This window comes from Meriones unguiculatus, chromosome X, assembly GCF_030254825.1.
Source record: "Meriones unguiculatus strain TT.TT164.6M chromosome X, Bangor_MerUng_6.1, whole genome shotgun sequence".
Classification (NCBI taxonomy): domain Eukaryota; kingdom Metazoa; phylum Chordata; class Mammalia; order Rodentia; family Muridae; genus Meriones; species Meriones unguiculatus.
This window is the reverse complement of record NC_083369.1, coordinates 61,934,552-62,006,640: the sequence shown is the minus strand read 5'-3', so window position 1 is coordinate 62,006,640 and position 72,089 is coordinate 61,934,552. Positions and strand designations below refer to the sequence as shown.

General features: G+C 37.2%; 1 protein-coding gene across 2 annotated transcripts; it reads right to left on the bottom strand.

The window, feature by feature from the left end:
- Positions 1-25,171: 25,171 nt before the first annotated feature.
- Positions 25,172-56,351, bottom strand: Pwwp3b (PWWP domain containing 3B). Of its 2 annotated transcripts, XM_021628655.2 has the most exons (7): positions 56,219-56,351; positions 55,785-55,906; positions 54,691-54,783; positions 53,422-53,577; positions 32,542-32,670; positions 29,604-29,753; positions 25,172-28,974 (listed from the first exon to the last, which is right to left on the bottom strand). In XM_021628655.2, the coding sequence occupies exon 7, from the start codon at positions 28,753-28,755 to the stop codon at positions 26,722-26,724; it is 2,034 nt and encodes a 677-aa protein (XP_021484330.1). In that variant the 5' UTR covers positions 28,756-28,974; positions 29,604-29,753; positions 32,542-32,670; positions 53,422-53,577; positions 54,691-54,783; positions 55,785-55,906; positions 56,219-56,351; the 3' UTR covers positions 25,172-26,721. The 2 variants fall into 2 exon arrangements, with proteins under 2 accessions (XP_021484330.1, XP_060230414.1); XM_060374431.1 differs by lacking the exons at positions 53,422-53,577; positions 54,691-54,783; positions 55,785-55,906 and having other exon boundaries at positions 56,219-56,286.
- Between the last annotated feature and the right edge of the window lie 15,738 nt (positions 56,352-72,089).

Sequence of the window (72,089 nt, the reverse complement as noted above, 5' to 3'; positions counted from 1 at the left end):
TCTTCTTCAGGGTTCCCTCAGATGTGAGAGGATGCATTTGATGGAGACATCCCATTTAAGGCCAAGTGTTTCAAGGTCTCTCAGTCTCTTAACATTGTTAAGGTGTGGCTCTCTGTGTTTATTATTCCCATCTGTTGCTGAAGGATCCTCTGTCAGATGACCACTGAGCAAGACACTGATCTATGAGTATAGCATAATGTCATTAGGAAACATTAAATTTTTGTTTTTCTCTGGGTCCATGGCCTATCTAGTATCAGGTTCTTGGCCACTTGAGCAGTTTTCAGTGATGGGTTCCATCTTGTGGAATGGGTATTAAATCCACTCAGAAACTGGTTGGTTAACCCCATAAGCTTTGTACCACTATTGCAATAGCACGTCTTGTATGCTGGTTACCATTGCAGATTGGAGATTTTGTAGCTGGGTTGGTGCAAACCTTTCCCCTTTTAGTAGCATGCAGAGTACCTTCCAGTACCATGAATAGTAGTCCACTAAGGTGAAAGCTCTTGGGATGCACCATCTTGACTTCTCAATGTTCAGTGAGTTGTGTAGGTGTTGTGTTTAGCAATCAGGGCTTACCATCAATTTGTGGAGAAGAATCAACCTTGGTGAAAGCTAATGGGGTTCCCATGAGCCTTCTTTGACCAAAAACTCCATTAGATGTAAACCATTCTCAGAACTGGAATCTTCATTTGATGACGGGGTATTGGGACAATAACACAAAGGGATGGGGTGTGCAGGCTGAGGAGAAGATCTTTTTAGTCCCTTTGGAGTGGGGACAGAGAAGAAGGAGAGGCTACAGTAGGTGGTCAGATACCAAGCTGGGAATAAAATAGGGAATTAAAATTGAAGGATGGTAAAGAAAGTGAAAATCACCTGGCTGATTTCCTGGTCAATTGTCCCAGTGGGTTTCAAAGGAGAGACTCCCAAACACTAATTAAGAATAATTCACTCTTGAAAATTCTTGAAGGGCTATTTTAGACTGATCCAATCAATCACTCATGAAAATTTACTTAGGAAACAACATAGCTTAAATTTAGTGAGTGAAATTAATAAGATTAAATGGAGACAGAAACAATGATGAATAGAAAAAATTTGAAACCCTAGAGAAAATTTTATTCTGAGTCAGAGTTTTCCCATTTGCCCAGCCTAGCCTGGAATGTGCACTTATCTTGCCTCACTGTACTCAGTTCTCAGATAACAGTGATATGTTTTCATACCTTAAACATCACAATTTTAGCCAAGGATGCCCTTGAACTTCTGATCCCCCTCCCTCTACCTCTTTAGTGTTAAGATTGTAGATGTGTGTCTTTATATATGTTTTACCAAGGAAATTGTATATTCTAAGAAAGTACTTTACCAACTGAGCTACATCTAGCCTCAAAAGAAAAATAAACAAAACACATGAATAGATTTTCTGAATGGAAGATATAACAATTATATACAATAGCAGCTTAGACACAATGGGTGGTTATAGAAATAATTTTCACGTGATGTCTGTTATAATACAACAACTTGAAGTGACAACAATAAAACTATACAATGTGGAGTTTTCAAGAGACACATATATAAAAAGTTAAGGGATTGCATACTTAAAGTTTGAAAGAGAAAGCCCTCAAGTTTTGGCTCAAGGAGAAGGGAATAACCAATATTCTGAGAAGGGAATAACCAATATTCTGAGAAGGGAATAACCAATATTCTGAGACAGCACATACATTTCTCTTTTTCTTATTACTGCATGTCACATACAAAATTTTATTAAAAACATAATGAAATGTTCCCCTACATGACCAGCTTTAAGTAACTTTTAATTTTAAAAATTTGAAATATCCTCCAAAGTTTCAGAAATGGAATAAGCCACAAAAATATTTCTTACATCCCTCATACAATTTGTGTATATTTATATTTAGTTTTAGTTTTAACTTTTTTCTTCATTGTGAGATTAATATAAAGGATATGCTAATTATTTGTTTGAATTTATTTGATCAGAACTAATTGAAAAGTAAGATGTGACAGTAAGATCAATATTTATCCTTGGTAATCTATAGCCAAAATACTTTAGAATATTTTGCTCTTTATCTAGACAGATTTACTTAAACAACCTCTGAGTCTGCTGGGAAATCGATGCCGTCACCAACCTCCAGCACAAGACTGGCCTACGTTAATTTATGGCCTAGAGAAAGCCAGAATGACTCTTCACTATGCACAACCACATCCAAAGGAAAAAGAAAGGGCTGGTAAAGTCATACTCAATTTTTCCCTTAAGTTTACAAAGTTCACCAATCATTTTCCACAGAAAAGTGAAGGCTATGGAGACAGAGAATATCAATAGTATTACTTGTAAATCAGGCTTTTCTTCCACCAACCAAGGAGTTAAAAAAATACTTGATTTCGAATACTTTCCATCCCAGTGCTCCTCCGGGCCTTCCCTCTTTTAACACATCACTTAATGATGAGTTAACCTGATGCAAAAGCAAGAGTGTAGTTACATTCTGTCACTGGATCTTATTGGAGATAGTTTCAGCCTATTTCAACTTTATTATTATTTATTGCAATTTATTCACTTTGTATCCATGCTGTAGGCCCCTCCCTCATCTCCTTCTGGTACCCCTCCCTCCCTCTTCCCCCACGCTGTTCCCCCCCACACCTAGTCCACTGATAAGGGAGGTCCTCAACCCCTACTATTTGACCCTAGCCTATCAGGTCTCATCAGGACTGTCTGGACCACTTTCTCTGTGGCCTAGTAAGAGTAAGGCCACCTAGCCAGGGAGAGGTGACCAAAGAGCAGGCAACTGAGTTTATGTCGGAGATTGCCCCTTTTCCCCTTAGTAGGGAAGCCCAATGGAGACTGAACTGCCCATGCACTGCATCTGAGCAGGGGGTCTAGGTCCTCTCCATGCATGGTTCTTGGCTGATGCATCAGTTTCTGCAGGCCCCCTGGGCCCACTCTTTTTGGTTCTGTTGGTCTCTTTGTGTAGCTCTTGCCTCATCCAGGTCTTTCTGTCTCCCCCTTCTTCCATAAGATTACCTGCACTGTACCCAAAGTTTGGCTTTTGGTCTCAGAATCTGCTTTAGTACCCTGCTGGGTAGAGTCTTTCAGAGGCCCTCTGTAGTAGGATCCTGTCCTGTTCCCTGTCTTCTCCCACATCCAATGTCTATTCTGTTTGCCATTTTGAATGAGGATTAAGTATCCTCCCTATGGTCCTTGTTGTTTAGTTTTTTTAGAACTATAGATTTTAGTATGTATTTTCTGTATTATATGCTAATATCCACTTATAAGTGAGTATATACCATGTGTGTCTTTCTGCTTCTGGGTTACCTCACTCGGGTTGATCTTTTCTAGTTCCCACCATTTGCCTGTAAAGTTCATGATTTCTTTGTTTTTAATTCTTGAGTTGTGCAAAACAACCACAATTTCTGTATCCATTCCTAAGTTGATACGTTGTTTCCAGATTCTGGCTATTAGGAATAGAACTGCTATGAACATAGTTGAGCAAATGTCCTTATTGTATAGTTGAGCATACTTTGAATATATGCCTAGGAGTGGTATAGCTGGATCTTGAGATAGCACTATTTCTAATTTTATGAGAAAGTGCCAGATTGGTTTCCAAAGGTGTTGAAAAGGTGAATATTCCCACCAGCAATGGAAGAGGGTTCCCTATTCTCCACAACCTCTCCAGCATATATTGTCACAGGAGACAACTTCCTGAACAGAACACCAACAGCACAGGCTCTATGAGCAACAATCAATAAATGGGACCTCCTGAGGCTGAAAAACTTCTGTAAAGCAAAGGACACTGTTAGAACAAAACGACAGCTTACAGACTGGGAAAGTATCTTCACCAACCCTATATCTGACAGAGAGCTAATATCCAGAATATATAAAGAACTCAAGAGGTTAAACATCAACAAACCAAATAATCCATTTAAAAAATGGAGTACAGAACTAAACAGAATTCTCAACAGAGGAATAATGAATGGCAGAGAAACACGTAAAGAAATGCTCAACATCCTTAGTCATCAGGGAAATGCAATCAAAATGACCCTGAGAGTTCACCTTACACATACATCAGAATGATTAAGATCAAAAATTCAAGTGATAACACATGCTGGAGAGGCTGTATTTCAGCTTTATAGCTTACTTTTTGAGTCCCTTTTCTGGCAGTAAAGTAATAAAATTGTCAATGAACTCTTTGGCCTCCATGCTCTTTCTTATGCTAGGTTCCCCTCATACATGTCATCCAGATGTCCATTAAAAAAAAAAACAGCCTTGCTGTCTCTAGATCTAGTATTGTAACATGTTTTATTTGTTATCATTTAATCTTTATGTCTGTTGTTCAATATAATGTGCCAGAGATTCACATGAAATGGCATCAATATAGAGATGCTCCAAATATGGATGAAATCTCCTTTCTCTTTATAATTTCCAAATAAAAGAATCAATGCCAAGGAAATTAATAAAAAAACAATTTTGCTCTTGTGCATAAAACTCTAAAAACATAACTGCATACATCATGTTTACTTGTAATGTTGGCAAAGTGCTCCAAATTTTTGGATTCCATCAACCTAATTCAGTCACTATATTCTGGAAAACATTCACTAGATTTGGTATAGTGGTTTCAAAGTCTCAGGAATCACAGATGTCAAATGGCAACTTTCTAATGAACCTGACTTTCTCACAGGCAAATAAAGAGTAGGACTTAAGAAATTTGGTTTGGATAGTACTCCTTCATTCAATTTATTTAACAAATGTCCACTGGGTGTGTTTTAGAAAAAGGAAATTTACATATTTTTAAGACAATTTTCCTGTGCCAAACTATTTTCTCAGAACACAGTAGAAGGTGTTTTCAAAGCCTATAGTAGCAATTATATGGTATTTGATGAAAAGGGATGTGATACTTAATATTGTTGGTCAACTATGGTAGACAGAGAATGACATAGGAGACAAACCTCAAGGAATGCCTGTGAACAAGTTTCTATATAAGGTGAACTTGTATTTTTAGATCCTGACTATAGGCAGCACCATTCCCAGTGTGTGTGGGGGTCCAGATTGAACAAAAGGACAATGAGAGCTGAGCATCCAAATTCATCTGTTTTCTTCCTAACTGTAGACCCAATGTGACTAGATATTTCTTTTTTTCTTTTTTCTTTTTCTTTCTTTGTTTCTTTGTTTCTTTCTTTTTTGAGATATGGTTGGTGCTGCCCAGGCGGTTCAAATTCCTACATTGTAATATTCTGCCTACTTCAGCCTCCTAAATGATGCAATTAATAAACATGTCAGCATAGTGGCTATTCTTTTATTTTTTAAGATTTATTTATTTATTATTTATGCAATGTTCTGTCTGCATGTACACCTGCAAGCCAGAAGAGGGCACAAAATTTCACTATAGATGGTTGTGACACTCTATGTGGTTGCTGGGAATTGAACCCAGGACCTCTGGTCCTGGAAGAGCAACCAGTGTTCTTAACCTCTAAGCCATCTCTCTTGTGTGACTAGATATTTCAATTGCCTATGACTATTACTTCTCTTCTGAGATGGACTGTGCCCTTAAATTGAGAGCAAAAGTAAACTTTCCTTCCATTGCTTTACGTGGGGATTTTGTCAAAGCAACATGGAGTATCTAATACAGAAGGGTGTATAAACATATTTTTTAGCTTCATTGTTACCAATGATGATATACTTAATTGTGAACGTTAGAGGGAGAAATTTTATTTCAAGGGGTCCATTATGGAGCCATATTCTGCAGACAACTGTAGATTAATTAGGAAGACCTACTTACAAATAAATTACCTTATTTATCCTTGCCTAATTTCTCTGGGTAAATGTTCCAATAAAATATTTTTGTAGAATCAGTGAAGCAAGCAAATTATTTAATATTTTATTTGTTTATTTGTTATTGGGGGGGCATATATGTGTCATGGTATGCCTGTAGATGTCAGAAGATAACTTTCACAAACCCTTTATTGCTTTCCACCATGGGAGATGTGGATAGAACTCAATTCATAAGGTTTCCACAGCAATTGTTTTATCCTAGTGAGCCATCTTGCTTATTCCTGGCTCATTTCTTCTCTTAGAAAGATTTCACTCTTTCACACTATGTGTGTGTGTAATGTTGTGATGTTAGATTCTTTATCCTAATGAGAAAATTATTTTCAACTCTCAAATTGCTTTTTAAAGCAAAATGAGTTAACATTTCTATATCTCAGAAGTATGACATGTATCTTACTGTACTTAAGTAAAGGTATTATGGTATTTTATCCTCTTCATAGACTGTAGTTGGGCAGCCAGTTTCCTGTCATTTTCCAAATTCTTATATTATTTAGCTTCTTCCTTCATTTTCAAGCCAGAAATAACAGTTGGAGTCTTCCATACACTGCATCACTCTTGACTTCTTCTTTGGTTACTTTTTAATATCATATTTATTAAGGTCCAGTGGAGAAGCAGAAATTGTACATATTTCAATATGTATGTATGAATATTCACTTATTCATGACATATAATATTAATTAATCTTTGTGATAAGCACATTATGATTTGGACATTTATCAGTTTTACAACGCATAATATAACTACAGATACCATGTTATACAGTGAATTTCCAGAATGCATTAAGCCTCCATATCTGAAAATTTGTGACCTTTGATGAAGAACTTACACTTGCCTACCTTGCCTCTAGCCTTGACAACCAACATTCATTTTCATTTCTTTCTTTTCATATTTTATTTCAGTTTATTGATTTTACACCCCAAGGATGCCCCCTCCCTCCTTGCCTCCCAATCTCCCCTTCTCCTTCTTTCCTCTTCCCTCTCTTTATTCCCCCAGAAAAGGAGATACCACCAGAGATATACTCAAGACTGAGCATATCCGCGTCCCCTGAGGCCAGACTGGGCAGCGCTGCCCAGGGGAAGTGATCTAAAAGCAAGCATTAGAGTCCATGTTAGAAACAGCACCCCTTCCACTCACCCAGTGCCCCATATGAAGACCAAGCTGCCCATCAGCTACATATGTGCAGAGGGCCTATGTCCAGACCATGCATGCTCATTAGTTCATGTTTCAGTCTTAAGTAACCATGAAAATGGGTTAGTTGTTTCTGTTGGTCTTCTTGTGAGGTATCTGTTCCATCCAGGTCCTTCCATTTCTCCCCTAACACTTCCACAGGAATCTTCGAGCTCAGTCCCATGCTTGGCTACAAGTCCAGGATCTGTCTCAATCTACTGCTGGCTGGAGCCTCCCAGACTACACTCAAGTTAGGCTCCTGTTGGTAAGCAGGCAATCATAGCAGTGTCAGAGAATGGGTCTCTACTGTGAGGTGAGTCTCAGGTTGGGCCAGTTATTGGTTGGACATTCCCTTAATCTTTGTTCCCTCTTTATCCCTGAACTTCTTGTAGGCAGGGTAAGTTTTGGATCCAAGTTTTGTCGGTGGATTGTTCCCCTCCTTCAATTAGTCCTGCCTGGCTAAGAGGTGGTCACTTCAGTCTTCATGTTCCCCTGTTATGAATCTCAGCTAGAGTCACACATATATCCTCCCAAGATCCTACCCTATCGCAGGCTTCCATCTTGACAAAGAAATATGTACCCTTTCCCTTCTATCTTTTTTCCCCCTACCTAGGTAGGGGGGTTGGAAAGGAGGTAGAAACATAATACACCCCACAAAATAAAGTAGTAGATAAGTACTAGCACCTACAAATAAAATACATCCACAAAAGAGAAAATAGACTAAACTGGGTCATGTGAGGAAAGAACATAGGAACAAAATCAACCCACTCAAGGTTCTTGTACTCATTCCTTACTTCATCCCAGATTGAGAATGAAGCAAGCAGGAGAAAGTGTCTGATTCTTGGTATATTGTAATTTTGCCATGATTAGCTTATTTTACATAGTATAATGGCCAAGCTAACAGGGTAACAAGTTCATCCCATGTTGTTTTGAAAGATTTTCTTCCTTTTTAAAAGGATGAATAGTATTTTTTTTTTAGTTTTTCCATTGTATATTTCTAGCTTCTTTGTAAAAAATCAAGTATCTGTAAATGTGTAGGATTATTTCTGATCATCTATTCAATTCCATTGTTCCACTAGTCTGTTTCTCTAACAGTACCATGCAGTTTTTATTACTGTTGCTCTATGCTACAGCTTGAGATCAGGAATGGCGATACCTTCAGAATATCTTCTATTATACAGTATTGTTTTAGCTAATCTATTTTTTTTAATTTGTCTACATGAAGTTAAGAATTTTTCTTTCAAGTTCTGTAAAGAATTATGTTGATATTTTGATGGGAACTGCATTGAATTTGTAGATTGCTTTTGGCCATTTTCACTATGTTAATCTTACCAATCCATGAGCATGGTAAATCTTTCCATCTGATATCTTCTTCAATTCCTTTCTTTAGAGACTTGAAGTTTTTTGTTTGTTTGTTTGTTTGTTTGTTTGTTTAAACAAGTCTTTCGCTTGCTTGGTGAGAGTCACACCAAGGTACTTTATGTTATTAGGGATAGTGCTACCTCAAAATCCAGCTGTATCACTCCTAGGCATATATCCAAAATATGCTCAGGTGTACAACAAGACATTTGCTCAACCATGTTTGTAGCAGCTTTATTCATAATAGCCAGAATATGCAAACAACCCAGATTTCCCTCAACAGAGGAATGGATACAGAGATTGTGGTACATTTACACAATAGAATACAACTCAGAAATTAAAAACAAGGAAATTATTAAAATTGTAGGAAAATGGATGGAATTAGAAAAGATCATCCTGAGTGAGGTAACCCAGAAGCAGAAAGACATACATGGTATATACTCACTTATAAGTGGATATTATGATACAATATAGGATAACCATACAAAAATCTGTGCACTTAAAGAAGTTAACAAGGAGGACCCTAGGGAAGTTGCTCAATCCTCATTTAGAAGGGCAAATGGGATAGACATTGAAAGGAGAAAACAGGGAACAGGACAGGAGCCTATTCTGAAAGACTGTACCCAGCAGGGTATTGAAGCAGATGCTGAGACTCATAGCAAACCTTGGGCAGAGGACAGGGAATCTTATAAAAAACAAAAAACAAAAACAAACAAACAAACAAACAAACAAACAAAAAAACGGGCAAATAGGAAGACCTGAAAGGGACAGGAGCTCCATAAGAACACCTACAGAACCATAATATCTACTACCAGGGATCTTTGCAGAGATAGATACTCCACTCAAGGACCATTCATGGAGATAACCTAGAACCCCTGCACAGATGTAGTCCATGGCAGCTCAGCCTCCAAGTTGGTTCCCTAGTAAGGGGAACAGGGGCTGTCTCTGACATGAACACAGTGGCTGGCTCTTTGATCACCTACTACCAGGGCAGGACAGCTTTACCAAGCCACAATGGAAGACAATGCAGCCTGCCCTATTGAGCCCTGATAGGCTAGGGTCAGATAGTAGGGGAGGAGGGCCTCCCCTATAAAGAGGGGCATAGGAGGAAAAGAGGAAGCTAGGGTTGCACTGGAAGGAGACAAGGGAGGGGACTCCAGCTGGGAGACAAAGTGAATAAATTGTAATCAATAAAAAAATTAAAAAAAATTCTTTTGTTGAACCACATTGAACTTCTATGATAAATCCAGTTGGTCATGGTATGAGGATGAACTCAGAATAATACCAAAGCTGTTTTGACTTGCAGTTTACATTTCTTTAAATTTAGTTTTTATTTTTTATATTAATTACAGTTTATTCACTTTGTATCCCAGCTGTAGCTCCCTTCCTTGTTCCCTCCCAATCCCACCCTCCCTTACTCATCTCCTCTGATTCTCCTCTCCAAGTCCACTAATAGGGGAGCTCCTCCTTCCCTTCTGTCTGACCCTAGCTTATCAGGTCTCATCAGGACTGGCTGCATTGTCCTCCTCTGTGGCCTGGCAAGTTTACATTTTTTATGCATCAGTACCTCATAATAGGAAGTGTATGGTGGAACAAGTCTGTTCCTTTTATTTCTAGGACATAAAAAGAAGAAAGTTTGAGTCCTATTATAGCCTTCAAGGACATGTGTCCAATGACTTGAGTATCTCCCACAAGAAACACTGTTCATTGTTTTTCACTACCTCCAAACCATCCTAAGATAAGTACTTTAATATATGGACTTTTGGAAAACATTACATATCCAAACATAAGCAGTAGTGATATATAATGTTTTCTAAATTTATTTTATTAATTACAGTTTATTCACTTTGTATCCCAGCTGTACCCTATCTCTCATCCCCTCTCAACCCCACCCTCCCTCTTTCATCTCCTCCCATGCCTCTCCCCAAGTCCACTGATAAGGGAGGTCCTCCTCCCCTTCGTTCTGACCCTAGCCTATTAGATCTCATCAAGACTGGCTATGTTGTCCTCCTCTGTGGACTGGTAAGGCTGCCCCCCTTCAGGGGGAGGTGATCAAAGAGCCAGCCACTGAGTTCATGTCAGAGACAGTCCCTCTTCTCATTAATAGGAAACTCACTTGGAGACTGAGTTGCCATGGCTACATCTGTGCAGGGCTTCTAGGTTATATCCATGAATGGTCCTTGGTTGGATTATCAGCCTCAGAAAAAACTCCTGTGCCCAGATTTCTTGGTTCTGTGTTCTCCTTATGGAGCTCTTGTCCCATCCATTGCTGGTGAGAATGTAAACTTTGAAATCAATCTAGCACTTTCTCAGAAAATTAGGAATAATGAATAATGCTACCTCAAGATCTAGCTATACCACTCTTAAGCATATATCCAAAATATGCTCAAGTATACAACAAGGACATTGCTCAACCATGTTTGTAGTAGTTCTATTCGTAATAGCCAGAATGTGTAAACAGCACAGATGTCCCTCAACTGAGGAATGAATGCAGAAATTGTGGTACATTTGCACAATGGAATACTACTCAGGAATTAAAAACAAGGAAATCATGAACTTTGCAGACAAATGGTGGAAACTATAAAAGATCATCCCGAGTGAAGTATCCCAGAAGCAGAATGACACAAATACATGGTATAACTAGATATTAAACATATAATATAGGATAAACATACTAAAATCTGTACAGCTGAAGAAGCTTAGCAAGAAGGAGGACCCTGGGTAAGATGATCAATCCTCACTTAGAAAGGCAAACAGGATGGACATTGGAAGAGAGAGGAAACAAGGAACAGGACAGGAGCCTATCACAGAAAGCCTCTGAAAGACTCTACCCAGCAAGGTACCAGAGCAGTTGCTGAGACTCAGTCTAACTTAGGGCAGAATGCAGGGAATCTTATCAAAGAACGGGGAGATAGAAAGATACATAATGTTTTAAATTTGCTCTTTTATTCAGTTTCTATTTATCTTGAGATTTTTCACATTTATATTCATAAAGGACTTGTATATAGTTATCTTTTCATTTATTTTTTTTTCTGGTTTAGGATTACAGTCACAGCAGCCTCACTATATATGCAAAGAAGAATTATCTCCTGGATAAATAATATCTATATAAACGTTAAATTTTAAAATATCAATCTTCTTATTAAAATTTTATTCCATATATATATATATATATATATAAAGAGTATAAGGTGAAAGGATGTAGATGGCTCCTGCCTTACAACTGTTCAGGTCATTTTTGACAGTACATGAGCTATCTATAGTCATAGAAATTATACTTTATATTTTTAATTTTTATCTTCTCCTGGGATAGTGATATATAGTACAATGGTCTTGGTGCTGGAAAATAGCAGTGAACCATTGCTCTTATCCACATAATATGATAGGAAACAACTGTTTCAGGTCATTTTTGACAGTACATGAGCTATCTATAGTCATAGAAATTATACTTTATATTTTTAATTTTTATCTTCTCCTGGGATAGTGATATATAGTACAATGGTCTTGGTGCTGGAAAATAGCAGTGAACCATTGCTCTTATCCACATAATATGATAGGAAACAGCTTATATGTTACAGCAAACTGTAAAACTACATTGCTAAACTACAATGGTAAATTAGGGGCACAAAATGTTCTTCTGAATTACAATATTCTTAGTTTACAACAGTTCTCTTAGGAGCATAACCTCATTACTCTCAGAGGAGCATATCTACATATGTATAGTAAATGGTTACTCTAATAAGACAGATTACTATACCTGTCATGTCACCTAATTACCTATTTTTCCTCACTGTAATAACAACAATTAGTATTATTAACTATAAATGTCATGATGGACATTATATTTTCAACATTTTTTATCATACATATCTGATTTTGTATTCCATGTTATCTAAGCTCCCATTTCCTTCTTCTATCCTAACGCTGTAACCAGTTTTACAATGCGTTTCCTTTGTGGTAACATACTGTGTGTTCTTGGTTGCATATCATTTTTTGTCTATAATAACCATTTTAAAAAATGTATGCTAGTGTAGATAGCCCAGCTCTCCTTTCCTTTCCCTTCCTAGGGTTGCTGTCATGAATTGTACTTGCTTATTTAGTGACTTTTTATTGTTTATTTTTATAAAGGGCAATGCATTATATTCTTTGTTATAATGTCATTGAAGTCTTTTCTACAATTCTTTTAATGAAGTCTTGTGATTTGAAAATTTCTTTCAACTGTCTAAAGACAAGATATAAGATATAAACACAAAAGGGAATAAGATTTAAACACAAATGGGAAAAAGAAAAAGTGGCTAAGAATCTTTTTCTTAGGCAAATTGGATGGACATTGGAAGAAGGAGAAAACAGAGAAAAGGACAGGAGCCTATCACGGGGGGCCTCTGAAAGACTCTACCCAGCAGGGTATCAAAACATATGCTGAGACTCATAGCCAAACTTTGGGCATAGTGCAAGGAAACTTATGAAATAATAGAGACATAGGAAGATCTGGAAGGGACAGGAGCTCCACAAGGAGAGCAACAGAACCATAAAATCTGGGCACAGGGTTCTTTTCTGAGACTGATACTCCAACCAAGGACCATGCATGGAGATAACCTAGAACCCCTGCATAGGTAGCCCATGGCAACTCAGTGTCCAAGTGAGTTCCCTATTAATGGGAACAGGGACTGTCTCTGACATGAACTCAGTGGCTGGCTCTTTGATCACCTCCCCCTGAGGGGTGAGCAGTCTTACCAGGTCACAGAGGAAGACAATGCAGCCACTCCAGATGAGACCTGATAGACTAGAATCAGATGAAAGGGGAGGAGGACCACCCTTATCAGTGGAGTGGGTGAAGGGCATGGGAGGAGAAGAGGGAGGCAGTGTGAGATTGGGAGGGGACTAAGGAGGGGAGTACAGTTGGGATACAAAGTGAATAAGCTGTAATTAGTAAAACATTAATTAATTAAGAAAAGAATCCTTTTCTTGGTCTTTGTATACTAGCTCTAAATTGCACTCTTCCATTTATTGAACTCATCAATAACTCAGCCTTAGTTTTTGCTACTTGAATACATGTAGCGTTATAATTAGGCATTTTGAAGAGTTGAGTCTGCTTTTTTTGGGGGGTGGGTGGTATGCATCTTTACCCTCATGCAAGAGACTATCCTTTTAGGCTCTCAGGTATAAAAAGTGAAAGTGCTTTACTTTTCTCGTTCCCCCAATGCTCCTTCTATCTCCATCCTTACTTTTATTTGTTTGTCTGGTCCTTACTCAGTCTGTTGCTTTGTTAATGTGTATTGGTGTTTTTCCTTCACGTATGTCTATATACCACAGGTGTGAAGTATCCACAAAATCCAGAGGAGTGCATTGGATCTCTGGAACAGAAGTTACACATGGTTGTAAGCCATGTCTGCTAGGAACAAAATCCTGGATCCTCTGAAAGTGCAGCAGGTGCTCTTAACCCTTAGCTATTTCTATCCTCAATCAGTTATTTCTTTCATCAATTGGTAGGTTATTTATGTGTTTAATGATTCTGGCAAATGATTCTGGCCTATTGAATCCTAAAGTTCTAGGGGAGGTAATCAAAAGTAACTCCCTTAGTAAATCTTTCATGGATTTGCCACAGAGAAGAGAATGAAATGTATAAACTCAACTTTCTTTCTTTCCTTCCTTCTTTCTTTCTTTCCTTCCTTCTTTCTTTCTCTCTCTCTTTCTTTCTTTCTTTTCCTTCCTTCCTTCTTTCCTACCCTCTTTCCTTTCTTTTTTTTAATTTTTCATCAATTACACTTTATTCATTCTGCATCCCCCCATAAGCCCCTCCCTCCATCCCTCACGATCCCACCCTCCCTCCTCCCTCTGCATGCATGCCACTCCCCAAGTCCACTAATAGGGGAGGTTCTCCTCTCCTTTCTGAACTTAGTCTATCAGTTCACATCAAAAGTGGCTGCATTGTCCTCTACTATGGCCTGGTAAGGCTGCTCCCCCCCAGGGGGAGGTGATCAAAGAGCAGGCCAATCAGATTATGTCAGAGGCAGTTCCTCTTCACATTACTATATAACCCAATTGGACTCTGAACTGCCCTGGGCTACATCTGTGCAGGGGTTCTGGGTTATCTCTATGAATAGTCCTTGGTTGGAGTATGAGTCTCTGGGAAGTTCCCTGTGTTCAAATTTTCTTGTTCCGTTGCTCTCCTTGTGGAGACCCTGTCCTCTCCAGCTCTTACTGTTTCCCAGTTCTTACCTAAAATTCCATTCACTCTGCCCAACAGTTGCCCATCAGGCTCAGCATCTGCTTTGATAGTCTGTAGGGCAGAGGCTTTCAGAGGCCCTCTGTGGCAGGTTCCTAGCTTGTTTCCTGTTTTCTTCTTCTTCTGATGTCCATCCTCTTTGCCTTTCCGGATGGGGATTGGACATTTTAGTTAGGGTCCTCTCTCTTGCTTAGTTTCTTTAGATGCACAGGTTTTAGTGGGTTTGTCCTATGTTGTATGTCTATATGAGTGAGTATATACCATGTGTGTCTTTTTGCTTCTGGGACAAATAAACCCACACACTTATGGACACCTGATCTTTAACAAAGATGCCAAAACCATTCAATGGAAAAAAGATAGCATCTTCAACAAATGGTGCTGGTCCAACTGGATGTCTACATGTAGAAAAATGAAAATAGATCCATACTTATCACCCTGCACAAAACTGAAGTCCAAGTGGATCAAAGACCTCAACATAAAACCAGACACATTAAATCTGCTTGAAAAAAAGTGGGAAATACCCTAGAACTCATTGGTACAGGAGAAAACTTCCTGAACAGAACACCAACAGCACAGGCTCTAAGAGCAACAATCAATAAATGGGACCTCATGAAACTGAAAAGCTTCTGCAAAGCAAAGGACACCGTCATCAAAACAAAGTGACCGCCTACAGATTGGGAAAGAATCTTCACCAACCCTTTATCTGACAGAGGACTCATATCCAGTATATATAAAGAACTAAAGAAGCTGAAAAGCAGCAAACCAAGTAATCCAATTAAAAAATGGGGAACAGAGCTAAACAGAGAATTCTCTGTAGAGGAATACCGAATGGCAGAGAAGCACTTAAAGAAATGCTCAACCTCACTAGCCATTAGGGAAATGCAAATCAAAACAACCCTGAGATTTCACCTTACACCCATGAGAATGGCCAAGATCAAAAACTCAAGTGACAACACATGCTGGAGAGGTTGTGGAGAAAGGGGAACCCTTCTCCATTGCTGGTGGGAATGTAAACTTGTACAACCACTCTGGAAATCAATCTGGTGCTTTCTCAGACAACTAGGAATAGCAGTTCCCCAAGATCCAGCCATACCACTCCTGGGCATATATCCAAAAGAGGCTCAAGTACACAAAAAGGACATTTGCTCAACCATGTTTGTAGCAGCTTTATTTGTAATAGCCAGAAGCTGGAAACAGCCCAGATGCCCCTCAACTGAAGAATGGATGCAGAAATTGTGGTACATCTACACAATGGAATATTACTCAGCAATGAAAAATAAGGAAATCATGAAATTTGCAGGTAAATGGTGGGATCTGGAAAGGATCATCCTGAGTGAGTTGTTTCCTTTCTTTCTTAAAGAAATTCAATGTTAATGTCATCTTCCTAGTATTATCAGGCATTTGAACTGACATCTCAATGTCAGCTCTGACCTGGGACTTAAGGTACAGTAAGCAAGTGAATCATAATGCATCAATAATCTGCTACAATGCAGCAACTTCATTTTTTTCCTTATAGACTTCCTCTGTGGTAATATATGGGTGCGACATATCTATTAATTGTGGTTAAAAAATTACAAAATGACTCCCTTAACCATTGTAAAGTTATGAAGCACTTATTTTTATGAAGTACATTAGGCTGTGAAATAGATCTTCAGAAATTTTTAATCTGTAAGTCTGTACCTATTAATTAATATTGCTTGGCTCAGACAATAAAGGTACTTGCTGCAAGCCTGGTGATCTCAGTTTCATTGTCAGGTCTCACAGAGTGGAAGGAGTGAACTGAAAAAAGCACATTGTTTTCTGACCTCCACACACGTGCTGTGACAATGGGCACTGACTCTCCCTAACACAAAATAAATAAATAAAATGCAAGAAAACTATTAAAGAAACAAAACAACCATCTTATTTCCCATCTCATCCTCTGTCACTATCACCCCATTCTTTATTTGCATGGATGAATATTTTAGATTACATATATGAGTAGAATCATGCATCTGGTTTATATTATCTTGAGATCCATCATTCATTTTTTTGCATGTGACAGTTGTTTTGCTTTTTAAAGGTTGGATAATGTTCTATTGTACATATGTAATATGCTTTTTCATCATTATTTTAGAGTATATCCCTTCTACTTATCAAAAAGTTCACTGTTCAACAGTTTCAGACAAGTACTTCAGAAGGTATTTCAGAAGTCATTGCCATCATAAGCAAGTTCTTGCATCTTACTCTGTCTTAGGATCTTCCTAGGGACAAGTGGAAGTAGAAGACAAATTGTTAATCCTAACTCCGTGTAGGCCAAGGCTAATGTGTGTGTTTTAAAAAAGAAACATTTAAACTGGAAAAAAATCTAATTGAGTAGGGATAAAAAGAGGGAAGATGGATAGTGTGTGTGTGTGTGTGTGTGTGTTTTGACCAAAGCACAGTTTGTATTTTGGCCATTGTGTACTCAGGCATATTGAAATTACATTAATTTACATTTACTTTACAGGTAGTTTTTTATACTTTAGTCAGACTTTCTAAAACAAACTTTTTGCTAGCTTTTATTAATTTGGGTTAATCACAAATGCTGTTTTGTGAGTGTGGACTGCAAATCTCTATTGTCCATTAAATATGGATAGTTTAGCACCTTGTGGTTTATACCGAATATTAATTTGAAGTTCAGCTATAAGGTGATAGACTATGGCAAAGGCTTGATGGCTATGCTGGACCTTATAATCCTTCCAATTGAAAAAAAAAAAGAACAAAAAACAAATGTATGACACCAGTGTGTGATCATGGGATGACTGATTGTTTACATTTAGGAGGCATGTTTTATGAGTTTTAACTAAATGGTCCTAAAAAGTTCCATTTATAATTTCAGCATAGAAACCCTTAAAGAGGTTTCTGTTTTTACACTGGTCGGTAGATGATGAAAGTCTTCATTTGAGATGATAAGCTTGCTAACACTAGTTGTTTTGACTTAATGTATAATGTACAATCAATAATAATTATGCCTTATTGATTAAAAATAACTGATTTATGTTCATGTAGAAAACGATCCTATATGATTAAAAAATCAATGAATTTTGTACTTTACATAGGTTTATTTACATGCTTACAGGGATGATAAGTAAATTTTCTTATTATTTTTAGTCATATGTGTGTGTATATGTCATTTATGTTTGGATACTTGTGGAGGCCAGAAGAGTGCATTAAATAACTTGCAGCTGGAGTTACAGATGGTTGTGAGCTGCCAAAAAGGGGTGTTGTGAACTGAACTTGGGTCCTCTGAAAAAGCAGCAAGCACTCTTAATCACTGAACCATGTCTCTAGCTCCAGAAATATTTTTTTCATTTATAAGACCAAAGTATTAGTTACAAGTGCTTTTCATTTGATAAGATTATTTTAAAATAGGCTTGTGAGTGGTTTAAGAATGATACCAATAGGGATATAAAAGATAAAAGCCCATTACTAATGAAAGTGTCTTGGTCAGCCTCTGATTCAGTGTCAGAACACTTACAAGAATTTAGACTAAGTATTGGCTTACTATAGAGAAATATTATACTTTATTGTATTTACATTTGATAGGGATATGGATTGAGAATATGTGTTACTAATATACCACTTATTTCATAATTATAAGATATTCTATATAGATTATTATAATTTTATTTTATACTGTAATCTATTATATTCTATATAGATTATAAGATATTACAATAGGAAATATCATTTTGACTTAACATTGTGAGGCAGACTGTGAGAATCTGTGGTTACATTGTTATTTGGATCTCCTAGATCAGACCAAATTAAGAGGTGTAGAATTAGATATAGGAAGCCAAGACTATCAGTGATTTTTATAGTAGAGACAATCACTTTTCTAATCCAGAGTGCCAGTCTTTCACATTCTTCCAAATAACATGGTCAGGACTGACACAGCAATAGCAATAACCTCCTTCTCATACCAACTTCTGTCTTAGTAAATTGCTGTGATAAAACACATACTTTTGTTCTTTTTTATTTTAAAATTGATATTATTTTAAAATTTTTACTTTATTATTATTATTATCAATTACAATTTATTCACTTTGTATCCTGGTTGTAGCTCCCTCCCTCATCTCCTCCCAGTTCTACCCTCCCTCCCTCTTCCCCCAATCTGTCCACCCCCACCTAGTCCACTTATAGGGGAGGAGGATATTATCTGACCCTAGCTTATCAGGTCTCATCAGGACTGTCTGGGTCCTCTTTCTCTGTGGCCTAGTAAGAACACCTTGCCAGGGAGAGGTGATCAAAGAGCAGGCAACTGAGTACATGCCAGTGATTGCCTCTGCTCCACTTACTAGGGAACCTGCATGGAGACTGAGCTGCCTATGAGCTACATCTGAGCTGGGGGTCTAGGTCCTCTCCATGCATGATCCTTGGTTGATCAGTCTCTGCAGGACCCCCTGGGGCCACACTTTTGGTTCTGTTGGTCTAATTGTGGTGCTCCTATCACCTCCAGGTCTTTCTATCTCCCCCTTCTTCCATAAGATTCCCTGCACTCTGCCCAAAGTGTGGATATGAGTCTCAGCATCTGCTTTGATACCCTGCTGAGTAGAGTCTTTCAGAGGCCCTCTGTGATAGGCTCCTGTCATGTTTCCTACTTCAGACATCTACACTGTTAGCCCTTCTGAATGAAGATAAAGCTTCTTCCCTAGGGTCCTCCTTGTTGTTTAGCTTCTTTAGGACTACAGATTTTGGTGTGTTTATCATATATTATTGGGTAATGTTCACAATAAGGACATTTGCTCCACTATGTTCACAGCAGCTTCATTCATTATAATCAGAATCTGGAAACAACCTAGATGTCCTTCAACCAAAGAATGAATACAGAAATTGTGGCACATTTACACAATGGAATACTATTCAGCTATTAAAGACAAGGAAATAATGAAATTGGCAGGCAAATGGATGGAACTAGAAAGATCATCCTGAGTGAGGTAACCCAGAAGCAGAAAGACACACATGGTATACACTCACTCATACTTTTTATTCTGGAAAGACATTGTTTTTATTTCCTTATTCATGGTTTAATTCCATGTAGAAATTATAACATGTTCTGTATTAGAAAGTCTTTATCATTATTATTCTTGCTTTCTAGAATTTGGAAGAACTGATTTATTAGTATTATTACAATTAATCAGTATTTAATTAGGGTTATTAGTGGTAAAACTGGTTGTAATATATTAAATTTTGGTGGGTCTTCTATAGTTTTGATGTTTTTAAGTTTTTATGGAGAGATATTAGAATTCTTTCAGTATTCTATACTAATAGCTATTCGGTATCCTGAAACTTGCAGTTCTTTTGTATTAATTTGTGATTCATTACTACTGAGTATATTAATTGAATTTTTATCATTATATGAATAATTATGAGATTTAAAGTATTATTATTAAAGTATTTAAAATACTTTAAAGATTTAAAGTATTATTAATGTTGTGAATTTTATTTCTGGTTTTAAATAGTATTATTTCTTTTAGAATTTCTTACAGTGTATTTTGGTCATAATCACATCCCTCTCCCAACTCTTCTCAGATATTCCCACTACCTCTCTCCTCACCCAACCTACTATTTTGGGGGGTTATTTGGTTGGTTTTTGCTTGTTAATTCCTGGAATACAATTTGTGCATCTCAAATATTCTTGTGTATGGGGCTGGTCCTGGAGTGTGATTTTCCTACAAGAAGTCACACCCTTCAAGAAAACCGGTTTTCCCTTTCCTGGTAACTATTAGTTGCCAATAGTTCTTTAACACAGGTGAGAATTCATACCTACCCACTTGCATTCAGTGATGGGATTTTCTGGTTTGAGCTTGTGAAGGCATTTTGCATACTATTATACTTATGTGTTCATATATGTGTACCATCTCTTATGTGACTGGAAAACAGTTTCCTCATAGTTATTTATCACGTCTGTCTCTTACATTCTTCCTGTTCCAAGATTATCTCAGAGCCTTGGGGAGAATGATGTGATAATGACACTTACGGGATTCTTTAAAATTTATTTTATTATTTTCAATTACATGTAGGTTTGAGTATCTTATTCTGGGTATGTGAACATGAGGGCAAATGCTTGAGGAGGCCAGAGGCATCACACACCTTGGTCATGGCATTGCAGACAGTTGAGAACATCCTGATATGGATACTAGGAACCAAACTAAGGACCTCTGGAAGAGCATCAACTGCTGTTACTCACTGAGATGTCTCTCCAACACTGTACATTTTTGCTCCAGAATTTTATACAAGTACATAGTGTATATTGATTAAATCCACTCCCCTTTCCCTCCCAATTTCATCTGCTTTTATTTTCAATAAACTGAGTGCACTTAGTACTGCCTGTATGTCCATGTGTCTAGGATCACCTACAAGAACCTGGATATACTCTCAGGAGCAGAAACTCTGAAGAAAACTGACTGTCTCTCCCCAAGTAGCTAGCAATCTCAGCCAGAGTCAAACTTCAGGAACAGGTAGGGTAGCTGGATTGATCTCATGAAGATCTTGTGAATATAGTCATAGCCACTGAGAATTCATGTGTGCAATGGCAAATGTTTTTCACAACATATGTTCAGTACCTCGTCTCTTACAATCTTTCTACTCCATATTTTGATTTACTGACAGTATTATAAATGTTGGTCAGCGTTGAATAATTATTGGGAAGGTCAGTAAGAATACTTAGAGAAGTATTATTACAGGAGTCACAAAATTTAAAGAATTAAGGTTTAAAAAGAAATGTATAATATTTTAGCATTAGACAAGATATTATTATCCAGCCCTGGTTTATCTGGATCTCACTAAGACCAAGCTGGCCTTATACCCACCATGCATAGCCACATATATTTATATATAATTTTTTTGCATGGCCATACTCTTAACAGATTTATTTCTAATTTTTTTAATTTTTCATTATTATTATTATTTATTCACTTTTTATCCCACCTGTAGCCCCATCCGTCATCTCCTCCTGGTCCTATCCTCCCTCCTTCTTTCCCCCTATGTCCCTCTCTCATTCCACTAATATGGAAGGTCCTCCTCCCCTACTTTCTGACTCTAGCCTATCAGGTCTCACCAGGACTATCTGTATCCTCTTTTTCTGTGGCCTAGTAAGAATACCTCACCAGGGAGAGGTGATCAAAGAGCAGGCAACTGAGTTCATGCCAGTTACTGCCTCTGCTCCACTTACTAAGGAACTCGCATGGAGACTGAGCTGCCCATGGGCTACATCTGAGCAGGGTATCTAGGTCCTCCATACATCGTCCTTGGTTGATGCATCATCTCTGCAGGACCCCCTGGGCCCACATTTTTGGCTCTGTTGGTCTCCTTGTAGAGCTTGTTACCTCCAGGTCTTTATCTCCCAATTTTTCCACAAGACACTCTGAACTCTGCCCAAAGTTTGGCTATGAGTCTCCGCATCTCCTTCAATACCCTGATGGGTAGACTTTTTCAGAGCCCCCTGTGGAAGGCTCCTGTCCTGTTCCCTTTATTCTCCTACTTCCGATGTCTATCCTGTTAGCACTTCTAAATGAAGATTAAGCATCTTCCCTAGGGTCCTTCTTGTTGTTTAGTTTCTTTAGGACTATAGATTTTAGTATGTTTATCCAATATTATATGGTTAACATCCACTTATGAGTATGTATCATGTGTGTCTTTCTGCTGAGTTACCTCATTTAGGATGATCTCTTCTAGCTCCATCCATTATTTTATTAAGAAAAGAAAAACATATATAGTGTAGCTTACGTGTATACTGTGTATAAATATTACAGAAGTGCACTGTAATCTTTGAGGCCTTCACATTCCCTCACCACTGTCTCATTCCCTTATCCAGGGCAATTTCTAGTCCTGAAAGCTTCAATTTTGGTATTATTTACAGACACACCATTTATTTAACCATCCATGTTGTGGTTTTGCTTTAATTTTTTCTATGTTTAGGTACATGAATACTTACTGCTGCATTACAGTTTCCTACTGTATTTAGTAAAGTAGCATGCTGTAGAAATTTATGACCTGTGAGCAAGATGATACATCATGCAGCCTTGGTGTGAAGCAGAGCTAGAACATTTAAGTTTCTGTAAGCCCATGCTGTAATTTTTGCAGTGATTAAAGTGCCTAATATTTCCAAAAACATATTCCCGTTGTTAAATGATTCATATATCACATTTTAAATCAACTCATCCAACTATAAACATCTTTGTTGTTATTGCATTTTTTATTAGACCTGGTATTCTAAAGAATTAACTTTGAAAAAAAAATTTCCACCCTGTTTGTTGCTTCAGTGAAATGACTTGTTGCCAGTGAATTGAGATTTCTTAGTCAAGCTTCTGAGAGCCTATCAAATAAGCAATTTTATCTATATTATTTCTGAAAATCAACATCATAAATCTGTATAATGTTTGTATTATTTAATGTCCATTTATACTGGATGTCTCTGCTACCATTTCCAAACAAAAGTGTTAAATAAAAGGAAAATGGGGATCACTTATTCAATAAGAAATGCAACTTAATTTTCATTAAAGGGAGCCTCTGTAAGGTGAAGGAGGGAAAGTATTTCTATTTCCTTTTCTGAATAAAAGACATAAATTGAGTTGATAGTCATTACACTGAATATGTATAGGATCACAAATGAGGTTGAGATGAACCACACAATGAGGTAAAAACGTGGTAAGATCTAAGCATTTATTTTTATATGGTCATTACCTTTGCTAACGTTTATTCTTACAAAAGCTTGTAATCAGTTTAGGATTATCAATTCACTGCCTTTGGATTTTAACTTTTCACTGTATATATTTAACCATACATATTCTTATTTAGACTAAAGGAGAATATTTCTCTGCCTCATTCCTTAATTTCCAGATGTTTGAATATCTGTTTTCAGAAATTTCAGATTACTGCTATTGACAAGCTGAAGGTTCATACGATTATAGGAATTCAAGATTCTCATGTTTTCTGGGCAAGACAGTACATACGTGTAATCACAGCACTCCTTACGGCAGGCGGGGCATTGGGATCAGATGTTCACAATGAGCCTTAAATACATTTTAAGTTTCAGGGCATTTTGGGGTATATAAAAATCATCTCAAAAGTTTATCATTCTATCTTTATTCTATGTCTCAGACTTCCATTCTGTATCCATTGGATACAGATACATAGATGTATAGCCCTTTGAATGTTATGCATGGTCTCCATACAACTTGGCAGACCCCTTAATAAAATATGGTTTTGAAATTGAGCAGTTTTAACTGGAGATGGCAGTGGCTTTTACCTAATGGCTAGGATAGATGGTAAAATTGGCTTTTCCCTTGGACTAAAAAACCTAAGCTAAGGATCCAGCTTGGGACAAATTTATAAGCCACCTTAACAGCCCATAGTCTGGAATCAGTGTGAGGAAGCCAACTAAGCTAATTGTTTTCCACAAACAAAATACCATTTGATGGCCTAATCAAAGGACATGCCAAAAGATAAATGACATCTCTAAAGAAATCAGGTTCCCCAGTCTTTACCTCAAACAGAATATGCACGCATTCCCCTATGTGAGGAAACCTGAGGCTCTCATTTTTAAATACAGGCAATCAATAAGCTTAGTATCTCAGTATGATGTAGCACAACATAGTCATATTAAAAATTGTTACCTGTGTCTACTTTCCATTCTCAGAAAAAGATTTAAGGCACATATACTTGATCTGTTAATTTGCAATGATGAATATAGTAATAAGAGTGTATGAGAGCCTTCAGGTAGTGGTGGTGGTGCACATCGGTAATACCAGCAATTAGGAGGCAGGGGTAGGCAGATCTCTGAGTTTAAGGTCAGCATAGTCGACAGAACAAGGTCCAGGGTAGTCAGCCAGGGCTATACAGAGAAACCCTGTCTCAAAACAAAACAAAACAAAACAAAAAACAAAAATGGCTGCTCAGTAACCAATTGGTTTCCCAAAGTGAGGGGAACAAGGACTATTTCTAAAAGGAACTCAATGACTGGCTCTTTGGCCTCCCCACCCCCAAAGGGAGGAGCAGTCCTGTTAGGCCACAGAGGAGGGCTTTGCAGCCAGTCCTGAAGATACCTGATAAAACAGGATCAGATGAATGGGGAGGAGGTCCCCCCCATCAGTGGACTTGGAAAGGGGCACGGTGGAGATGAGGGAGGGAGGGAGGGAGGGACTGGGAGGGAATGAGGGATCGGGACACGGCTGGGATACAGAGTTAATAAAATGTAACTGATAAAAAAATAAAAATAAAATAAAAAATAAAATAAAAAAAAAAAACAAAAAACAAAAAACAAAAACAAGAAAGTGTATTAGAACACAGAAACAGCTTCCTGGGAATACCAAAGGGGACAATATGTTGGAATCAGAGACATTATCATATTGTAAATATAATCATTTTCCCAGAACATAGAGTTGACATATTGTTTGGTGTGTCATACTTTTCAAAGCTATATGGAAATCATAGGTTGACAGATTATGCATATTAAAGGAATGTTGGTAAATTTTAGGCAGGAACCAAAAATGGTTTTGTTAGATATGAAGGATAAATAATTGGGAAGGTTCTCTTCTAAAATAATATAAAGTCAATCATAAAAGTGGGCATTTATTTAGAATGACATTTTTAATCAAGAATTAAATGATGACAACAAGCACAAGGTTTAAACAAATTGTGTGTGTGCATATATATATATATGCTTGTACATATACTAATTTATACAAACACCACAACGTTTCTATACAACTAAAGTGAAATGAACATTTACTATAATGGTTTTATTATAAATCAAATACCAAAATTTTGCAAATTGTACACAAACATAGCCATATGAGATGAACTCAAAAGAAGAGCCCAAGAGTGGAAGCTGTCCCACTCTATGAGGTAAAAATGTAAATACGTTTGTGTTAAGCCCTTAGTACATCTTTTCACATCCAATTTTTTAAATATATGAGCTTTTCTAAGGTTTTTCTTATAAAAAAAAACTTGTATCAAGTACAAGAACAACTAAGTTTGTATACATAACCATATAGAGAATAACTACCACATGTAACAAGTAAGAACTTTTGCTGTAACATTTTTTTTTTCAAATTTCCAGATTCTGGTCCATCTAATAGGTTGGAATGATTTACCAGTTGGCATTTATGTTGTTGGAACCAATTGGAACCATTCTGTAAATAAGCCAGATGCTAAAGCTTGCTTGGTTTGAGACAAATAACTTTATATTTGAAGACAGGATTTTGAACAGGGCTTGCTTTTCCTCATTTATATCAAACTAGACATACTTTGAAGCAGCAACCCTGGACTGTAAGAGTGGTCAGACTGTTGACATAGTGACTTTAACCATCTTACACATGTGCTCAAATAGCTATATTAAGAAGATCTACTTATGATTATGAAGATAGCCAGAAGCTTATCTGTTTTAAGCAGTTATTCAGCACTGAAGGACAGACACTCCTTCAACTGTAATTGCAGAGAAGCGTAGAATGAAAAATTCTGTTCATGGATACCAGAATCATTTTCTGCATGCTTAGATGTTATACACACATACATGTAGATTACATGCAGATAACCCATTTACTTTCTAATTTTAGCTTGTTTTCTTGCAAAAGCAATTGTGGTTAGGTATACAATATAGCAAACTTTAATTATCTTTGGTTCTATGGTTTAGAGCTATTTTCCCAAAAATAAATAGGCATGTCAGGAAAAATAATTCAGCTATCTTAAGAGAGAACTCAGTATCAAAAACCTGAGCAAAAATATATAACTGATATTTGTTTTAGACATCTTTTCTAATCTCTTGCTTACAATCTAACACCAGTACAGGTTTATTAAACTGAATGTGCATAACATATTAACTATACAGCAAAGGCACAAAAATATCATGGAACAAAATAGTAGTTTCTTTTAAAGTTGCCTAAGAATTACGCATTCTAAAATATATTAGAAAATCAAACTGCCAAAAATATTTTGAAGCACAAGAAAATAAAGGTGGCTGTAGTGGTAGCTACAGATCACAAGATCTTAAAAACAAAAACCTTATAATCTAAAGAACTTCTTCTGCATTTTTACCAAATATTAACATGTTGGAACATTTAGAAGATTACTTTTCTAAAGTGTCGTCTAGGTTTCATTATGGTTTCAACTCTCAGCAGAATTAATGAGCTTCATTTCGTAGTGACTGCCGCCGCTTTCCAGATATGATTTTGGAATCATATAATTCCCTCTCCCTATAGCCAAGGGATGGGCCTTTTAGATACTTTGCCTCAGCCGCCTCATAATCTAAGCCATCAACAGCAGAAATTGAGCAAATAATTGCTTCTGGTAGAAGAACTTCCAAGATAAACTTAATTTTGTCATCTTTTATCAGAGTTAGCATCTTCTGGTCGATTTTTTTATAAATTTCTTGTAGATATTTCACTATCTCATCCAGTTGTTCTTCATCTTCAAAGTATGTTTCAATACAGGGTGTAAAACTCTTTGCATGCAAAAATGCTTTCAGCCATTTGGATTTTTTTGTGCCCTTTAAAATGCTCAGGAGGTGGTCCTCTGTTCCTTTTGCATTGACAATGAAGTCTACCAGGTTCTTGTTAGCACGATCCCGAGCAGGTTTCATTCGGTCAGGAAGAATTTTCTGGAAAGACATTCTCTTGGTGTGGGATGTCACAGGCAATTGGCCCCTTGTGTCTTCATTGTAAAGCTTTGGAAATATATTTCTGAAGGTATCTTGTTTGATTAATTTTCTGACTGGATAACTGATGTCAGCAGCATAATACTCAAAGAATGAGCCTGTAAAAGAACGACAACCTAGTCTAACTCTGTAGTCACAAATCAGTGACACACACCAATCGATACTTTCACGGTACTCCTCCCTAGCTTTCTCTACTAGTTCTTGTTTCTCTTTACAGTCATATTTTTTTAATCTTCTGAGAGACACTCTAACGCCTTTCTTTTGAGGATTCATGTTTGCCTCAACCAAAAGCACACTTGCTTTCCTCTCTTTTCGCCTAATACTTTTTATCACTGCTGGCCAAAATGGGTATTTTTGATATTTAAACCACACTATCATTCCGGTTTCAAATGCCCGTGTCTCATAACAGAGAATGAAGCGTGGGAGGTCTTCATCCTCATCATCGTCATTTTCTAATGCAGCTTCAAGAGCAGGATGTAGAGACAACAGCTTGCCAGAATCCCGGGCTTCTTCCTCAAGATCTTCTAAATCCAGTCTCTGAATTAGTAGATCACTGTTGACTGGATTATAGGCAGGTAGTGAAACCTGACATTCCCCTGAACACCCTGCAGCAGATGTTTCAGCACCAATTTCTGATTCCACAGAAGACTGACTTTGGCTGGCATAGAAACATGGATTCTGATTTGATGGGCCCTCTCCAGGATCCTCCACATTATTCTCTGAGGAGGTGACACATTCAGAGGAAACAGCTGGGACATCCGGGTAGATGTCCTGGGATTCTTCTTTGAGTACAGCAAGATCTTCTGATGGTGGGGAAAACTTTTCTTCTTTAATATAGTCATTTTCCTCTTTGAGTGATGAATTTAGGGACACGACTGTTGAGATATCAAACTTTTTTTTGTCTTCATCTTCATCGTCTGTAAATGAAGAATAAGTTTGGCTCCAGCTTAGGTTTTGTGATGACTTGGTTTCCATTTCACTTGACATACTCTGACTTCTTGTGTGCACCTGCGTCTTATCATCAGGCAGGGAATCATCACTCTCTGAGCACAGTAACATGAAAGCGGAGTCTTCTTGGAATTTTCTCTTAAGTCTCCGGAACTTCTTATGAGGAGGTGAATCAGGTGGCTGTTTTATGACATTTTCAGCTGCTGTAGAGGTATGTGCTTCATCTGATATGCTTTCTTGGCTCTGATTTGTTCTTTCTTTCACAATTTCCAGTGCCATTTTCAGTGATCTTTCATACACTGTCTCCTCTCTAGGTGGAACTTTGACCTCTGACTGTACTGCTAGTGAGGACACAATGGCTTTAACTTCACATTCACTTAGGGCTCTTGTGTCTTTGCTATCCACTGTAATTTTCTCATCCAGTGCAAGTATTTGAACTCCTAGGGAAAATGTCTTTTTCTTCTTACTGCCTAATGGAGTTGTACACCTATATAAAACTTTTGCTGGCCATAATTGGTCTTTCCAATTACATAGGACATATTCATTATCCATTATGATTTCGATTACTGTGCCAAGCAGTTAGTATTGCAGACAAAGAAATTGGCTGGCCTTGTGGTTACAAATACAAGTGCTATCAAAACAAGTCTTATTAAAGTTTCTTTCTGATTTAGAACCACAAAGAGTTTATGGCTTATGTGCACTGTTTTCTTCCACAAATATGTCCCCAGGTTACTTGAACATGTTGTTTGAATAAGAGAACTCTGGAAGATACTGTAATAGGGAAAACACTATTAACAAAACTATCTTGACACAGTACAAGGCAAGCAAATGCATGTAAAAGAGATGATCTAAAAAGAGCTATGTTCAATGAGAGACCAGACAAAAATGCAGCTTAATGGATAAGGAGGTAACACCTAGAAATAGACTGTATGATAACCACAATATAAGAATTTACTTTTTGCTAAAGAATATTTATCTGTATAGCTAAAAGTACTGTAGTTGTATGCTAGGGAATCTATGTCATTAGCTACTCTGCTATTTTTGTATTCCTAGTGGTACTCCCGTGGTAGGGATTCTTCAAATTTAGCATTCATGAGGATCATCTAGAAGGCCTCATTGACTGTTGAGCTCCATTTTCAAAGTCTCATTCAGAAGTTCTAGATTGAGTTAAAAACTGTAATTTTACTAAGTTCTCAAATGTTCCTAAATACTTCATTAACACTAAAGGCAGTCTACGATCTGAGCACATGGCTTTACTCAAGCTTTTAACTGAATTATGTTAATATAAAAGTTGCTTTTAAATTTAAAATGCTACAGATGCAGAACAGGAAGCAAAATCAAGTATTTAAGATATCAGCATGTTTTCAAATGAGAAGTGTCCCCTGATGGGAAGAGCTTACCCTCTGTCCTGTAGATGATGGTGGTCTTCCAATGTAAGATCCAAATATCTTGAGCCTCACGCTAGCAGATTTCCAAGCAGGACTTTCTAGGCTCAAGTTGAATCACATGCAGACTTCCCACGTCATAGGCACCTCTGATATTAACCAAGGCTGTACAAAAGAAAGATAGAGAATTAAATCAATAAAAGAAAAAAATTGTAAAATAAACCTGCCTACCAAAAGTAATTGGCATGCCATTGTGAAACATAGGGATGAGATGAAATCTTTTCATTAATGTAGATGTCATATTTGGTTTCTCTTGTGTTTTTTCAAGATGGAATATTCTTTACATTCATGCTGAAATAGATCTTACTCTAGAAAAGTATGTGGTGAGACATGAGGGGAGGTAACAAATTATCTTGTGTCTACTATGAATCACAGTATAGATTTTCTGATTGAATCTTCCCATTAATCATTATATGGATTTCTTATTTAAACTTAACGTTATCAATGCTATCACAGTTACATGACACACTTTATGTCGTAATCTTATTAATAAGAAAACAGTTTCACTGTTTGTTTGCTTGCATCATAAAAATGGTCGCCTGAAGGAAATTCAGGCTTTCTGGTGCTTACGCCATCTTGTGATCAGTACCAGAAATGCAGCCTGTGGTGATATAAAGAAAGAAAAGTCACAGATCATCCTTCGATTTTACCAAGGAAGACTCAGGAGACAGATGCTGGGGAGAATGCCTGCTAGCTTAGAGAGACAAAGAAAGGAACCAGCTGACCTTCCTACTCAGCTGAAGTCACAAAATAAAAAGTGTTTCTTATTCAGCTCACATAGCAGATGGAAAAGGCCCGATAGCTTAGCCAATAGCCCAGGAGGAAAACAAAAACAAACAAACAAAAAAAACAAAAGCTAAAAGGCAAAGGGCTAAGAGCTTGCTTCTTCTTCATGCTGCCTTAAATAACATTTAACTCAAAATCCATCCTTTCTGTTAAATCCCTGTCATCTGGTTACTTGCTCTACCTCTTGACCTAGGGTTAACATTAACTCCCGTTTACAGAAAGCTCTTGGATTTAAGGTATGTGCTAGGGATGAGAGACACCATAATCATCTCTTTACAATAAAAATAAAGTTGTTGGATTAAACATGTATGTTAAGACTGAACCACACCAACACAGTGAAATAGGTTTTCACTGTGCACAATCTTGGGGTTCACAATGGGATCAAATATCCTGCAACATGGTCCCTTAACACAAGATCCTTCTTATGGGAGAAGGATATAAACTGTACTAGCCAGTTAGGAGACTCCTTGGGTTTTTATAATTCTTTCTGCTAAATATAAGGGTTTAGGGCTGGGGATGTAGCTCAGTGTTAGGGTTTGCCTGGTCCGTTTATGATCCTGGGTTGAATTCCCAGTACCACATAAAGATTTAAAAACCTTAAAAAGTATAGGATAGAAACAAGATGTTGTTTTCACCACAGTCTTTCTATTGGTCCAGAGACTTATTAAGATCGAAATGATATAAAATACGTATGCAAATAATAAAAGTACAACTTGACACAAATATCCACCATGAATATTCTTTCTAGAAATTTTTTAGACAGATGAATGAATCCCCATTTCAAACCAGGTTCACAAAACCCACTCAAGAGTATGGTTTGAACATAAGTCTATATAAATATTTTCTACTTGATTTTACATAACTTATTAAATGAGGTTTGTTCCAAGTGTATAATAATTTATCTCAATATTTCCCTGAAGATGAAAAAACTCAAATAAAAATAAACTAGTATTTTAAAAATATAGACTGATAAAGCCATCCCTGATTCTCTAATTCTACAGATCATGTGTATTTTTGTTATAAATGTATTTTTCAGATTTAGCTGCATACATTATAGTAACATACATATATTAAGACAGCATATATAAACTTGTTAAATAATTTCTCTTTATCATGTACTATTTCTCAGAAACTTTCAAATTACTTCAGTGTGGTGGCTAAAGTTTTCTATTTACTATGTACTTAATACTACAGTTTGCATGTATTATGTTATATAATATTCTTTAAAAGCTTATAGGAATAAACCAAATATTTTGTTTTATCTGTACACTTAGATGATACAGAAAATTGATTTGGGCAACCAGGGTTCCATGTATGACCTGAAATAATGAACTGCAAGGAGACCACACACAGATTTATAATCAGAACAGCAAACAATTTTTTTCACTTTTGAAAAAAATGTATGGTTGTGGAGGCATAGATGTATGTTTTTGAATGTGTTTAAAAGAAAATGGATGTGCTATTTGAGCTTCATTTTTCTTTCGCAGTTAAATAATCACGAGGCAATCTAATCTTTATGATATTGAAATGGGTTAAACGTATTAAAATAGAAACTTGACTACTCAGAAATGATGAATGTTAACATAGAAATTTCTGTCACTTTGTTTCCAACCACACACTTACACATGCATAGAGTATCAGTTCATGTCTTTACACAGCTGCACATTTGATCTCCTTCCTGTATTCATATGCATGTTACATATACATACTTTTCTGTGTATCCCAATTAGCAGATGTACTGTTATTGAATATTTCTGTCAGTTTTATTTCTGTGTAAATGAATAAATGTTTGAAACTTCATAGAATAACAGAATGCCTCATAATAGCAAAAAGGTTTGCCAAGTTAGGAAATTAGCATGGACGGCCATGCTGCAATGAAGCCTTAATTTAGAGGCTGTAATCTGATCACCCCTCTCCCCTCTGTGGACTTAAAAAAAAAAACCTTGGGAGAAACAGAAGTTCCAGAGGATTAATGCCCTCAAAATGCCAGAAATTCTCTAAAAATCATAAACTGTTCCTTCCACTCCAAGATCACCCTTCCTTTTTTCGCAGTTTCATCCCAGAGCTCCGACAAGTCACTAGAAAATAAATTTAAGTCAGACATTACCTTGAAGCTTCTTGTCAGCTGCAGCCTGGTAAAATACAGCTCCTCCCCCAAGACTGGCAGGACAGAACTCACAGGCACTGCTCAGAGAAGGCTCCACCTCCAGAGTGATGCAAAACAGAAAGCCACTCCCTGAATTACAGGAGACACAAGTGCCAAGAAAAACCGCTGAAGTGTTGAGACTTAGAAGTGTTCCCCTTTAAAGAACTTTACAGTGTAATAGCAACAAGGGTCAGTCTAATTTCCATTCAAACCGTCAGGGTGGATGATTTCTTGAGGAGGAAGCAAAACACTTTATCTCATAGTAAAAAAGCCCTAGTTTAAATATTTCTTACATATTTTAATTAGCGTTCTCTGCCATCCTGTTTATAAGTGACCTTTCTTTCTCTTTTCTTCTTTTTTATTACTGTCCTCACTGAAATAATGGGCTTCATTCTGAACTCTTATCATGCATACATGCATCGTATGCTTTTGCTCTTATTTATCACTTATTGCCCTTTTTGTTCCCAATTCCCACTCTGACTGGTCCTGTTCCTCTTCCCAAGCATACCCCCTCGAACTTGCTCACACAATACATCCACACCCCTCAAATGCACTTAGAATAAGAACACAAAAAAAGAAAACTATACAACAAATTCCTACATGAACACAGATGCAAAATTTCTCAATAACATACTTGCAAACCAAATATATTTCATGGTAAATTGAAAACCATGTTGGTCAACGTCTTTTTATGTAGAATGAGAAAGATATTGATTAGGATTACACAAGAACTTTACATTAATTGAGATAATTTTTTTTTCTTCTCTGTGTGCAAAATGTGGTATGTCTCTGCTTTGACTCAGGTCTTACATTCTTCAGGAATGCCTCAACGATTGCTTCATATACATATTTATTTCTGACTAGAAGTTGAAAAAAAATCATTTGTTTGGAAAGAAGTTAGCCATTTCTGTGTATCATTTCCTATAACAGGAAGATGCTTTTTCTAGTATTTTGCTGTTATGTTTCACACTTGGGAAAATCACTGCAGGGAAAACTTTTTTTAATTTACATGCATTTTGTTCATCAGAATATTTTTATGGTAATTTTAAATTAGAAAGCTAATTTAAATATATTATACTTAAATTGTAATTGATAACTTGAGATATGCAGTGTGTTATTTTCCTTAGTATAGCACACTATATTACATTATGCATATGGTATAAGTTTTAAATGTATTTTTTGTTTTTTCCATCTTTTAAAAATTGAATTTTATTTATATATTTATTTATTACAACTTATTCACTTTGTATCCCCACTGAAGCCTCCTCCCCAGACTCTTCCAAATCACACCCCCCTCCCTCTTCTCCTCCCATGCCCCCTCCCTAGTCCACTGATAGGGGAGATTCTCCTCCCCTTCTATCTGACTCTAGCCTATCAGGTCTCATCAGGAGTGGCTTCATTGTCTTCCTCTGTGGCCTGGTAAGACTGCTCACCCTTCAGGGGGAGCTGATCAAAGAACTTTACACTGAGTTCCTCAGAGACAGCCAATTACCAGGGAACCCCCTTGGAAACTGAGCAAAAAAAAAAATCACATTTCATAACCTTTATTATCAGAGTAATAAATACTAATCGACTATAATAAAAGTCATCTGTAAGCTGGGATGTTGTTGGTGACTCTAATAAATATATCATGCAATGTTTGTAATATTCACAAATCTCACACATTCACTTCCTAAAAATATTTAATGTAGGTCATCAACTTGCTCTTTTAAGACAGGATGCTTTGTTTCAAGCAGTCACTAAAGAACCCAATCTTCTTCCATCCTATGGCTTTATCATCTTCTCCGGCCTAGAAATCCTTTAGTTACATATATATATATATATGTATATATGTGTATATGTATGTATATTTTAGTTACATATATATGTAACTAAAGGATTTATATATATATAGTAACTAAATATATAGTTATAATATATAGTTATATATGTAAATATATATATTTCTGATTAGGTATCTAAGAAAGAGGGAAGATGGACAGTCCTATGGACAGTTTTAAGGGCTATGTCTGACAAATCTCACCACTAGCCTCTGTCCTCTAACCAGAATGGAGCACAAACTACCATAAAGCCAAGATAATGTAGGCTCCTGGTGATTCAAGAGGGCCATTTTAAAATCTGTCCACCACAACACTGTATGATTTAATATTTATGACATTTTCAAAATAAAAGAATACTAATAGTGAAAAGATCAGCATTGCTGATGTTCCATATGGGAGAGGGTATAGCTATAAAGGAATAGCACAAGAACATCATGGTGGGTGGTGATGCAATACTGTCTTCAGACTGTGGTGGTGGTTATAAGAAACTAAATATATGTTAAACCATAAAGAAATCATACAATAAAGTTCAAGTATAATGTATGATTCTCTAGAATACAATTTTAATCTATAATACAAAGAATAAAGATTTAAACACAGTATATAATAATAACCACTATACAAAAATCAACTCTGTAAGAACTTTAAGAACCATCTCTTTCTAGGGTGTATTTAGTATGAAGAGCAAGAATAACATATTTATACATTACTAAAACGTACTTGAAGTACTTTATCTTAAGATATAAAAAGACAAAAGAGAATGTCAGTAACAACAAACTTAAGAATGACAAATCTCTAGATATCTTATGACATCCTAGGTTTTTCGGAGTTTATCATACATCAATGTTAAATTAAATATCAAAGGGTGATATATATGAATGCTTAGTTGCCAGGAAATGGTACTGTTTGGGTAAGGATTAAGAGGTGTCATCTTGCTGGAGAATGTGTGTCTCTGGAGATGGGCTTTGATGTTATACTGCCCACCCCCATGTGTGTGTGTATGTGTATGTGAGAGAGCGAGCATAGCTACCTTCCAAATATCACTCAGAGATTCACATTGGAAGTTACCTATCACTGGAAAAGGAAAAACTACCGAGAAAGCTCTAACTTTCAAGTTCCAGGTCCAGAAGTACCCACAAAAATTGAGGCTACCCTAGGGAATACTTCCTGCCTCATTGTGAATCTAATACCTAATACTAACAATGACAAAATGGGAAGATCATGAAGACAGACTCCATTCTGGTAGTATAAGTATTTAGGGACTACTGAAAATTTAGGATAAGGAATCATGGAGAAAAAAAATGTAGTGCACCAGCTTCTACTTGAAAACCTAATAATGCAAGCCAATAAGAATAAGATGATAAGTTACAAGAAACATATTTTTAAGATATATTTAAACATATTTTTAAACATCAAACATATTTTTAAGATACCAACATTTACCCAATACCGGTAACACAATAAAAAGTACAGAAAATCATAGACTATTATCTCTTACAAACACAGAAGCAAAAATTCTCATCAAATGCAAACACTCAAAGCAATAACATAGATAAAAATATATTATGATCAAATGAAATTCATACTTGGGAATGTAAGGATTGACAACATTCCCAAATCCATCAATTAAACTTACCACACTAGAAGATGGAAAAAGATAAAAAAATCATAGTAACACAGCTTCAAGCATTTAGAATAGAAACACTGAGCACATTATAAAACAAACCATTCTTCCTCAATCATATCTCCAACATTTACAAAAACACTACAGTTGTCAATATACTTAGTAGTAATACGTGGAATGCCATTCTGCTAAAACCAGGAAAACATGAGAATATCTGCTTTTATTCAATCCTGGATTGGAGGACCCAGTGAATAAAATAAGACCTGAAAAATAAATTAATCATGTCTGTCCTGGAAAGGTAAAAGTAAAACTGCATTAGTAGGTAACATGAATGATCTATAAAGAAAACTGTAATGAAATAACCATTCTAGAGTTGACTATGTTTCTATACTAAAAAGATTGAAACCTCAAGTTTTAAAACTCCATGTATAATTTTATTTTAAAAATACAACAAGTAAGGGTAGGAAACAGTCCTGTTGGTAAAGTGTTTACATTGCAAACACAATGATCTGAATTGGCTCCCTATGACCCATATTTAGAAAGCCAGGTGTTGTGGTTTGTGCTTGTAATCCAGTACTTGGATAGCAGTGACAGATGGATTCCCCAGAGATTCCTAGCCAGCCAAGCTTACCCACTTGTCAAGTTTCAGGTGAAGGAGAGATCATTTCAAAAAAACCAAGTGTAAGATTGATGTGTTGGAAACTTTAATATGCTGAGGCAAACATAGATATTAATAAATAGGGACATATACCATGTAGACTGACAGAAACCCTAATTTTAAGGTATAAAATTTTCCATATATATATATATATATATATATATATATATATCACTATAAGTTCAATATAAAATCTCAGCAGGCTTTTTGTGGAAGTTGAAAGAATTAAATTTAAAGTGTGTTTGGAAAAGTACAGGAAGTAGAGGAGCCAGAATGATGATACTCAAAAGGAAGTATAAAAGGTTAAAAACTCACATTACCTAATTTCAAGACTATGGTAATCAAGATAATATATGTTATCAACATAAGATTGACATATATAGGTCAACAGATCACAAACAAACCAGCAAATAATGCCTACTGAATTTTAAAAAGTTTTTTTGATAAATGGTACTGGAACATTTTAAGCAATATTTTTGCCTTGATCCTTTAGCTAAGGCTATGAACAAAAAAAAATCATTGAAAATTTTTCATGAGCTTATATGTAAAGCCAAAATCTATAAAATATTGGTAGAATGTCTTTGAGACTTTAGATAGGCCAAAGGCTTATTAAAATACAGTGTCAGAAAAACATGAACCCTAAAAATTTTAAAATTGGACTTTTAAGTTTTTTCATATTTTCCAAACTAAAATGAAAAGAAAATTCAGAGTTGGAGAACTTTTGTGTAAAATATATACTTCTTATAGGGCTTGTATCCAGAATCTATAAAGTGTTCTTAGAATTTAGTAAGACCAACATCTCAATTAAAGTACATGATTTATAAAAAAAAAAATAAAAGTTTAATTTAAAATATAAATGATTTGCAGTTAAAGGCATGAAAATACATTCAACACCATTAGTAAGTATACATAAGTAAAAGCATAATGAGTCATCATTAATACCAATTATAATAATGGCTGGTATTAAAGAAAAAAAACCCAAAACATTCACAGGATAGATTTTAGAAAACAATGCAGAGTAACTCTCACATATTGCAAAAATATCAAATACACTTTGGAAACAGCCCAGAAGTTGTTAATTGTAGTTAAGTATTCTTAATCATTCAAAGCCAGAAATTCCACTCTGACGTATTTACTCAAGTGAAGTAATAAACTCACAGATATACACACACAGACAATGGTCTGCATTGACTTCTTTAATAATAATTACAAAAACCTATAAAACTATTAATGAGTGGTTACACAAATCATGGAACATCCATATCATACAATATTCTTCAGCTACATTAAGGAATAAACTACTTATACATGTAACTGTGCTGGTGAATATCTATCAATCAATATAGTGAAACTGCTAGATTTAAAAAGCTATTTTATGATTCCATGTATATGACATCCTGGGAAAAGAAAATCCACAGCGACAGAAAAAAGCTTGCTAATTTTCAGAAAGTGGAATAGAGACATTCTACTGAATACAGTGAGGTCTGAATGCCATATTTTGGAGTTAAGAAGGCATTCCATTACCACCTAACTGAATTGCATTGTGATTAAGTTTGTCAAAACTCATCAATATGTACAGTTTAAAAAAGAGTGAATTTAGCTGGGCACATTGGCACATGTCTGTAATTCCAGCACTCGGGGAGGCAGAGGCAGCTGGATCTCTGTGAGTTTGAGGCTAGCCTGGGTCTGTAAAGTGAATCCAGGACAGCCAAGACTACAGGGAACAACCCTGTCTCGACAAACAAACAAACACACAAAAAGTGAATTTAACGCTACATAAATTATGCCTCAATAAATCTGAGTTTTCGATAAAAGAGGGCATCAATTAACCAGAATGTAACTCATAAAAGACATTTATAGTCTACTCTGATTGTAATGGAAATAAACAGAATTTTAGTTTTTCTTTAGTTTAATTGACTACCAGAGAAGGTTGTGTGTACCAGAAGTATAAAATATCCTTTTAAATACTGAAAAAAAATCTATTATTAGAAATTAAATTATTTTAATTTTCTATAATATTTTTATTACTGTGTTATTTTAAAGCATTTGGGAGGCTTCCAAGATATGTAGCATTTGATGTGATTATCTAACTCTTCCTGTAAGTGTTCATGTCTTTGCTAACTAGCTCTTCCATTGAGTTAGCAAATGACAAATGTATCCTATAGCTTATGAAATTTATTCTCTTTGGGACAGCTTTAATCAGACTGAAAGCCTCCCATGGCAGTCAAATATATAAGGAAAAAGAAGAGATAAGAAAGAAGGCTGGGGAAAAAAAGAGTACCCAAATTCTACTTCTCAAGATGGGAAAGCTGGTTACTAGTGTGTACCCACTGAAAAGTAGCTTCATAATACAGAAGACACACATTAGCTACAGAGTAAGTATTAGTATTTTTATGCATTAAGTTCATAAAAAATAGGAATTGTCTAGCAAAATATTCTCAAAGATCAGTGGGGGTCCATGGACATTGTTAAAGACACTGTAAAAGTAATCTTAGACAAACTACTCAGTGACCTATAAAACAGAGGTACACTTAACAAAGGAACTTAACAGTAAACAGAGTATCCCAAATGGACTAAATGGCAAGCTGCATTATGTCACTGACAGGAAGAAAATAACTCCATAATCTTTGTTCAAATAATTTTGACTTGACATAAAAACTTTAAAAAAGGAGAACAAAAACCTAAACAGTTCTGCATTTCTCCATTACTGTTAAAATTTATAGAATGCTAATAGATAAGATTACTCAGAGTTAAGGTTATGGATTGTGTAATGGAAAATATCTTAAAGAATAAAATTAAAAAAAAAAGGAGACAAGGGCCTTACAATGCATCCACACAACACATACACAAAGCTCTATTATATGCCCAGACTACTAAGCTGTGCCTTTCTTCACTGAAGTATCAGTGAGAAAGACCTATCTAAGATCACCTACTGGAAATTTAAAGAAAAAGGAATACTCCTCAAAACATTTGTGATAGGAAAAAAAATCTAGGCATGACCAAACTTATTCTTATCATCCAGATTCTAGTAGTTTTGGGTGAGGCCATCAGAGAGACTTTGAAGGTGCAAATAAATACCAATTTTCTCAGGCTCCTGCTATGGCAAGATCCTCTGATATAATGTATAGACATGGGGTTTGGAACCCAGTTCTAAATATACTAGCAAACTAAATAGGCAACTTGTACCACCTAATATCAAAACATATTCCAAGTGGTAAATATTTCTTGGAGGATCAGCAGCAGCCTAAGTGGGTAACACCAGGTAGACACTGATTACACAGAAGTTAAAGTGTAAGTTCAGTATAAACCATGGATGGTCTAAATATGGATTTGATTCATTAGTACATCTAGATTTAGGCAAGAAATCAATCAGTGAGCTTTTAATCATCCTGAAAAGCCGTTAGGTCAAAGTCAAAGTGGTTTATGTTTGACTACCTGACTTAACAAGAACATCAGTCATTTTAGAGGCATCTGAAAACTTTTAAATGAGCCTAAATAAAGGGCTGGGGAACTATCTCAGTAAAGTGCTTGCCATACGTGAAGAACTAAGCTTGTGCCTACAATCCCAGGTTTAGGGATGTAGACAGGAGGACCCCTGGAGCTTGCTAGCCAGTCTGGGGAACTCCAGGTTCAGTATGATACGTTGTCTCAAAAATGTGTATAGTGATTGAGGAAGACACCCAATGCAGACCTCTGCCCTCCACACACACAAGCAGGAGCCACCCCCATGAACAATATACATAATCCAATAAAAGAAAAAAAGCTTGAACAAATAATTTGAATATATGACACTAGATATTAATTTTTAAAAAGAGCAGAGGGTAGGCAAAAGTTTCAGCACTTTATAGTGCTTGCTGCTTTTTCGGTGTACCTGTGTTCATTTCCCTGTACTACAACTGCCTGCAACTCCAGCATCAGGAGAAACAACACCCCTTTTTTGGCCTCCACGGATACGGACGGATATACACACACACCAGACACCACACACACAAATCTTTAAAAAATAAAGGAAAAGTTTCTTACCACCAGGTCAAGATATAAGATCGTGGTTAGGAAAAATTTTTAAAAAGGTACTTTTATGTTTTAATACATAGTCCCTATCATAGCCACTGTTTAAAAGGAATGAGAATGTGTGCTGGTGACAAATGTGAGATAGGCAAGAAGAGCAGAGTACCTCAGGGGTACCATTCCCGTTATTATTTTGGTACTCTAAGAGCTTTCAAAGTTTAGTCTAGAAACTCCTTTTTTTTTTTTCACTTACATAACTTATCAGTGCTGCTTACCATGCTTATCTGCCCATGTCAGCCAGATGTCTGTGTCTCCTACACTGGCCCAGATACAACAATAACCTATCATTTAGAGGAAGACAGTCAGAGGATTGGAATGACTGACATGGCTACGTATTTTCAGGATGCTTTCCATGGGTCTCTTGTGAGTCATATATTTGGCTTGGAAATGACAGTATTTCAAAAGTAGCTATCATTGTGAATATTTGTCTAATTTCATTATTGAGCTTTAATACATACATTTTCCTCAACTTAGAATCATATTCACAGAAACTCAGATTTTGAAAATATCACAATTAAACTACATTTGAGTTGTTCTATGGACACACTGGGATATACAGAGAGACAGACAGACACACATTCCAGAATCACTAGTAGAGATGGCTATGAATCTATATAATCCCAGCAGTAGGGAGGCAGAGATAGATAGCTGCAAATTCTAGCCCAATCTAGTGTACATAGCCAGCATCGGGCAAGCCTGGACTATAGAGTAAGGTCCTACTCAAAAGAAAAAAACAAACAAACAAACAAAAAACAAAAAACACAGGGGGCTGGAAGGGTTTCTAAGTGATTAAATGCCATTGTGGCTTTTTTAGACCACCTGGGACTGAATCCCAGAGGCATACAAATGGGTCACAGACCATTTGTAACTCTTTTTTAAATTTTTATTTTTATATTAATTACATTTTGTTCACATTGCATCCCAGCTGAAGCCCCTACCCTCATTCCCTCCCAATTCCACTCTCCCTCCCATGCCCCTCGCCAAGTCCACTGTTTGGGGAGGTTGTCCTTCCCTTCCATCTGACCCTAGCCTATCAGGTCTCATAAGGACTGGCTGCATTGTCTTCCTCTGTGGCATGGTCAGGCTGCTTCCGCCTCAGGGGGAGGTGATCAAAGAGCCAGCCATTGAGTTCATGTCAGAGATGGTCCCTGTTTCCCTTACTAGGGTACCCCCTTGCAGACTGGCTGCCATGGCTACATATGTGTAGGGGTTATAGGTTATGTTCATGCATGGTTCTTGGTTAGATTATCAGTTTCAGAAAAGACCCCTGGGCACAGAATTTTTGGTTTTGTGGCTCTCCTTGTGGAGCTCCTGTCCCCTCCAGGACTTTCTATCTCCCCCTTCTTTCATAGGACTCCGTGCACTCTGCCCAAAGTTTAGCTATGGGCCTCAGCATCCGCTTTGATACCCTGCTAAGTAGAGTCTTTCGGTGGCCCTCTGTGATAGGCTCCTGTCCCGTTCCCTGCTTTCTGTCTCTTCCGATGTCCGTCCCATTTGCCTGAGTGAGGACTGATCATCTTACCCAAGGTACTCCTTCTTGCTTAGCTTCTTTAGGTATACAGATCTATCCTATATTTATCTTATATGATAGTATACATGAGTGACCCCCAAAATTCAACCAGAGAACTCCTTCAGCTGATAAATACCTTCAGCAAAGTTGCTGAATACAAATTAACTCAAAAAAATCAGTACCCCTACAATATATGAAAGACAAAAGGGCTGAGAAAGAAATTAGGGAAGCTATACCCTTCACGATAGCCACTAATAATATAAAGTACCTTGGTGTGACTCTAACCAAGCAGTGAAAGACATGTTGAAAAAAAAAAAAAAAAAAAAAAAAACAACAACAACAACAAAAAAACTTCCAGTCTCTGAAGAAAGAAATTGAAGAAGGTATCAAAAGATGGAAAGGTCTCCCATGCTCATGGCTTGGCAGGATTAAATAGTGAAAATGGCCATCCTGTCAAAAGCAATCTACAGATTCAGTGCAATTTCCATCAAATTACCAACACAATTCTTTACAGACCTTAAAAGAACAATTCTCAATTTCATATGGAAAACAAAAAACTCAGAATTGCCAAAACAATCCTGTAGAACAACAGATCATCTGGAGGTATCACTATCCCTGATCTCAAACTGTTACAGAGCAATAGTAATAAAAACTGCATGGTACTGGCATAAAAACAGAATGGTAGATCAATGGAATCGAATAGAAGATCAAGAAATAAACCCACACACCTATGGATACTTCATTTTTGACAAAGAAACCAAAACCATACAATGGAAAAAAGATAGCAACAACTATCAACAACTAACAACAAATGGTAGATCCGTATTGATCACCCTGAACAAAACTAAAGTTGGATCAAAGTCCTCAAGATAAAACCAGACACACTAAATCTGTTAGAAGAAAAAGTGGGAAAGAGCCTTTAACTCATTGGCACAGGAGACAACTTCCTCAATTCAACAACAGCACAGGCTCTAAGATCAACAATCATTTGTAACTCATGCCAGGGGATTCATCACCTTCCTCTGTCTTCAAGGGCATTGCACATATGTGTCACATAGACAAGCCTCATACACACAAAATAAAGAAGCAAGCAAACAAAAAGAACATTGGCAACACTGCCTTGCACCAAGCAGTTTTGTTTCCTGTCATAACTATATGACTAACTGAAGGCTGTCTTGATTTTCACTCCAGCTGAGTTCTAGCAGAGCATTTACTCTTCTGGGCACTTTTGCATTTGCATTACAATTCTAGGGCTCACAAAGATCATAAGTACACTGTCTACATCATTTGAAAATGTGATTTTAACTGAGGTTGTGCCAGAAAGGAGCAGAGAGCCAAACCAATAAAATGGGTTACAAAAAGGTGTAAATAAATTTCCCTATCAAAACTCTTGTAGCCATTTAGATAGCAGGTAGAGACTCAAGAGAATGGCAATAACAGAGCTTTCTACTATGAGTAGGACTCTATAAACTCAGTTTTAAATATTTTGAGTCCTTACATTAGTCTTGGATGGGGCTTTGTCTTCCTGACACATACATACATACATACATACATACACACACACTTTTGCAAATGAGTTTCAATTACATACGACATGCTGTCATACTTTTCTAATACAAAATATGATTCATTGTTAGGTTTGCTCACTTCATAAAAACACTTTTCTGGAGAAATATTAGGCTATCTGGCAAGCGCCATCTTGTGTCCAGAAGCAGAACTGTCACTACCGTGTCCTAGAAGAAGGATGGGAACTACATCTTGCCAGCCAGCAGCTTTCTCAGGCTTCTAGAATACACCAGGCTGAAAATCAGAGCTTTGTTATGCAATGCACAAAAAGCGGGATCCAAGTGTCTTCACCTCAAAAAATATGCACTGTAAAATAAATTTCATGCTTATTGAAAATATCAAACATGAGGAAGCTACAAAAAGTACAACATTGGAACAATAACTACTAAAAATTGCCTGTATACCTTATATATTTTTATACATACACATGAATTCATAGTTATAAACCAGCTTTTTCTTTTGTTTTGGTTCTTTGAATCAAGGGACTTCTCTGTATCTGAGGCATATGTAGAAATCACTAAGCAGTCTTAAGCTAACTTTTAAACTCAAAGAAATCCTCCTGCCTTAGACTCTTGAATGTAAGACACCATGCCAGGCAGCCAGTTGGGTTCATTAACGCATTGTTTCAAATTCTATTTTTTCCCAACTTTGAAGTATTTTATTTCAAGTTTTTTTCTAATATCATTAGAAAATGACTAAATACAAATTAAAGGTTATTTTAAAACTAGCATGTTTGCTCATGCTGGTATTCTCATCATTTAATAGACTGAGGCCTGAGGATAGTCACAAAGCCAGCCTGGAATTACGTGGTTCTAGATGAGCCTGGTCTATAGAGAGCCTCTCTCAAAAAACAAACAAAAAAAAAAGAGGCTATTTTAAAACAGAGATGGTATTACTTCACCACATAAAAATTCCATTAGTATATTGACACCCTTTTTTTCTGATTTGGTAACAGACATCTTTTTAATCTTTTTTTTTTTTTCCTCTGTAAGTAACTGAAACCACTGAGGCCATTCTAAACATCCCCCCTCTTTTTTTTTTAACTCTTAGCTTTTCAAATTACTATAGCTTCAAACTTTGATTTGGCAGCTATATATCATTCCATAGGGTTGTAGTATCATGCTGCATAATACTTTTAAAACTGTTTATAGAAATAAACTGAGCCCTACATCTCACTTTTAAACTGAGACAATACAACAAAATACTGGTTCTTGCTCATCACTGCTCAATCTGTGTCCTGACAGGAGCTCTCACAAGCAGGATACACACAGGGCTGTGGTGTATACAACTTGGTTCCTTGCTTGACCAAGTCCAGAAAAACAAAGCTTCTTTCACAGAAAAAAAAGGGGGGGCATGAGAGCTCATATCTCTGTGTGGACTTATGTGCACTGTGGCGCATGTGCCGCATGCATGTGTGTTTGAAATAAAATAGATATGCTGTCTCTCAGCATCATTTTGATTTTCTAATTATAAAAATTATCAGGGAATAAAGTAACTCTGAAAATGCTGAGAGCAGCTTCCAAGCACTCTGGGATGGCCTCAGTCAGGAAAACGTGCATTTTTTTCACAAGTGATATCACCTAACAGAGTAACTAAATCTCATTCTAAGCCCATGCACCTTTCTATGTCATTAATTCTGTTTGCATTTTCTGCCAGTTTTTTGGCAGAATACAAATGTTTAAAACAAAATCTGATTAAAAAGTGTATTGGAGATAAAAATATGGAATGCCACTTAAGAAAATGAACATGCCTCACTGAAGTCTGAATTTAGAAGCTGCAATTTGATCATCTTTCCCAAAACTATGGACTCTCAAATTATTTGAAAACCCCAAATTCCAGAGGATTACTTCCCTCCAAGTTACCACAAATCTATCAAAACATTATTTCATTCCCACCTCTCCCAGGCAATAATCTCTATTTTCTTTTCCCACCTTTCCACCAAAGTGTAAAGAAATTGCCAGAAAATAATGGGCTTTAGACAGCCATTACCGACAGATTTAGTGTGTCTAGTTGTATGCTGAGATCTTTGATCCACTTGGACTTTCGTGCGGGGTGATAGATATGGGTCTAATTGGGACTTTAATTTTGTGCAGGGTGATAGATAAGGGTCTATTAGCATTTTTCTACATGTGGAATTCCAGTTAGACCAGCACCATTTGTTGCAGATGATATGTTTTTTCCATTGTATGGTTTGGGCATCTTTGTCAAAAATAAGGTTTCCATAGCTATGTGGGTTTAGTTCTAGTTCTTCTATTCAATTCCACTGATCCACCAGTCTGTTTCTATGCCAGTCTCATGCACTTTTTATTATTGTTGCTCTATAGTACAGCTTGAGATCAGAAATGGAGATACCTCTGGAAAATCTTTTATTATAGAGGATTGCTTTAGCTATTCTGGGTTTTGTGTTATTTAATATGAAGTTGAGATTTTTTTCCTTCAATGTCAGTAAATACCTGTGCTGACAATTTGATGGGAATTGCACTGAATCTGTAAATCTGTTGGAAGAAAATGTGGGGAAGAGCCTCAAACTCATTGGCACAGGAGAAAATTTCCTGAACAGAACACCAACAGGTTAGGCTCTAAGATCTACAATTAATAAATAGGACCTCATGAAACTGAAAACCTTCTGTAAAGCAAAGGACACTGTCAGCAGAACAAAACGACTGCCTACAAACTGGGAAAAGATCTTTACCAACCCTCTATCAGACAGAGGGCTAATACCCAGAATATATAAAGAACTCAAGAAATCAGCCACCAACAAACCAAATAATCCAATTAGAAAATGGAGCACATCTTACCCAGGGTCCTCCTTCTTCCTTAGCATCTTTAGGTGTACATATTTTAGTATGTTTAATATCCACTTTTAAGTGAGAATATACCATGTGTGTCTTTCTGCTTCTGGGATGCCTAACTCAGGATGATCTTTTCTAGATCCCACCATTTGCCTGCAAATTTCACTATTTACTTGTTTTTAATTGCTGAGTACAATTCCATTGTGTAAATGTGAGTTTCCTAGTAAAGGGAACAGGGACTACCTCTGACATGTACTCAGTGGCTGGCTCTTTGATCACCTCCCCATGAATTGGGGAGCAGCCTTGCAGGCTACAGATGAAAGACATTGCAGCCAGTCCTGATGAGACCTGATAGGCTAGGTTCAGATGGAAGGGGAGGAGGACCTCCCCTATCAGTGGACTTGGAGAGGGACATGGAGGAGATGAGGAAGGAAGGGTGGATTGGGAGGGAATGAGAGAGGGGGCTACAGCAAAGATACAAAGTGAATAAACTATAATTAATATAAAAAATAAAAATGTAATTAAAAAGTTTTAATCAAAAGTCATTGTTGGTAAAAAAAAAAAAGAAAATGGGGTACAGAGCTAAGCACAGAAACACTTAAAGAAATGCTCAGTGTCCTTAGTCATCAGGAAAATGCAAATCAAAACAACCTTGAGATTCCATCTTATACCTATCAGAATGGCTAAGATCAATATATCGAATGGCAGAGAAACACTTAAAGAAATGCTCAACCTCATTAGCCATCAGGGAAATGCAAATCAAAACAACCCTGAGATTTCACCTTACACCCATCAGAATGACCAAGATGAAAACCTCAAGTGACAATACATGTTGGAGAGGTTGTGGAGAAAGGGGAACCCTCCTCCACTGCTGGTGGGAATGTAAACTGGTACAACCACTCTGGAAATCAATTTGGCGCTTTCTCAGACAACTAGGAATAGCACTTCCTCAAGATCCAGCCATACCACTCCTAGGCATATATCCAAAAGAGGCTCAAGTACACAATAAGGACATTTGCTCAACCATGTTTGTAGCAGCCTTATTTGCAATAGCCAGAAGCTGGAAACAGCCCAGATGCCCCTCAACTGAAGAATGGATGCAGAAATTGTGGTACATCTACACAATGGAGTATTACTCTGCAATGAAAAATAAGGAAATCATGAAATTTGCAGGTAAATGGTGGGACCCGGAAAGGATCATCCTGAGTGAGCTGTCCCAGAATCAGAAAACACACGGTATGTACTCACTCATATAGACTTTAGTAGGATAAACCTACTAAAATCTGTCCATCTAAAGAAACTAATCAAGAGAGAGGACCCTGACTAAAATGCTCAATCCCCATCCCACCCGAAAGGCAAAGAGGATGGACATCAGAAGAAGAAGAAAGCAGGAAACAACCTAGGAACCTGCCGCAGAGGGCCTCTGAAAGGCTCTGCCCTGCAGACTATCAAAGCAGACGCTGAGACTTTATGGCCAACTGTTCGGCAGAGTGCATGGAATCTTATGTAAAAAGTGGGAAATAGTAGGTTATGGAGAGGACAGGAACCCCACAAGGAGAGCAACAGAAACAGGCGATTTGAACACAGGGGTCTTCCCAGAGACCCATACTCCAACCAAGTACCATGCATGGAGATAACCTAGAACCCCTGCACAGATGTAGTCCATGGCAGTGTAGTGTCCAAGTGGGTTACTTAGTAATGGGAAGAGGGACTGCCTCTGACATAATCTGATAGGCCTGTTCTTTGATCACCTCCCCCTGAGGGGAGAGCAGCCTTACCAGGCCACAGAAGATGACAATGCAGCCACTCCTGATGTGATCTGATAGACTAAGATCAGAAGGAAGGAGAGGAGGACCTCCCCTATCAGTGGACTTGGGGAAGGGCATGCGTGAAGAAGGGCGAAGGAGGGTGGGAACGGGAGGGGAGGAGGGAGGGGCTTATGGGGGGTTACAAAGTGAATAAAGTGTAAAAAAAAAGTTAAAAAAATTAATAAAAAAATATGCAAGTGACAACACATGCTGTAGAGGATGTGGAGAAAGGGAAACCCTTCTCCATTGCTGGTGGGAGTGCAAACTTGTACAACTACTTTGGAAATCAATTTGGTGCTTTCTCAGAAAATTGGGAATAGCACAACCTCAAGAATCAGCCATACCACTCCTGGCCGATTTGCAGCTCAGTCTCCATGTGGATCTCTGAGCTACAGGGATCATGAACTTAGTTGACTGCTCTCTGATCACTCGCCCCTGGTGATGCAGCCTTGCCAAACCACTGAGGAAGAGGATCCAAGCAGTCCTAATGGGACTTAACAAGCTATGGGCAAATGGCAATAGTGGAGAACTCTGCCTTTCATTGGAGTAGGGGAAGGTGATGAGGGGAAGAGGGAGAGAGGGTGGGACTGGGGGAGTTGAGGGAGGGGTCTTCAATCAGGATATTTAGTGAATAAATTGTGAAGAAAAACTAAAACATTTTAAAAAATAAATATTAAAAAAAATCGTATAGAAAAAAAAAAGCCAACCACTATCTCCCAACTTCTGGTCTGATGCTGCTGCCTGGAGAAGTGCAGCTCTTCTCCCAGAGCCAAGGTGCTTTCCTCAAGCTGGCAGAAGGTCCTCCCCTTCTCCTGCTGGCGGCAGGACAAACGCTGCCTACTCTCAGACTTGTTTCAGTCTGAGAGTAACTTGAAAGCAGAATGGCAACATGTGTCCTTGCTTTGCATTCAAAGCACCAGGGTGGATGACCCTGCCACACACAAAAATGCAGACATGCTTTTATCATATATTAAAGACCTAGATAAGAATATCTTCTGCAACATATATAGGTTTGTTTTGCCTATTCTGCTTTATTATTTCTGCAAACTATTTTAAAGTCCAGCTGCTCAAAATAGATTTAAAATATTTTCCAGTTCCTTGTTTGTGACTGAGGTAAATTAATAATACCTTGTTTGGGGGAGAATTAAGTCTTTGCAAGATTTCATTTTCTTGGTCCTGATATATAATCTTTCCCACATATTGTTGCTGTGTGTGTGTGTTTGTGTGTGTGTGTGTGTGTGTGTGTGTGTGTGTGTATGTAATCAGGTCTTATTCATCTTAAAACTTTCACATATTTTAGTTGTTTCTAAATATGAAACATGAATTAAAATTAAAATTCTTTAAGGAAATATGTATCTGAATATAATGAAATTAGGGAGGAAAACCTAAAAAAACCTAAAAATCACTTTAAGCCAAAGTGGAAAACTTGACAAACTTTGTACAACTCTTTTCAGTGCAAAAATGCCTTTGTTCTAAAGCTCTTAGGTGGGCATGGTGCCTTATATCTGTAATTCCAGCACTGGGGAAACTGAAGCAAGAAGCTTGGGATGGAGTTTAAGGACACTTGAGCTACAGAGTGAGAGCCTATCTTAAAAACTAAACTAACAAAACCCACCAAAAATAAAAAATAAGATGTCGAGTGGCTTACATGTTAATAAATATATAGCAGAATAAAAATAAATGGGCAAAAGACAAGGGGACATAAATAGTTTATGAAATTCTAATGAACACTCTGCTTCTTTGTAAGCAGGCTCATGCATATCAAGTCTAAATATCTTTGTTCATGTACTGCCACAAGCCTCAAACCTGTTTGGCAATATTTAAGTAAATTTGGTACTTTTTTAAAAGTACTACTTGACTTTTACAATTATCAGTCAATGTTCTGCACTTAACCATTGTAGTAAAGGTTGCACTTTGGCTTCCCTGTACAACTCTATTTTATATCAGTTTATTAAGTGAAAAAGTGAAGTCATTTTTTTATTGGAGCTCCTTAAAATCCAAACATTCAAAATGTAAACAGAGGAACATATGAAATATATCCACCTACTTTAATAACCAAAGGGATGTAAATGTAACTAATACTAACACTTTACTTTTTAAAGCTTAGTTTGGCTGAAAAGCAGCTAAGAAATGGAAAAATAAACAACTGGCAAGATTACAAGAAGACAGAAACTCATTCCTGCAACAAACCTGAGAAAGGAACAAAAAAAATGTCAAAATAAGTGTGGTCTCTCTGAAAGAATCTACCCAGCAGGGTATCAAAACATATGCTGAGATTCATAGCTAAAGTTTTTGCAGAGTACAGGGAGTCTTATGAAAGAAGGGGGAGATAGAAAGACCTGGCGGGAACAGGAGCTCTACAAAGAAAGCAACAAGAATGAAAAATTCTGGGCACAGGGGTCTTTTCTGAGACTGAAATTGCAAACAAGAACCATGCCTGGAGATAACTTAGAACCCCTGCACTGAAGTAACCCATGGCAGCTCGGTGTCTAAAGAGGGTTCCCCAGTAACAGGAACAAGGACTGTCTCTGACATGAACTCAGTGGCTGGCTCTTTGATCACCTCCCCCTGAGGGGGGAGAAGCCTTACCAGTCCACAGAGGAAGACAAAGAAGCCAGTCCTGATGAGACCTGATGACTAGGGTCAGATGGAAGGGGAGGAGGACCTACCCTGTCATTGGACATGGGAGGAGGGGCAAGGGAGGAGAAGAGGGAGGGAGCATGGGATTGGGAGGGGGTGGGGAAGGGGTCTAGCACTGGGACACAGAGTGAATAAACTGCAATTAATAAAAATAAAAGAAAAAACATCAAAAAATAAGTCTGGTCTGACTAAAATATGTACCTTCTCCCCAGCAGCATCAATTACCTCTATGGCTTAGAATCTTGCCTGTTTGCTACAATGTGGGTGATGTTATTTACTCCCAGAAGGAGAGGAAATCTGTGAATGTAATCTAAAACTGAGTGGAGTTCAGCATTACAGCCCTGGTGGTGAACATACTGGCAAGCTACTGTCATCCTTAGTATCCCCTATACTTTTCCACATACTCTCTTCCTCTTCACATATTTTGGTGCTATGCTTTTGTGCTGACCATCATCAGTGTGTTTGCTTACCCTTAACCTTAGAGTCATTATGGCAAGTCTTTCTCTGCTGCTGAAGCTTAGTTCCCTTTCAGATATGCCTGATCCTGTAATGGCCCTGAATGTCATCTTATGCACTGAAGTGCTCATTTCACTCCACTTTATTAATGATTAGCCATCCCTTCTTCCTGTGCCTTATGGTTTTAACAGCCACATCCATATGGAAAAGCTGTATCAGTCATTTTTTGTTACCTTTTTTTTTTAATTCAAAAGCACCCAAGAAATTAAGACTGAAATTTAAAATTTTTTCAACTCTGACATGTTCATTCCTAGGGGGAGCTATATCTTTACGCACTGCATGTGGGTAACAATTCTGACATTTACATCTCTTAAGATAATGTTATGGTAAGTTTAAAAACAAAAAAAAAATTATGAGATGTTAAACAATTCCATCAATTAACAGTCAACAGGTAACAAAAAATAATCTGCTCATCTTATCAAGAATAGAGAAACAGAGCTGGACTGTTAGCAAAGCTCTTCCTATAATAAACAAATGGAAAGAAAAAAAAACTGCTTGCATTGGGAATTTACAGAAAGAAATCATCATTCTTCCAGAGATCCTAAGCACAAGAGTCAGAGAAGGTCAAAAGGATTCTATAACCGCTCTGAAAAGGGCATCCAGGGTTTGTTGGTGAGGTGTGCATCTGTTGTAGGACCCAATGTCAGAACTTACAATGCTGCAGTGGGGGCATTAAGGTTATTTTTTTCAAATAGCAAATCAGATAGTTGTGGGTTTGAAACCTTTATTACCCCTTTTCACACAAATTTAGGTTGTCAACTCTACATTACAGACAGCCTATTTAAAAAAGATGAATGATTCACATGGACCTCGTAATGTTAACCTAAGTTGTTCAATATCAAATAGTAACTACAGTTTCATGATGTGATAAAAAATTGAAGACCCCTGCAGTATTTTCCAAGAAGCCTTATGCTAGGTAAAAGAGATACTAAATGGTTCTTACCTTCTATTAGCCTCTCTTCATTCCCCTGAAAATTTACAAGGTAGCTTGAAGAGATAACTGAGTTAGATTAAAACACAAGCCAAAATAAAAAGGACTAGATAAAAAGCTTATTGTGACAACTGGAAAGGTAGATGGACAATGGGAGTAGAGACAAGGTGCAGGTCAGAAAAGCAAATCAGACAGAACCAGAGAAGTACTAAGATAACACAAACCAGATATCTTTATTTTTGTTCTGTTGTAAAAGAAGAATGGGACGTGTGTAAGAGTGTCTTTGGCAGTGTTAGGGATATTATTTGTGTTCCTGGATGACTGAAGACTTTTGAGTTTCACTGGGTTATACTGGGTAATGCTGGGTTTTAATGTTTTCTGAGCTGCTACTGCTGCCCTGTTTATCCAAGATAATTGAAGAAAATCTCATGGTCAAAAGACAGAAGACTCAGCTTCAACAACACAGCACAAATTTTGGAATCAGAAATTTGTGAGGGTTGTCGGAAAAGAGGTGACTGCATTAACCCACTATGAATACTATTCCAAAAAGCACATAGATTTCCTTGTAAAGAAAGCTTTGGAGGCCTTTAAGCAGATCTTAAGAAACCTTAGTGACTGCTGTGTCAGTTTTCAAAGACTTGACATTCCAGTTCATAGGCCAGTTCTGGATAGCCACTAGCATGACTTATTTAAAAAAACAAGGTCTTTTTCAAAATTATGACATTTAATTCTACTTCCTATGGCTTCAAAACAGGGAGCCAAATAAATTGTACTCCAAAATTTCAACTGAAAATGGTTTTGATAAAAAAGCTAGTTTTAACAATGCTGTAGATCCAAAATAAGAGAATCTTTGCCCTCTGAAAATGTGTTTAAATATAAGAAGCTTGATGAAGTTGGAAGAGGCTTACCCTCTGTCACATGCACTTTTATGATCCAGCTGTTTTGACTCACACTCCAGCTGTCTGCCCAGTAGTGTTCACCCTTCTGGGTATTTTATGGCTGCACTGCCTTTCTGGTCACAGCAGACTTCCTCACGTCACCCGCAAGTCTTATATTAACTGACACTAGGCAAAAGACAGAAAAATCAAATCAATAAAATGAAAAAATAAAAATAAAAAAGCAAACTGCCTATCCAAAGCTGTTAGGAGGCAAAGGAATGAACTGAAATCACATCCCTGACACTCTCATGATATGCTAATTTTCCCTCTTACGCCTATAAGTTAAAATGGTTTCTAGTACAGCTTTGTATTTGTTTCATGTTGAAATAATCTCCATTCAGAAAATTAAGAGATAGAGACATAAAAGATGGGAACCAACAATTGACTTGCTTGCTCTATTAGTCAAATTCTTTCATATTACCTTGGTTTTTTTTTTTGTTGTTGTTGTTGTTTTATTTGGGAGGGGGGTTGTTGTTCTCACATCACTCACTCTTTGTGTGGAGTTTTCAAGTTATATACAACAGGTATTTTCAACCCCACCCTATGCAAATGTTCACAGTCTGCTAGAACAAAATACAATATAAATTATTATTTTTTTATCCACTTCATAAAAATAATTGCTTGGGAAACATTTAGGAAACTTGGTAAGCACTATCTTTGGACCAAAAGCAGAACTGTAGATAATCAGTTGGGGAAAAGCGAGAGCAACAGTTTTCTTAAGTTTCCAGATTGTTCATTCTCAGCTTAACAGCTTCACACACACTTTCTCTCTCTCTGTCTCTCTGTGTGTGTTTGTTTGCCTCTGTCTGTGTTATGAAAAAAAAAAAAAAACAAAAACACAGGATCAAAAACTCATTTTAGGGTTGGAACTATAAAATATCTAATGTTTATTTTCTATCCAGTTTTGGATTTGCAATATAGTAGTGATCAAAATATGCTAGTTTGCTTGATATATTGCAATATATTTATATAGTTATAATTTGAATGTTTTTGAAATTAGACCATTTATGCCTCAATGATATACTTGGCATTTCCATTTCAGTAATTTCCGCATTATTATTTTGTAAACCACTAAATAGTGTTCAAAGATATGGTTTTGTTAGCCTCTATATTATCTCCTACATACTGCTTCACAATATGCGTTTGAACATTTTCTAAATACTTTCTCAAGAGTACATAAATATCTTCTGTTTGGACCAGAGTTTCGACTATAAGGCAACTAGCTGAATTTTAAGGTACCACAAGTAATTGGGTAACCAGCCTTCTTCATCCACAGGAAAATCCAGCTGCAGCTTAAGACAACAGAATGTATGTAGGCATCTACTCAAGCACCTGTAACAAAACAAATTTTTCCCTTTTAGCTCCATTTTTATTTCTGAGTGCTAAAGTACATAGAGTCTAAAACAAAATCCCTACATATTCAGTATGTACCACCTGAGTTTACTACTTTGATTTTATTATTTCATCAAATGTACATTTGAATGAACTTTTTGAAATTACACTTATTCAATCATCATATATAGCTTACAAGTAGCTTTTTCCCCCATGGTTTTAAATTTCAGTTATTTTTTTATGCCAATATCGACATAGGTACTATATGCTCAGTGGAACAGGAAAATTCCCTTTGATTTTCTTTAACATGAGATGTCCTTTATTATTAGATACATTATTTATCATTATAATGACATGTTTCTTGTTGTTACACTCTCTCAGGTTTTGGTTTTCAGACAAGGCATAGAATCAACTAAGTATTGGAAGCTGGCTTTTAACTTCTAATCATCTTGTACTCTCCACCCCAAGCACTGGGATTCAGGCTTTTGCCAACCCCCCTGTCAGCCTCTCACTATTACTTCTTATATTTTAATATCATTTAGGTCTCCTCCTCTTGATATCTAAGTAGAGATGTAGAAAAAGAGCACCTTTTGCATATTATTTAGAAATTGATTAAAAAAGAAAACACTGAGTACCTATTCCTTGACAAACAACAAAATTTCCAGCTCACTGTGGCACTTGAATTATACTTTGCTGTATACTACTGTACAAAATAAGGAGATGACGGAGGGAGGGTGGGCTTGGGAGGGGAGGAGGGAGGAGGCTATAGGTGCAATGCAAATTGAATAAACTGTAATTAATATAAAAAATAAAAATTCAAAAAGGAAAATGCGCCACAAAAAAAACCCAAAATTCATTATTATACAAAACAAAAACAAAAACACGTTAGTATCGACACATATAAAGTAAAATAAAAGCCAGCATCCCAAACATTTTAACTTTACGGTTATGACGTTTTCCCAAAATACGCTAGATTTGCTAAGATTTGTCCAAACACTTACCATAGCCACCACGGCCTTCTGACTTAAGTGCCAAATGATCCATTCAAAAGTTCGTGCCCGCTGCGTCGCAAAGGCTTCTCTCCCCACAGGTGCGATCCGACCGCCCCCGCACTCCTCGTGGACTTTTCGCGCGAACCAGGAACCCAAAGCTCGATTAGCCTTTCCCTCAGAGACGCGACCGCCCAGTGTCGCAGCCCTTTTCCCTCGCTTTAAAGCGGCGGCCCCGACCCTCCTCACCTTTCTCACGCCAATCCCCCTCAAGTCTCTCTACCCACAACGCCCACTCTCCGGACAGCGCAGGCCGCCTTGGCCTCAAAACCGCCGCCGCCCCCCTCCGGCCCCCCCCGACCCCGCCGGCTCCCGCCGGCTCCCGCCGGCCCCCGCCGGCCTCCGCCGCCCCCCCCCGGCCCCCGCCGGCCCCCTCCGCCACTAACCGCTGTCCGCCGCCGCAGGGTCCGCTGCCCGCCGCCGCCTCCCGCCGTCCGCCGCCGCCGCCTCCGGCCCGCCGCTGCCGCCGGTCTCTGCCGCCGCTGGCCTCCGCCGCCGCCGCCGGTCGCCGCCGGTCGCCGCCGCCGGCCGCCGCCGCCGCTGGCCGCTGGCCGCTGGCCGCTGGCCGCCGGCCGCCGCCGGTCGCCGCCGGTCGCCGCCGCTGCCGCCGCTGTCGCCGGTCGCCGCCGCTGCCGCCGCTGCCGCCGCTGCCGCCGCCGCTGCTGCTCCCGCTGCTCCTGCTCCTGAGGCTCCTCAGCGAGCAGTGCGAGGGCGGCGGGGCGCCCCGGGTATTTATAGGCGTAGCCCCGCCCCCGGCCCACGGGGATTCCCGCCCCCTGAACCGCCTAACGATGCCCCGCCCCTTCTGAGAGACTGGGCTGGGGACTGGAGGTCTCTCCTCTCGGAGCGCCGGCCTGAGAGGAGAGTCAACTGAGGTGAAAGCGAAGACCACCAGTTTGAGGGAAGACAATTTTCTTTCCGAGAACTTGGCAAGTTGTGGGGCCAGTAGCATACCTTCGGTTCCCTCTCGGACCCCTGACCAAGTGACTTCTGAGGGAAAAGACAAGATAAAGCTCAGACGTCATTTTTCTTATAATAAAGATGTGATTAAAAGTGCTCCCGCCGTGTTTTAACGTGTTAGTTCTTATTGTTTTGGTGGCGGTCTCTTGTGACTGTGTCTCTTCCCCTTCTCCCTCACTCCGACCCTCTCTCTCTCTCTCTCTCTCTCTCGTTTTTCCCTTGTAACTGTTTGAGACTTAAGCTGCACAGATAGATCTTAGACTTTTTATCTCCCTGTGATTACAAGTGTGATTACAAGTGACTCCACTGCATCAGCTAATTGGGTAGTTTTTAAAGAAGATCCCTAAGTCTTTGATTAGATTAAAATTAAAAGTATATATATATATATATATATGTAAGTTATCTATCTATATAAATATATATACATAATATATTTAATTAGTACAGATATATTTAAGTTATCTTAAAATCTGTACTAATTTAAAAAATAGAAATACATTACCAAGGGTCAGGGAGATTTCTCAGTGGGTAAATGTGATTGCTGCACAAAGGTGGCAACTTGAATTCAATGCTGGAAGCCACACAAAGGCAGAAGGAGAGAACTGACTTCACAAAGTTGTCATCTGACCCCACATATAGAACTGTGGCACTAGTGACACTCAGGAACACACACACACACCACACAGCAAACATTAAATGGTAAAAAATTAATAGAAAATATTTATTGTGTATATATTATAAAATTATTAATGTTAATGTTTAACATTTAGTATTTGCTGTGGTGTGTGTGTGGTGTGTGTGTTTGTGTGTGTGTGTGTGTGTGTGTGTGTGTGTGTGTGTATGTGAACTTTTTATGGCTTACATGTGGAGTTCAGAGGACAAGTTTAGGGAGTTAGTTTTCTCCTTCCACTGTGGGATCCAGAGATTGAACTCAGATCATCAGGCTTCAGCAGCAAGCACTTTAACCTACTGGACCATTTTGCTGGTTCCTGTCTAATTTGTGATCTTGAAAATATTTCAGTCTTTGATCAGTGTGATGTTAGGTATGGATTTTCTATACATGCCCTTCATCACTGAGAAATCCATTCCAATTCTTAGATTTTTTTTTTAAAGCAAGTGCCTTTGTCAGATACCTTGCCAACCATAAATTAACATTTTATGTATGGTGAGACACTTAAGACTCACTGGCATAGTAAATTTTAAATATACATTATCCTATAGTAAGTATACCATACATTAAGTCACAATAGTGTACCCATCTTGTAACTGAAAATGTGCACTGGTGACTAACATCTTCTAGTTTCCCTTTCTGTGGACTAAGTCCCACATTACCCTGGTTACCATCACTCTGTCACATGCATTTATGAGTTTGACTTTTTAATTTTTAAGATTTATTTTATTGTTTTATGAGTATGATGTTCTTTTTGCATTTATATATGTATACCATATTCATGCATGGTGCCTGTAGAAGTCAGAAGATGGCATCAGATTCCCCAGGCCTAGAGTCACAGAAGACTGCAAGATACCTCATGGATGCTGAGAATCAAACTCACTTGGTAAAGGAAGTAGGTTTAACTTATCAGCCAACTCTCCAGCCTTCAAACTGGACTTTTTAAGATTCCATATATGAGATCATGTCTGTGTCTGGCTTATTTCTGTAAGCATATCCTTCACATTTATTTATCCTTTTAAAGATAGTATAATATCCTTTTTAAAAGACTTAATATTGTGTGTATTTATCAATTTATCCATTCATGAGCATAAGTATACTGTTGAATATACATGTATATTTGCATGCATAGATTTCCTTAATATTATGATAATATTATTAATTTATTAATAATAAATAATATTATTTCCTTTGAATATATACTCAGAAGTGAGATTGCTATATCATATGGTATTACTATTGAATTTCTTTTTGAGGAACATGCTTTTTTTTCTAAACTGAGTATGCTAATTTACATTTCTAGCAACACTGTATAGCAATTGCCCTTCTTTTCTGAATCCTTATCAACTTTTGTTAACTTTTGAATTTTAGGTAATCTTACCAGGAAAAAGGTAATGACTGATCAATGTTTTTACTTTTTATTTTCCTGTTGATTAGTGTTGTTAAGTGCCTTTTTGTCTACCAGTTGCTCATTTGCATACTTTCTTTGAAAAAAATGTAGATTTATATCCACTTGCACTATTTAAATTGAATTAGTGGATATAGTTCTTGTGAATTCACATGGTTTCTAATGGCAGGTTTCCTTAAAAACACTCATCTAACTTAGATGAGTTTCCTAGTACTTCAGTTTAATAAAGTATTGCCTTTGGGCTGCCGAGTTGGGTAAGTGGCTTAACAGCACTTGCCATCAAACATGTAAATCTGAGTTCTAGCCCGAAGATCCTCATGGTGGAAGGAGAAAACTGGTTTTTGCATGTTCTTCTATGACTGCCACCTGCATAAAGTGGCATCCTTTACTCCCACCTCAAAATAAAGAAATAAAAGCATAATAAAAGTTAAGAAATAACTTTTCTGTTCATGGGAGCCTGGAAAATTGTCAAAGCAGTTCTCTTAATGAGTATCAAGGGCATAGTGCTAGGAAGCATTGTTGATTAAGAGCAGAGAGCAGATTAAACTTTGTTTTTGAAAATCACAAGACCTTGAAGAGCATTTCTAGAACAAAAAGGTTCTTTTCTGAAGAATTGCCTTGTTTTAAAGCTGTTGTTGATTTTTTTTTAATTGAAAGTGTTTAAACTGGGTGCGATGGAGCATGCCTGTAATCCGAGCACTCAGGAAGGCAGAGGCAGGCAGATTGCTGAGTTGAGGCCAGCCTGGTCTACAAAGCGAGTCCAGGACAGCCAAGGCCATACAGAGAAATCCTGTAATCCTTTTAGTTTCAAAACAAACAAACAAACAAACAAGCATACAAACAAAAACCCCCAAACCTAAGGGTTTAAAAAGACTAAGTAAACATAATTATAGCAAAAATAGTACTGCCAATGCAACTATTGGTAAGGATAAAATATAAGTGGTGAGAGCATCACCTAAGTTGTGATTAACATTTCTGATTTCTGAAAAGGTTTTGACACCTTTGTCAAGGGCAAAATATCAGAGAGGTAGGTAAACCAAAAACAGGTTAAAGACTAGAAGAAAAACGCCATTTGTACATGGTAGTGAAGAAACGGCCTCCGCTAAGGCTCTTGTGGTTCCAGAGAGTACATAAGACTATCACATGGAGAATATAGGATACAAACACTATGACATTATTTTTTTTTAATTTCTCATTTATTTATTTTAAAAATTATGCTGTTTCTACTTATTAAATACATAGCATCAAAAAGGACAATTAAGACTGAAAATTATGGGAATAGACATTTTTTAACATATGCAAATGGCATAATTTAAGCACAGAGGACCTAGTGCAGACCTGGGAAAGCCCTGCGCATGAAGCTTCAGTCTCTAAGTTCACGTGAACTTTGCATATGTTGCTTTGGAGAGCCTTATGTGCTTGGTGTCTTCCATGCCCCCTGGTACTTGCACTCTTTCCCCCTCCTCTTCTCTAGGATTCCCTGACTCCTGAGGGGAGGAATTTGATAGAGAAATCCCATTTATTGCTTGGTGTTTTAAGGTCTTTTATTCTCTGCATGATGTTTGGTTGTGGGTCTCTATATTTGTTCCCATTTGGTGCAGGAGAAAGCTTCCCTGGTAATAGCTAAGCAAGGCACAAAGCTTGTGGCAGTAACCAAACAGTATTTCATTTGACTTAATGCCCCCTCATAAGATGGAACCTAACACTGAGACTGCCTAGGTGAATAAGAAACAGAGCCTAGATAGCCCAAGATATGGTGTAAAACCAAATACTACTGGTCTAAAACCTATAGTAATAACATGACTTCTAATGACATTTTGCTATACTTACAGATTATTTTCTTTTAATTTTTATTTGTTTTATAAACTTCAATTTACAAATGTTTAAATTTATATAATAAAATACCTCTACCAGTTTTAAAAATTTATGTATTTGATAGAAGTCAAATTATTTGAGGATGAGTGTCAAAATTATTTAGAATGATGGAAGGTAAATATGTGAGAACATAAGCTGGACAGTCCACATATGTCTTCTCACTTGCATTCTCCTGGATTTGCATGGGTTGGGATTATCATCACAAAAAGAATGATCTAAATTTACTATATGCTGAGTTCACTTTTCAGAAAGGCTAACATTTCCCGTTAACTATTTAAGGTAAAGATAAATTGAACCACAATATGCCAAGTCTTAACAATGAGTTGTTTCTTAAAAACTTCAAATAACACAATCAAGTGTATAGGTATAAAGATGTTCAATTTGCCCTGTAATGTTATAGAGCTCAAATTTTATTGCTGAGTCTGTTTTTCTTTAATACTAAACTAAATTTAATTTCTGAATTCTTCAAAAAGTTTAAGACTTCAACTATAAACTGAAAATTTTTGTATTTAGAAAATTCCCAAGAATAAAGACCTATAAACATTCAGCATCAAGCATATAAAGTTTCATTAAAACAATCATACTTACATCCTTAGTAATAGCATGTCTTTTTAGAAGCCCAAGTTAAAATTATAAAATAATATTGTATATGTATTATCTTTTACTATATTAAATGAATAACAATAGATTCATATTTATATTTAGGGGCTAGAGAGATGGCTTGATAGTTAGCACTTTCTAACAGGGGACATGAGTTAAGTTCCGAGGACCCACCTGGTAGCTCATAACCATCTGTAACTCCAGTCACAAGATCTGATACTCTCTTCTGGCCTCCACAGGTACCATGCATTCATTTGATGCACAGACATGCTTGCAGGCAAAGCACCCAAACAACAACAACAAAATGCCCGAATTAAAAACTTATATTTAGCCTGGCTCCATACCTCACACTTTTAATCCCAGTACTCAGGGAGGCAGAGACAGGTAGATCTCTATGAGTTCAAAGCCAGTCTGGTCTAAAAAGTGAGTCGAGGACAGCCAGGACTATACAGGGAAACCCTGTCTTAAAATACAAACAAAAAAGCAAACTAACAGCCCTTATATTTAAACCTTCTTTAATATGTACTTAAGTGTATCTATGTTTATATATGTCTATATGTTTCAATACATGCATATAATGTATTAATGTACAATACATTTCAAAAACAATGTAATAAGGAGATTAAAGAAAAGAGAAAATAATCTTATAATATACATTTTTTCTCATAATGAGGTCATGTAAATTTGTTGTTTTCTTTTTTCTATCCTAATAGTGAAATATTTGATATCTTACATGTGTTTAAATTTTCAATGTACCAAATTTAATTTCTATCCTTTAATGCTGACTCGTGCAAATATAGTCTTCATTTCACATTAGTTAGAATTTTACTTATTTTTGTGCTTCATTCTGACTTGTTTATCTTAAATATCACATTATTACTACTTGATACTTGGTTTATGGATAAAACTGTTCCATTTTTCTATCCAGTTACTAACCAGGACCAACACTGCTTAGCTTCCAGAGTCAGGCACATTTGGTGTGACATGGCCATAGATAACTATTCTGTTCTCTATAGTGTCTGTGTCCCGATTTAATTTGAGAAGTCACTTTCCCCTAAAAGTCTCTTTTTCTTCCTCTGTATCTGACCCTAAATGTAGAACAATGAAACTTTTAAGGTGTTTCCTACATCCAAATCATCTTTGTCAGCTTCCAGGTGGCTAGAAATTAATACAAAAATCTCTTTCTCTTTTTAGATCTATCCATGTTCCCAAAAACTCCACAGTTACATTTGTGTTTATGGCTAAATAAAATTTCATTGTGAATATGTAGCACATGTTCGGTATCCATTCAGGTGCTGATGGACTTCCATGTTGAATCTATTTCCTTGCTACTGTAAGCAGAGCAATAATAAATACGAATGAATAAGTGTCACAGTGGTACAGTAAAAAAAAAAAAAAAAATCTCTTTTTCACCTTGTAAAAAGAAAGATGAAAAATGTACTTCAGAATTTTTTGGTGTTCTGTATTTTATATATTTTATAATTAGATTCAAAGTATTAAAATGCTCCTATTTTTCTATATATTGTGGAAAAATATCAAATCAAAAAGAGAAAATCAATTTGTCCTAGATTAACTTTGTAGAGCTAAAGGGTTATTGATATGCATATATATGTATGTACGTATCAGTGGCTGGCTGTATTCGTTAGGACAGATAAAAACATGTTCTTATGCATGTACTCAAAAGGGTCACTAAATTTTGCAAATACATATGTAAGATTTCACTTTAAGGGAATATTATTCTTTGATTGTTAATTATAACTACACCTTATGGGAAGATTTAAAAACTCCTCAGAGATTTGTTAGCAGAATCCATAAAACATTCTGATGTTTAATTATGACAGTTATTGCCTAGTCACTTAATACAAAGGTTACAGCTAGACCCCTATGTTGATGTCTTGTATCCAACAAGACAGTCAATTTCCATCCTTTTCTCATGTAGTTAATCCCTTAATAAGTGAATCTGTGCCTGTCTATCTTGCGTGTACCTACATGGTTTTGGAGTACCTGTCACAATGTGCGTGACAAAGGCTGGAATTATGGAAAAAAAAAAACATAAAGGAGTCTTAGAATCACAATGAAACATATTAAACAAAGTATCTGAGGTTCACATTTTTCCCAGACCACTGCAAGGGAGTCAATTGTTAAATTTGTGGCAAATGGAAGAATTAGTGACTTGAGTCTAAGGGAGAGCCAAATGCAAGGAACGATAAGCTTGTTGTCCTGAGCAGTCATCCTGAGATGTTTTACATTTTGTACTTGATATCTATTCTGATGTTCATGTTCAAGTTTTTATCTTAAAACTTCCCCTCTCCCATTTTTTCTTTTTCTTTTAGCTCTCAAGAATCACAGAACAAAAATATCTTACCCTTCAAGTTGTCTGAAATTCAAGTAATTACTCCAAAATCTATGGAAAGAATATTGGCTCATTTAACTAAATATTAAGGTATACCAGATTAAGCCCCTCAAATATTATTATTAGTAGTACGTCAAAATTCAGAACTAAAACTTCCTTTTCTCACATTAGTAGATTTTATTGTAAGGAAAATTTTAAGTATAAAATTTCAGGAGAATAGAAAATAATAATGGTGACTAGGTATATAGGAAACTATCCATTAGGTTTATTACTTTTTTTAAGTTGTCAGTGAACCATGAGAAGAATACCACATATTTCATTATCATAAATGGTGACAAACATTCTAACCAATACAAATTTATTTCACAGCTCTGCCACTTATTCATTGCACAATTTTAAATGATTTAGTTAATTCCCACATGCTTTAGTTCATTTGTTAATAAAATATGTGTAGAGTTAAAAATAGTCAAAGCAATACATGAAATCAAAATTATTTCCTGTAATCATATCTATATATGTCCTTCTGTGTAACCCAGGTCATCCTGGAACATACTATACAGCACAGGCTAGTTTTGAAGTCACAGCAATCTTTTGAACTCAGGTTCTAAAATGCTGGGATTACAGATATGAACAAATAACCCCTCTTAGAAAGGCTACATATGTGGGTCTCTGTTTTTGTGTTCTTTCTTGGTCTCTTTTCCTTCTGTATGTTTGTCCCATTCTGACATGGTAGGGTTTTTAAAAATTATACTATATTGGAAGGCTGTTTCTTTTCTTTTTTTTAACACTTTATTTACTTTGTATCCCCCCTGTGGTTCCCTTCCTCTTCCCCTCCCAATCTTTCCCTTCATCCCCCCCCCTCCATTCTGCATGCATGCACTGATAGGGGGAGGTCCTCCTCTCCTTCCTTCTGATGTTAGCCTATCAGATCTCATCAGGAGTGGCTGCATTGTCTTCCTCTGTGGCCTGGTAAGGCTGCTCCCCCTCAGGGGGAAGTGATCAAAGAGCAGGCCAATGAGAGACAGAAATGGGGTGGATCCAGATGGGAGAGAAGGTGGGAAGGAACTGGGAAAAAAATCAAGGGATGGTAAACCGTAATCAAGATATATTATGTGAGAAGAAATTTATTTTCAATAAAAGGAAAAATAAATGTAACACTATGAGATCTTTAAAAAAGAATGAATCCTACTCCCTGATGTGAAAGCACACTTCAGAGTAGATATTCAGGTGTGGAATTACTGGGCTCAGGACATGGAGACTGGCAGAGCTGCCAACCATGGATCAATGGGTTTTCAAAGAGGTTGTACTAAGTCACGGCTCCATATGTTATGTGTGAGTCCCCACATCCTCAACACTTACTAATGTCAAACTTTAAAATTGTGGCCAAGCCAATGGGTGTGAAACAGCATTTCACTGTTTTAATCTGCAATTACCTGCTTACAAATGAGAGAGATAGGTATATACTTGCTTTGGTTACTGGCCATTTGCCCTTACTTTTTGAAAAGCTGTCATTGATTTATTTGCCAATGCTTCTATTGATTCATGTGTAGGAGTTCTGTTTTGTTTTGTTTAGAGACAGGGTTTCTCTGTGTAACCTAGGCTGTCCTGGACTCTCTTTGTAGAGCAGGCTGGCCTCTAAGTCACAGCAATCTGATTGTCTCTGCCTCCCCAGAGTGCTAGGATTACAGGTATGTGCCAACACACCCAGTAGGAGTTCTTTATATGTTCTGGGTACTAATTCTTTGTCAGGCTGTGGGCTATCTAGTGTCTTTTATTCCACTCAATTACAATTAAAAATTGATATGATTACTTGATGAACGTCTGACTTTCCTCTTAGATAATTAGGTACATGAGTAGTGGAACTGTCCCTTGTAATGAATGCAGTATTTAATACATACCAGGAAGTCAATAAATACTGCTTTTTGGAAAAAAAAGAAAGGCTATATTAAAGGTAAAATTACTCAGTCTAAAGTAACATGCATACTACTTAAAATAAGAAATGTGGTTGACCTACCCTACCAGTGGACTTGGGGAGGGGCATGTATAGAGAAAAGGGAGAAAGGGAGGGCTTGAGAGGGGAGGAGGGAGGGAACTAGAGGGGGTATACAAAGTAAATAAAGTATAATTAAAAATAAAATAAAATAAAAATTAAAAACAACAACAAAAAAATTTAAAAATGTAAAGGCATACACCCAGTCACCGCATGTTAAAACAAAACAAAACAACAAACAACAAACTGTGGTTGATAATGTTTATTAAAAGGTCTCTCAGAAGGGGAAGAGATCCTTACCTGTCAGTTGACTAAGGAATGGGCATAGGGGGAGAAGAGGGAAGGTGGATATGACTGGAAGGAGATGGAGGGGGCTACAGCCAGGATGCAAAGTGAATAAATTGTAATAAATAAATAAGTAAGGAAAGAAAGAAAGAAAGAAAGAAAGAAAGAAAGAAAGAAACTTTAAAATCTAAAAAAAAAAAAGAAAAGAAAAAGGTCTATTTACTTTGTTTTGTAGGAATTAAAGTATATCTCTTAAACTAGTAGTTGCTCCCATCTGCAATACCAGCACTCAGGAGGCAGAGACAAAAGTTATAACTATGAGTTTAAGGCCAGCCAGGGATACCTGCTGTGTTGTAGATCAGCCTGGTCTACATAATGAGATCACGTATTCCTTCCTTTCCTGCTGAACATCTCATATCTAAAAGATGAAAGGTCTCTGGAAGCTCCAAAATTTACGGGATTGCCTTATCATAGTAATAAGTGTAGAAAACAGATCAAGTAAATTCCTTTATATTTTTTTTCTTGTTTTGGAGATGGAAGAGCTAATAGAAATATGCAAAGCATGTCAGGATACAATACTGACATAAGGTTCATTTAAAACAGATTTGAGCCTGGTGTGGTGCCACAGGTCTTTAATCCCAGCACTCAGGGAGGCAGAGGCAGGCAGATGGCTGTGAGTTCAAGGCCAGCCTGGTCTACAAAAGCAGCCCAGGACAGACATAGAGAAAAAACCTGTCTCAAAAAACCAAAAGAACAAAACAAACAAAAACAAAAACAAAAACCAGAGATTTACATTATTTTCACAATCATTGTAGAAAAAAAATATTGATTTAAAGGCTTTATGGCACATACTTGTATTCTAAGTATCTCTAAGAGAAAAACATATATAAATACATATATAAAAACATATATATATACACATATATATACATATTTGTATACCATATATACGTATATATATATATACCATATATGTATATACCATATATACCATATATACATATATATATATACCATATATATGCCATAAGTATAATACTTCATATGATAATTAAATAGAAATTTTAAAATGAAAGTACAAACAATCATATTGAGTTGTTTAATCACAATACATGGGTTAATAATATTAAGTAAGGTTTGTATATATTTCATCACATATTATTACATATTTCTCTGGAATATATAGGGAAAGAGCATACTCTAAATGCCTAGGTTAATGGACAAATTAATTCATTATCAATGGTATTGATATACTAGTAGGATATAGTGGCATATTTCTAACAGTATTCAGTAGTATATTGAGTTCCAAGACAAGAGGTTCATAGTAAGTTCCTCCCACTGAGCTATGTAGCAAAATAGCAAAATACAGTCTCAACACACATACACACACATTGAGAGAGAGAGAGAGAGAGAGAGAGAGAGAGAGAAATTATAAGACCACTCTGGGCTACATAGAGTTCTAGGCTTGCCTGGGTAACACAGAGAGACCAGAATCAAATAAGATTGATCTACTAGGTAATTTTACTTGGCAAATTGTTCTAGGTGTTGAACACTGAGGGACAATATGAAATAATCATATAAAATGAGTAAGTAGAAACTGTAGAGATCATAGCTCTAATAATAATAAAATCCTATGTCTCCTATGTCTACATAACCCCATATATTTCATTTTTAAATGTTCAATCAAACAATAACTTAAAATGCTTATTAGGCAAAGAGATCAAAAGAAAACTGTGGTTAAACTGAGGACTGTGCAGGCTTTGCATTCTGCATCTCTGAAAATAAGTTCCCCCACCCCCTGGCTCTGTCTCTAACCTATCAAATTTGTTTCATGCTTTCTTCTTAGGTATTCCCATTACACAGTATTCTTGTGGATGCAAACTTTTTAAATTTATTTTTATTAATTATAGTTTATTCACTTTGTATCCCAGCTGTAGCTTCCTTCCATCCCTTCCCAATCCTGCCTCCCTCCCTCTTCTTCTCCTATGCCACTCCCCCAATCCAATGATAGGGTAGGTCCTCCTCCCCTTCATCTGACCCTTGTCATCAGGTCTCATCAGGACTGGATTCTTTGTCTTCCTCTATGGCCTGGTAAAGCTTCTCCCCCCTCCTCAGGTTGAGGTGATCAAAGAGCCAGCCCATGAGTTCATGTCAGAGACAGTCCCTGTTCCTGTTACTGGGGAACCCTCTGGGACACTGAGCTGCCATGGGCTATTTCTGTGCAGGGGTTCTAGGTTATATCCAGGCATGGTCCTTGTTTGGAGTATCAGTCTCAGAAAAGACCCCCGTGGCCAGATTTTTTGGTTCTGTTGCTCTCCTTGTGGATGCAAACTTTTTAAATCAAGCATTAACATTTGCTACTTGACTGCATGGTTTTTATCCAATAATCAGCATGTACTGTACTGTCCAATCTTCCTTAGTTATAGCTGCCAAGAACACTATGTGTTCAAGACTTTGAGAGGGGATGATTTCTTAATTACTACAAAAATATCTACCTTTTAATGTAGCATTCCTAGCCTCCAAATTTCTATTCATTCTATTTCAATATTTCAACACATTTTCTGTTCTGGAATACTCTCTGAAGTGTGTGTGTGTGTGTGTGTGTGTGTGTGTGTGTGTATTGTAGTAAACATTCCTAGTCCCCAAATTCCTGGTCTTTCTATTTCAGCATTTCAGTACCATTTCCTTTCTGTAATGCTCTGAAATTTGTGCATGTATGTGTCTGTTCTTATGCTGCTGAAATAATAAAATATGACACTGCTAGAGGTTAATTTATCTAAAGCAAAATTTTAACAGGTGTTGTAACAAACCTTAAGTCACAGGCCAAAACCAATAGCCAGCACTGCTCTAACCAAAGAATAGGCCCATTAGGGTGTACATCGTCTAAACGTGCACATGTCTAAATGTGAACCCCATTATGTTCAAGAATGAGGAAAAATTGTGCACCTAAGATCTTGGAATCCAAGAGATGCAACCAAGAAAATCACTTCCAGGGCCAAATGGTGAAACAAACAAACAAACAAACAAATAAACAAACATCTCTGTCAAATATGTAGGAGCAGGGGGAGAGGGGAATAGTGTTCTCATTGAAGACAGATGAGTTCCCAGCAGAATCCTTCAACAAATGGTTCATTGGGACACAAGTTTGAATTTGTCACATTTGGTAGTTTTGATCTTCTACATTGATCTTAAAGTCAGACACTGCCATGCTTAAAGAAAAATACATTCTTGTGTATGGACATGATTTTTTAAGCCCCTAGATGTTATAATCTTCATACATGATATTGAAAATGAAAAAGAAATAATTTTATGTGACTAGAAAAAAACTGGGACACTGCCAGTGGATAATACTTCTATGAGTAAGACTGCTCTGAGGCACTATTATGTAACACAAATTTTATTTTAAATATAGTAAACATTGCTGAAAAACTAACAAGTGCAACATCACAGTGCATTGGTAATTGACAAACAAAAGCCTTAGCTCTTGCCATACTCTGAGGTCAAACACAGTGGCAAACAGCTCTTCCTGAGATGGACAGGCACATTGTAGCATGCGATGTTGTTTATCTTGGGGATTCTATAGCAAGAAGGAACCATATGATATTCTCTAGAGGACTCATAATAGAAGGACCAGGCAGTTTACATCATTTATTTTCTTTATTTAATTCGAATAGATGCAGCCATTATTTTTCTGGTGAGTATGGACAAGATCCTATTCACAAGACCTTCAGTTTAGATATTTACATACATGCTCTCCTCCATATGACACACAATTGAATAGTCACAACTTACTTCCCACTCTGACCCTAGTTGTGACACCTTAAGCTTCATGAATTTTACAAACTTAAGTTTCATCTTCTTTAATACGTGATCTTAGAGTTGACAGAGAAATTAAGTCAATACTGTTGTCCACATAAAAGTCAGTCATGTATGAATGTCAAGGAACTTCTGCAAAGGAGTATAAGAAAACTAATACTACCATAGATGAAGTTATGCTTAAAAGACATCTTAAAAGTGTGTCTGATACTAACTTATTTAGGTATGTACAGGTGGCATACAAAGTGAACAAACTTTAATTAATAAAAATAAATTAAAAAAGAAAGAAGCAAATGAAGGCATAGCACAAATGGAAGGAAAAGAAAATAAAGCCTAAATAAATAATTAAGTAGTTTAAGATTATTCGTGGCCCACTGGTGTGTATATTAGGTTTCAAACCTGGGGCAAATGGCTGACATGTATTTAACCTATCAAAACCAATCCTGGATGCCAAAGTCTCCCAGCATTCCTCAGTCCCTACCTATTACAGGTTCCTCCTGGCCTGCACACCCTGTCACTTACCCTAAGCTTTTGCAGCTCAAGACCTGGGTTTCTTTTCCCAACTGCCCTTTGTAGAATCCAACCATTTTGGTTACCTGGCCTTACCATCTACTCTCTTTTGGGCCTCCTGGTTGTTCAATCCAGTTCCCCTCTCTTCCTTCTCTCTTTCTCTTCCATCTCTCTTCACATGGCTCATAGTCATATTCACTCTGGACCCTCTTAGGTGTCCCTGCCTCTGGCTATGCTTTCTCACATATCTATAATAAATTTTCTTTTCCACCATACCTAGGAGCAGCCATGTCCTTCCCTTTTCATTGCATCTTTTCATTCACCTGGTGCCAAAACCTGGGGACAGTCATGTTCCTTTTTCTTTTTGTTTCTTTTTTCCATTCACTCTTCAATCTGGTGTAATACTTACACCATTGGTCTGCTTCTGATTAGCAATTCTTTACCAAACAAAGCAGTGCTTTTCATAAAGCCTTTTGGGTTATTCACTACTTGTTGATCTCATCTTTATTAACCTTGTCTTTTCATCTTAAAACATGAAAATTTCAATAGGCAATGCTTGTCGATACTAGAGTAAGGACAAGGTACAAAGGAAAAACTCACAAAGCGATGTTGTATGTCAAAGAAGGAGATGGACAGTAAGAATGCGGTACAAATGAAAAGAAATAGAAAATAATGGGATTATACAGGCCCCAAACTTAGATTGTGCTTTAAAAAAAAGAGCTGTGAGAGGTGTATCTTAACACCATAAAACCAATATACTCTCCTTATTGCTAATCTATTCTAAGACACACACATATGTATATATACATCTACACTAATATATGTGAGTAAATATAGATATTACTGTCCTTAGAGCCAAAGCACACAAGTATCCTAAAGCTGTGAGAACTTCCACTGCTTCTCTGAGTGAGGAGTTTGCAGCTGCCTAAGCTGCCAGAGTATTTATGACTTCCTACCACAGCTAGTGCCGTTCTGAACTGAACACAGGAGATCATGTTTCTACTGAGGAAATCACACTCTGCTGAAGAGCCAATTTTCCCTGGCCCCTGCTGCCACAGTTCTAAAAAAAATAGTTGAAAGACAAGAAGAATAGAGGGAGAGACAGACAAACAGTGAGACAGGACAAGAGGGATCCAGGTAAACCAGAAAGAATAGCTTTTCTCTTTCTGCAAACTTCCATTCTCCCCTCCCCCTCACCTCTTACAATTTATTCACTTTGTTTCCAGGCTGTAGCCCCTTCCCTCATTTCCTCCCAGTAACACCCACTCTCCTTTGTCTCCCCCTATGCCCCTTTCCTAGTCAATTGATAGTGGAGGTCCTCTTCTCAGGTCTCATCAGGACTGGCTGCATTGTCTTCCTCCATGGCCTGGTAAGGCTGCTCCCCCTTCAGGGGGAGGTAATGAAAGAGCAGCCCACTGAGTTCATGTCAGAGACAAATCTCCCATTGAAATAATCTAACATAGAGCTGGCAAGCTGAGCAACAGTTTTTATCACTTATAATATGGAAGGCTAGGAGAAAAATGCAAAGCACCAGAAACAATGGAATTCAAAGTCAGCTGGCTGAAGTCCTGCTCAGCTCTAATAGAAATCATGAGTAGTTGGGGACAAGCTCTTCCAACTTTGGTAGTCCAGGCCTTTGAATACACAAGGCCTAATTATTTATAGTGCCAGGCAAGGAGATTCGGGGGCCTGTTATCCTAGGCTTTAGCAGGCAGAGATTAGTGGCTCTAGGAAAGAAGGTTGGAGTTTTATTACTCTGGGCTTTAACTAGGAACCCTAGCATGTGGCAA

Bases quoted from the DNA above. Each gene is read 5' to 3' on its own strand.
- Pwwp3b (XM_021628655.2), bottom strand. From the start codon at position 28,755: ATGGATAATGAATATGTCCTATGTAATTGGAAAGACCAATTATGGCCA.